Source organism: Chelonoidis abingdonii, chromosome 1 (assembly GCF_003597395.2).
Source record: "Chelonoidis abingdonii isolate Lonesome George chromosome 1, CheloAbing_2.0, whole genome shotgun sequence".
Taxonomy (NCBI): domain Eukaryota; kingdom Metazoa; phylum Chordata; order Testudines; family Testudinidae; genus Chelonoidis; species Chelonoidis abingdonii.
Genome location: NC_133769.1, coordinates 230,944,005 through 231,016,093, shown reverse-complemented (window position 1 = coordinate 231,016,093; position 72,089 = coordinate 230,944,005). Strand labels below are relative to the sequence as shown.

Here is a 72,089-nt window from a genome sequence, read left to right as displayed (position 1 = left end):
AAATTTAACTAATGAGAACTTACTAAATAATTTTGAATTGATGAACAAGAAGAAAAAGAATTCAGTTGTTTTAGCATGGCTCTGTCGAGTTAACAGAAGTGAAAAGCAGAAAAATAAGTTTAGTCTTAGTAGATGTGACTTTGAATATACCACAATAAAATAATCTGCCATTTTTTACATAATCACTTTTAGAGTAGAATTGTAATCCGAGTGTTCAGATGTTGTGACTATTAGTCTGAACTCAGTTATTTGCAAGCTGTTACAACCCCAAATTTAATAGTTTGTAGGTTTAACCTCATATGCATTTTCCTGAATTGATCTGAAATTCTTGCTGAGTGGTTTTAATAAAGCTGTCAATATATAGTGTATTTAGTAGAAATGCTAACTCACAATACTGGATGAGACTATGGAATTACCACTATGATATCCAGACTCCAGCATTGGCCAATACCTAATACTTCAAATGCAAGCCTCTACCCCAGCCACCTTCTCGTTACTGGCCTTGTCAATTTGAAGGAAGGGTAGCAACACAGAAGTGCCTTCTGACACCTCTTTTGCCAGGAAATATGAAAGTTCATTATTTTTATCCCTTATTATATTGGCTTGCCTAGCTATATATCTTAATGGAAATAAAATTGTTCATCCCTCCTTCAATTACCCATAGTATTTGATTTTGATCTTTGAAACCAATGAATTCCACAAGCTGGTAACATTTGATAATAGATAATCATTAACTAAGGTGTGTAGAATTTTTCATATAGTATAGCTCTTTTTCTGTAAGAAAAGGTGGGGAGGGGTTGACAACAGAGAGGAAGACTTGAATTCATATCGTTTATAGACAGTTTGAAAAATCAGCTTGTCTTTGATTACAGGTAGACATTTTGGGTTACACTGAAGTGGAGAAAACATCAAATATAAATATTTGTCCACTGTTATTACATTAGTACTTTATAACATATTCTGGGGGTATCTCTCTGTATATTAGTTTTTCATCAGCAGTTGTTCCGAAGATGAAATACATGAGCTTCCAGAACTCTGGAATGCAAGACAGGTAGCCTCAATGAAAATTAATCTAGTTATACATAAACAACATTCTGTACTGCCAAACTAGGTATTACATATCATTTATCTTCCTTGTAGAAGAGACTGCTGATTGGGAGAAGGAGTTACAGCAAGAGCTTCAAGAGTATGAAGTGGTGACAGAATCAGAAAAACGTGATGATAACTGGGACAAAGAAATAGAGGAAATGCTGCAGGAAGAAAATTAACCATTTTCCAGATATCACTGCTACCCATAAATAGTTTTTGAAAACTGACATGAATATCTGCTTTCATACTTGCTTCCAAAATATCTTAAAGAGAGACATGAACTTAAAATTATTAAAATTCCATATAGGGATACAGCCAGTCTTGATGATCTTTGTATGAACAGTTTATGAACGTGATCACCCTTTCTTAAAATATTATTGCAGGTGATATGTAGTAATCAAATATGATAACATTGTCATATGACATTACTGGTATTTTAATATGTTTAGTTTGTTCTTTTCTTTAGTGGGCCAAGAAGTGCTACTGAGATGTACTAGAATATTTGTAAATCTAAGAAAATCTGAAGTTTAGTTCCACAGTCTTCTATTGTGAGGTAAAAATGGGATGTTGTGACTAACTTTATTCATGCAGGTAACTGCACTTCATTATGTTTTCTTTTTAATCTATGTATGATATTTATCTGTGTACCATTTATTAAGTTACTTATAACCATTAGCTTTCCTTTATACTTTACTTCCTAAGAGCATATGGCGCCAAAGAATTTACAGGAAATCTGATGAGAATAACTTCCTGATACCAGTTTGTTTGTTTTTTTTTAAAACATTTACTAATCCAGAGTCTAAAAGAATCACTGATTTATACTGATGGAGTATAAGTCACTTAACATTTAAATGGTTAAATAAGAAGCTAACTCTTACTTGCCTTGATCTAACATGTTGTTTCTTTAAACCATCCTGTTACTGTATCTCCTTTCCCCACAGACAGAAATGGTTTTATAGTCTTTTGTCTTCAATAGATAACTAAATTTCATGTCACTGACAGAATTGCAAAGACTTTAAAAGAGAAGAACTTAATTCTGTTTTCTGGATGAAAGCAAATTAAATATCTGTACAGTACTTATTCACTTTTTCTTTAGTTTAAGTGCTGAACTTAAATATGTAGACAAGTGTTGTCTTGGTTTGGACATCTTTATTAAATACTGTAGATATTTATAAAATTTACTATTTTTTTAATGTGAGTATTGGAATATGACTGATCATGGTTGGATACTTCCAGTCTTCTGCAGATTTCCAAAATGTACTTTTGTTTCAGGGGGTCCTGATCATTAAATGTAATCAGCAAGAAAGTAGTTTCTCTTTAAGAACTGAGGTTCCAGATTCTTTCCCATTGCTAGGTACTTGTGTGTCAGTTATGGTTTTTATCTTAAACCCAGTATCCTGTTTACATAAATAAGAAAATAATATTCAGTTTGTTGCCTACCTTAAAGTATCTATTGTACAAGGTGTCTTGTCTTTTGAAATGTGGTATTATGCTGCCTTTTCTTAAACATTCATGCCACAAGTAACTCCAAAATTCTCCGATAGCTTACATTTTGTCATTAAGTTGTAAATTATTAAGTCTCCTTTAATGAAACCATAATACAACGGTCTCTTCTTTAACTCAGCAGTTCGTTTATTTTTTTCATGGGTGTAGATACATTACAAAATGTGCATGCCCATGAATAACAGCAACTGTTTCCTCGAGTAGGGTGTGGAATTTGTTTCGTGGAATCCTTCCCACACTGAAAACTGAGACTAGACTATCATACCACTAGTAATAGGGACCTGGCCTGGGCTCATTTCTGTTAAGATTCTGCTGCTGCTATCAGAATGTTGGGCTCAGACTGATGTTGTTTTTCGGTTGATGGTATCTCCTTAGCACTGTCTTTTCCAGGTGATCCTGCAGATTGTAGAAGAGACCTGATGACCCATGTTTTCCAGTCCTGCCATTATGAAGGTCTAACTCATATGGAGCATTCGGCAGCTCCCGCTGAAGATATTTCTGTTAAGGGAGGTAAGTTGACAGTGGAAATCTAGATTTGCAGAATGAGCAGTGGGGAGCTTTTTGTGGTCCAGATAAGGGGAGGAGTAGGTCTGAACTTGGGTTTGCAAGATGGTAAATAGTAGATGCAGAATGAAATCCAAGTTAAGGGAAATCAGAAAATGCAAGTGGCAGACTAGACTTAGAAGGAGAAGTAGAGGGACTTGGCATGAACAGTACTTTTTGTTTTAATTGTTTTAATTCTACTGTCAGTTCTAACGTTTTATTTATATTTACATAATACAGTTAACATAATTTCATTAAATTTAATATTTCTATCTCTGAAGGTAAAAACTGTCACATATAGCCTTTCAGAGTGGTACAAAAATAGGTGAACCATGCTGATACATGGGAATACAACAATTAAAATGCTATCAAAAAGGCTGCATTTTCATAGATTCCAACCAAAAAAGTTGCATAAAAGGAGAAATGTGATTGCAATATGTAAACTTAAAGCCTCTGTTCCTTCAAATATGTATGTGAGTTGAACTGGGTGAAATTTTTTCAGCAAAAAAATTTTCAGAGCTGGGTAACTATTCATGAATTTCAGTTGAATTCAGAAAATCGTTTTGGCCGGAAAAAAAAAGTTTTGGAAATATGACCAAAATATTAACGATTTGCTTAGCTCTACATCTGAGTAAGTAGGCTCACTGATTTCAGTAGGGTTATGCATATCCCTAAGTGTTTTCAGTCTGGGGCCTAAATTTCTAACAACATAGATTAAAGTTATTTCAAAAAATAAGGAAGACAGTGACCTTGTAAATACAAAGAACCGCATTAACATAACAAATTCGCTAGAGGAAAACACTTTTCTTGAAAGGTAAATTACAAATCTAACATGAAAACTGAGTTGAGCCCAGAAATACAGTATGTACTGAATGCACTCAGTAACCAGGCTGTAACATGAACAGGGCCCAATATATTCCAAAATCCTGGAATCCACTCCTTGCTCTGCAAAATTGTTCCAAAATCTAATCATTCATTTTTAAAGTGTTTCTAGCCCTTGCGTGTTCACGTTTTCAAGGGTTTTTTTGCAAGGCATAAATTGGTATAGTATTTTTGTCCTAATATTAACTCAAAGGTGTGAACTGCCCATTCATCTCCATGAGATGTTAACTCTTGAGTCCTAAAAACAATTTAAATATCAGTATTAATTATGTCCTGATTATTTTAGCAGAAACAACCAGCTAATAGGGAAAAAAATTATCTGCATCCCATTTCCTGTGTAGATTGCTCCTTGCGGGATTGGGGCCTGCAAGATTACTAGGAAGACAGTGAACATGCAAAGTGCTGACTATGCAAAAAGTGATGTCAAATGCACAAAGTAAACAGGAAACAAATAGAGAAATATTTTTGCTCTGATAACTGTAATAGATTTAAAAAAAAAATCCAGTCAGAAATGGGATTAAGTTGACTGTGAGAGAACCAATAGCTAATTCAGGAGAGCTGGTCAGGCTTTTAGGTTCTCAAAGGTTCTGGATCTATGTTGCTTATTGAAAAAATATGCCTCAATATCAGTTTTATAAATGTTTTTAAAAAAATATTAAACAAAATCAAGAAAACATACAACCAAAGCCAAAATATTGTTAATATTCAACTAAACCAAGATGAAAGCAATACATCTATCAGATCAATAAATCAACAAATTAGTCTCAGTACTGGATTGGAATTAAATCTTTAAATTAAATCATCAGATTAATACAACAAATTATCCTTATACATTCTAAGAAAGGATATCGGGAGATAGCTTTAAGACTATGAATCTGTCACAGATTCTGTGATTTTACAAGACCTCTCTGACTTCTTGAAAATTCCAATAATTCGGCCCTGGGTGGCAGCGGAGCTTGGGCTTCAGCCCCAGGCAGCGGAAGGCCTCAGGCTTCTCAATAAATTCATGATTTGCTGTTCATTGCCTACATTCTGTCCATGACATTAATAAAAATATCCATGCCTTATTTATAAACCCTAATTTAAAATATTTTACCCAAATGGAATCTATAACTTGGAGCCGGTTAATGATTTTGCTGCTGAAACAATTATCATCTAAAGTCTGAACCACAACCTCAGAGCCAATTTCCAATCTTCCATAGATTTCAGTCAGTTCTTCTGTGGTGACTAAGCCTCTCCTCACCTTCCTCCAACAGATATTATAAAACAGGCTTTAAAAGAACACCCTGATAAGCAGCAGTTCTACATCTTTTGTTTATCAGTTTTCAGCTGACAACTTAAAGTTCTTTAGGGCTCTTAAATGGTTATGGTACACTTTAATGAGTATACTTGAGAGACTATGTTTAGGGCTGTTTACATCAGGGGAACTTACTTTCTAGCCCTTTCCCTATGTAGACACTAAAGGTTTTCATATACACCATGCTTTCACACCCTAAAATTACAGAATAAAAGGGCAGGCATGTCTCTTGACTAATGATAACAAACGACAAAAATAAAAAAAGGGTGGAGGGAACAAGATGCTTAAGATAACAGGAGGTTTGCATGCTTTTTAGCTCTCATAGGATGCTGGGCTCTTGTAGAGCAGGAGCTGGAACTGCAAAGAGCCAGAAAGTGATGTTCTACTGGCACAGTAGTTCTTGCTAGTGGGTCTCCTTCAGGTGCAGGGAGAGACTGGTGAAAGGGTGGAATGCCCTAGTTCAGGGGTCGGCAACCTTTCAGAGGTGATGTGCCAAGTCTTCATTTATTCACTCTAATTTAAGGTTTTGCGTGCCAGTAATACATTTTAACATTTTTAGAAGGTCTCTTTCTGTAAGTCTGTAATATATAACTGAACTAGTATTGTATGTAAAGTAAATAAGTTTTTTTAAATGTTTAAGAGACTTCATTTAAAATTAAATTAAAATGCAGAGCCTCCAGACTGATGGCCAGGACCCGGGCAGCGTGAGTGCCACTGAAAATCAGCTCACATGCCGCTTTCGGCATGCGTGCCATAGGTTGCCTACCCCTGCCCTAGTTGTTGATGTTGTGACTTCCTTTTCCCGAGGTGATCAGTCTTAAGGACTCTGGAATATTAGTCTTCCCTTAGGTAGTTTGTTGACAAGAAAAGCAAAGCTTCTCAGGCCTTACTCTTGAATTATTATGGTTTGCAAGCTTTGCTCACTCCACCTGCAGCGCCTCCCTCCCTGTGGTATTCAGACAAATCAGGTGTAAGGCTTGTTTTGGAACCATGCGGTTTAGTCCAATCATCATTCACTAGAGTCAACTCAGAAAGGTCCACTTGAGCCAGGCAATGTAGCATGTAAGATATTCTTTAAAGGCCTTTTGTATGCTGGGATGAATTAAAGGGCAAAAGGGAACTTTAAATCTAAATTAAGTACTTTTGTGAATTTGTGAAAGCTTAATATTTGTACTGATGTATATAAATTCTGTTTGTTTGGCAAGTATATAACTGCTTACATATGAATACTCTTACCATCTGAAATGCATCCGCATACTTCCAGTATTCAGTTTGTTCCTATGTGACTATAACAGTGGGAGAGATTTCCAAGGGCTCAAATGCTAGTTACGTGCCCAACTCTCATGGAAAGTTATTGCTTCTCACTATAAAGTACTAAAAGTGTTTTTTATAATTAAAAAAACACATTTTCTGGGAGTGTATAAACTAACAAAAAGATCTTTATCTGACTGAAATCTGATATATAAAGTCTCTGCCCACTGGCAAAAAAAAATCTGGTAATATTGTAAAATCTGTTTAGTTGATTTTAACTTGGAAGACTGAAGAAAAAGTTGTTTTGGATGCTCCTCTATATTTTTATGGAACCTCCAACGCCTTTCATTTAAAAGGATCAAAGTGCCAAGTCGTTAGTGTATAGCATATCTAGCTGGTTCCATTTGGTAGGAGGAAAAGCACTAAGGTTCTGAGTTTTTTAAATAAATGTATATAAGTAGACACCTCCACTGATGCAGACCTTCATTGACTTCAATGGAGCACTGTTTTGGCTCAAGAGTCTACCTCCATGCAACCCTTTGGAGGACTGAGGCTTGGGATATTAAACTTAAAAAATGACTAATTCCGTTGAGCATTAATTCATATAGATGTAAAATGTACTGCACTATATTTTATATGTACAGCCTGGGACAACACTCTAAGGGGGTAAGAGCTTCAAAAATTGGACCTGGTTTTAACTTCAGATAGTATACACATCATTTATGTTCCTGTTGAACTGATATTTAGAATATATAGCATGGGGAGTGGCTTGCCAATAATTGTAGTACAATAGCTGTACTCCCAGTAAGTGAACAATAATAATGATTACCCAGTAGTAGGTGATATTTTGGTCATGAAACATTTAGTTTTAAACACAAATGACTTTTCTGTTTAAGATATAAAACACAAGTTCAAATTTTTTAAACTAATTGGTAAAAATGTATAAAACTATATTAAATTAATGCTATCACCATATGATGAGCTAATTGTTTCTACATTTTCTTTGAATTTTATTAAAAGATTGAGATACGTGTAACTAACTTCTTTAAAATAACTACACAGAAGGTAAGACTAAGGCAATTTTTGTAAAATAATGGAAATTAAAACTTAATGCTATGTAACTGCTTATAATCTTTGCAGTGTAGCCCAAGAGTTATTGGTCTTTGCTTTTCACATATATACAGAAATGATCATACATGCTCATTGTTAGCTTTAACTGAACACAGATGCAAATGGAGGAGGAATATCCTCTTTAAATATATTATTGTCATTTTTAATTCAGAGACACTGTGTATATAAACTGTTTTGAAAAATTAATCCCCTGCTTCATCTCAGGAAGTTATTGAAGAGATTGTAACAACACTGAGGTAGGCAGAGGAAAATTAGAAACGGGTGAGCTGCTTTCTGTACATGCATTAATCAGCACTGATACAAACTAAACTTGCAAACAATTGAAGTACAGGCTGTAAATAAATATATTAATTTTAACAGAAATGAGCACAAAAGATAAACCATGGAAGTGAGGAAATTTAATTAAGATTTAAAAGAAACACTGGAAAATCAGGCTTCCTTCAACTAGTTTGCAAATAATTATGGTTACACCATTAACTCTGGGAGAAATCTATTACTAGCCATGTGAAAGAATGTCTTCCTCGTTGTGATGATCACTATCTGAACAGCTGGCTGCATTGTGCAGTTTGGTAGATCGTTCAGTAGAGGGAAAAACAATTTGTTTTATCTGTCACAAAAATAACTCATTTTAAACATTCACATTTACTAAACTGGGGTTTCATGGGACCATGGAGTATCTCCCCTGTGAGTCTTTGCACTTTTTTGAGGGGCCATTTTTAACTCCTTCCCCTCAGTAGTATCTTATTTCAGTTTTAGATAAAGTATTCCTCACAAAGTAGGGGAAAGCAGAAAAAAAGATAAAATGTAATCAATGGGTTATATACAAAATTAGAAGAAATATCTTGATGTAAGCTTAAAATAAGTTACTTTAAGAATCAACCATGTGTCAGCATGTGGATGCATGTCCCAAACCAAAGCTCAGTAGTCACACATTGTCCCCAGCTGAACTCTAAAATCAGGGTTCTCTTACTCCAAAACTCAGTTTTTACAGCTAAAAAAGTTTCTTATCTTGACTTTTATTTGCTCCCTGAAAAGGGCAACTGAGCCTAATTTACTTAACATTCCATCTGTTAGACAAACCTGAGATTTTCCTTTCTTTTAATGCAAAGGATTGTCCTCACCTGAACTGATTCTTATCCACCCATACTTCTTTATCTTCTTACCTGTAGAAACTTGCATCTGATGAGTTTTCTTATGCTGGCCACATGTCAGTTCATAACTGACACACCTACCATTTAAATTTCAAGCAGCAGTTTTGTCTTTCGTTGTAAAATCATAACCAGCATCCAGCCTATATGAGGTAATAACAAGACTTTCAGCTCCATCAAAGATAGTTGCGGATGTTAAGCATTATTTATTATTAGGAGTGGGGGAGAAGACCCTGTTTATATATACATTTTGGAGTGGATGTGGAAAAAATTGATTTACCTCTGTAGCTGGAATGTGGAATCTAGGTAATACTAGAAAAGTGAATGAGAAACAGCTGGGTATCAGTCACTTAGTGGAGTGAAGCACTGTGCAAAGCCTTAATAATATTGGAACTGGATTAGATTCCTGGTCCATTTAGTCCAACATCCTGTCCCTAACGGTGGCCAGCTCTTTCGAAGAAGAGGCAATAAAAATCTTGCATTAGGCAGATGTGGGATAATCTGCTCCCCAGATTAGGTGTCTCCATAAACACTAATAGAGATTGGTTTAAAACCTGAAGCATGAGGTTTAACAATTCTTCCAAAATTTGTTAGGATTGGTTTTGTATTTACCATCTTTTAATTTAAATGAAATTCCTCTTGTTCTTATCAAACACAAGGAACTAGAAGCTCCCAATCTGCCTTCTCTGTATTTTATATACTTGTATCATATCCCTCTAATTTATCGGCTTTCTAAGCTAAAAGATCGCAGTCTTCTCACTCTTCATAGGAGAGTTTTCCCCTGCCCCTAATCATTTTCATAACCCTTCTCTAAACTCCATCTAATTCTGCAATATCTTTTTTTATATGGGATGATCAGTATTCGTAGAATCATAGACTTTAAGGTCAGAAGGGACTATTATGATCATCTAGTCTGACCTGCACAACGCAGGCCACAGAATCGCATCCACCCACTCCTGTATCAAACCTGTCTCTGAGTCATTGAAGTCCTCAGATAATGGTTTAAAGACTTCAAGGCGCAGAGAACCTTCCAGCAAGTGACTCATGCCCCATGCTGCAGAGGAAGGCGAAAAACCCCAGGGCTTCTGCCAATCTGCCCTCGAGGAAAATTCCTTCCCAACCCCAAATATGGCAATCAGTTAAATCCTGAGCATGTGGGCAAGACTCCCCAGCCAGCACCCAGGAAAGAATTCTCCACAATGATGAAGGAAGTCAGTTCACCCAAGTTTGCATGGCTTTTTCCCCAGTGACTGCAGGCAGTGCCTCCTCTGCACCTTTGGGGATGGGATCCCAGAGCCCAAGCCTTTGGCCAAATGCCTCTGGTCTGCTTCCACCTCCCCTTGCAGGGCAGAAGCGAGGAGCGCCCCCCCATCCCTCCTAGGGACCTTCAGCCTTGCTCATCCCCACTAAGGTCACAGTCACAGCCAGGGCGGCTCTGTTTTTTGCCATCCCAAGCACGGCAGTCCTCTCGGGGAGGCCGCACAATTGCTTTAGATAATCATATAGTGTGTTCTGCGTCCCATCCCATTCCTTATGTTTCTTCTTCAAGTGATTGCTCATATCCATTCTAGTTAGGTGTGCACGCTCGTCGGAAGATTTTACCCTAGCAACCCCAGTGGGTCAGCTGGGTTGCCCCCTGGAGTGGCACCGCTATGGCGCCGGCTATATACCCCTGCTGACCTAACCGCTCCTCAGTTCCTTCTTACTGCCCGTGTCGGTCGTTGGAACAGTGGAGCGCGGCTTAGCTGTCCTCCACTTCCCTAGCTTCTCCTTGTTTGTTCGACATCTTGTTGTATATAGTTGAATTAGTCTATAGTGTAATTAGTTCATAGTTCTTAGATAGTTAGTGTATATAGTTTAACAGGGTTTGGGCATTAGCCCTTCCCTGCACCCGGTGCCGGGGCCCATGCCCGGTTCACCAGGGTTCAAACCATGCTCGACCTGTAAAAAGCCGATGCCCACGAGCGATCCCCACGACTCTTGCCTAAAGTGCCTTGGGGAATCGCACATCCCAGATGAGTGCCACATTTCTAAAGCTTTTAAGCCGCGGACAAAGAAGGAGACGGACTTTCGCTTGAAGACTCTCCTTATGGAGGCAGCTCTGAACCCTCCGTCCTCGGCACCGAGCGCTGACAGCGCTCCTCCGGCACCAGACTGCGCTGGCTCCACCAAGACACCTCAGCACCAGCCTTCTCCGGCACAGGGACCTGATCGGAGGCCCTCCGCTGCCTCCATACTTTCGACGCAGACTCACCCTCGTCCGGACCGCCCGGTACCTACTCCTGCTGCAGCACCGACGACTGTGGTACCGTCGACTCCGGTCCCGAGAGGGCTGTCGACTCCGGTCCTTGAGAGCTCCCCGCTGAGGCCTGTGGTTGAGCTTACAGTCCCCTCCACACCGGAGACATTCTCCTCAGCCAGGGACCTTATAGCGATGACTGAGTCTGCCCTGCCTCAACCCCCGGCACCGCCGGTGCGGGTAATACATTCCAGAGGCAAGCCAGCCACAATGAGACCTCCTTCACTGGAATCAGCTAGCCGGCACCAATCTCGATCCAGGTCCCGGCACCGCTCGTGGTCTCATGGACGGTCCCAGTCTAGACGCCGCTTGCAGTCCTGGCACCGCTCACCTAGGCGGTACCGGTTGTACTCGCGGCACAGATCCAATTCTCGTCCTGCCTGGTACTCTCGGTACCGCTCTGGCTCTAGGCACCACTCCCGGCACCGAGACTCTCGCAGCTGGTCCTGCCGCAGGCCTTTGAGATCCAGGTCGACCTCCCGGCACCGCGCTGGTTGTAGGTCCCGGTCTCACTCTCAGCACCAATATGACTCCCAGTACCGATCCCCGGCACTGAGGAGATCTCCAGCGGCAAGAGCGAAGGACTCATACCAGGCTCGCTTGGCTCCTCCCTGGCCATCCCAACACCCGTCCGTGTCTTCTCAGGCGGATAGTGCATACGCCCCAGACACCGACATGCCTGCTGCATTATTCCATGAGCCCCAGCCTCAAGATCATGGGCTGCAGCAGTGGGGTTTCTAGACGCCTAGGGCATACCATCAGGCCCAAGGCTCTCACCCAGGTCCATCGCGCTTGGCCACCTCGGAACACCGGGTGCTGGAAGCCACGATCACCCGCCCTCCTCCTCCTCCTTTGGAGCAAGGGTTGACTCAGCCTTCGGACTCCCAGCTCCCCAGGGAGACAGAGACCATCCACCAGGAGGAGCCCTCATCAGACCCACTGGTTCCAGGGCTGTCCTCTTCATCCTCCCCTGACGAGGCTGTAGCTGGAACCTCGTCTGTTGGCCCTCCACCAATCGACCTCAGGGCCCACCAGGACCTCCTCAGGTGTGTTGCACAAAATATGAACTTGCAGGCCGAGGAGGTCCTGGAGGTACAGGACCCAGTGGTGGACATTTTGTCATCAGATGCCCCCACTAGAGTGGCTCTTCCCTTCATTCAGACAATACAGGCCAATGCCACCACGATCTGGCAGTCTCCGGCCTCTGTCCCACCTGCTGCGCGAGGTGTAGAAAGAAAATACATGGTGCCCTCCAAAGGCTATGAATATCTCTGTCTACCCTCCTCCTTGCTCCCTCGTTGTACAGTCAGTTAACGAGAGAGAGCACCATGGCTAGCAGGTCCCAGGCCCTAAATCAAAAGACACGAGACGCGTAGACTTGCTAGGGCGCAAAGTCTATTCTGCAGGCGCACTCCAACTCCGCGTGGCCAATCAGCAAGCCCTCTTTAGCTGCTATAATTATAACACCTGGGCAGCAGCGGACAAATTTAAGGAGTTGCTTCCGCAGGACACATGACAGGAGTTTTCGGTGATCCTCGATGAAGGAAAGAAGGTGGCAAGAACTTCCCTCCAGGCTTCCCTGGACGCCGCAGACTCAGCTGCCAGGACTCTAGCCTCTGGAGTGACTATGCGGCGTATCTCGTGGCTGCAGGTCTCCAGCCTCCCCCCGGAGTTCCAACACACAATTCAGGACCTTCCCTTTGAGGGCCAAGGGCTGTTCTCTGATAAAACTGAACCTAGGCTGCAGAGCCTAAAAGACAACAGGGTCATTATGCGCTCGTTAGGCATGCACATGCCAGTGACTCAGCGCAGGCCCTTCCGGCCCCAACTGCACTGCCCTTACCCTCAGCCCAGGCAGAGGCAAGACTTCGCCAGATGGCGAGGCAGGACCAGTCGCCGAAGGCAGTCAGGCAACCAAGGGGGCCAAAACCAAGGTTCCTCCAAGCCTTCCTCAGGGCCAAAACCTTTCTTTTGAAGGTGCGTCCAAGGGCGTTGTACCAGTTTCTTTAAAGGATCCGTCCCCTCCTTTCTCCCACCGTCTTTCCTTTTTCCTCCCTGCGTGGTCCCAGCTAACGTCAGATCGCTGGGTCTTACGCACGCTGGAATTTGGATACCACCTCCAATTTATTTTAAGCCCCCCCTTTCACTCCCCTCTCTCATCCCTCTTCAGGGACCCCTCTCACGAGCAACTCCTCCTCCAGGAGGTGCAAACGCTCCTCGCCAAAGGAGCCATAGAGGAGGTACCAGAACACGAATGGGGTAAGGGGTTTTACTCCCGCTACTTCCTAATCCCCAAGGCAAAGGGAGGTCTCAGACCTATCCTCGATCTGCGAGAACTCAACAGATACATGATAAAGTTGAAGTTCCATATGGTATCCCTGGGGACCATCATCCCATCCCATACCGGAGACTGGTATGCCACCCTCGACATGAAAGATGCCTACTTCCACATAGCCATCTTCCTACCTCACAGGAGGTTCCTCCGATTCGTGGTCAACCACCAACATTTTCAGTTCATGGTCCTCCCGTTCGGCCTCTCTGCAGCCCCAAGAGTATTCATGAAATGTATGGCTGTAGTCACTGCCCACCTCCGCCGCAGTCGGATACATGTGTTTCCATATCTAGACGACTGGCTCATCCAAGGGAACTCCGAGGTGCGAGTCGTCCGTCACGTCCGCATTGTCAAGGACCTTTTCCTACATCTAGGCTTAATGACCAATGCAGAAAAATCGACTCTGATCCCCACTCGGAGGACAGATTTTATTGGCGCCACCCTGGACTCCAATCTTGCCAGAGCCTGTCTACCGCTGCCACGGTTCCAGACTATGGTGGCCATCATCCAGAATCTGCGAGTGGCTCTGTTGACTTCGGTACACACTTGCCTCGCTCTCCTGGGCCACATGGCGGCCTGTACATTCATGACGAAATACGCCAGGCTGCGCCTCCGGCCCCTCCAATCGTGGCTCAGCTCACGATACCGACCAGCCAGGGATGCTATGGACATAGTCGTCACCATTCCCCCGACCCTCCTAGACTCCTTAGAGTGGTGGCTGGACCCCTCCATGGTGTGTGCAGGGCTCCCGTTCCATCCGCCGTAGCCCTCAGCCTCCCTGACAATGGACGCATCATCCCTTGGTTGGGAAGCTCACCTCGGCCATCTACGCACCCAGGGCCTTTGGTCATCTCAAGAGCTGACCCTGCACATCAACATCCGGGAGCTGAGAGCAGTCCGCCTCGCTTGCCAGACGTTCCGACAGCACTTGCAGGGCCGTTGTGTGTCAATATTCACCGACAACACAACAGCCATGCACTATATAAACAAGCAGGGCGGCACGAGGTCCTCGCCCCTGTGTCAAGAGGCCTTACGACTCTGGGACTTTTGCATAGCCCATCTATACACTTCATTGCGTCCTTTCTCCCGGGAGTTCGGAACACGCTGGCGGATCGCCTCAGCAGATCCTTCCTTTCCCACAAGTGGTCACTTTGCCCGGACATTATTCTTTCGGTCTTCTGGAGGTGGGGGTTTCCCCAGATAGACCTCTTCGCATCCCATGAGAACAGGAAATGCCAGATGTTCTGCTCCTTTCAAGGCCTCTCACCAGGTTCAGTAGTGGACGCCTTCCTTATACCGTGGACAACACACCTGCTATACGCCTTTCCACCATTTCCGCTTGTCCACAGGGTCCTACTGAAAGTACACAGGGACAAAGCCCACTTGATCATGATAGCTCCACCGTGGCCTCAGCAACACTGGTACTCCATGTTGCTAGACCTGTCCGTAGCCGACCCTGTTCCCCTACCTCTTCACCTGGACCTGATAACTCAGGACCACGGCAAACTGCGTCACCCGGACCTTCACTCCCTCTACCTCACGGCATGGCTCCTGAGTGACTGACCCAGTCTGAGTTACGTTGCTCTGCCCCAGTGCAACAGGTGCTCCTGAGTAGCAGGAAGCCGTCCACTAGAGCAACATACTTGGCCAAGTGGAAGCGTTTCACGTGCTGGTGCTTGGAGCGGAACTTCCTTCCCGCCGAGGTCTCCATCCCCACCATCTTGGATTACCTCTGGTCTCTCAAACAACAGGGCCTAGCGGTATCATCTTTGAGGGTCCATTTGGTGGCCTTCCCAGGGGAGAATGGCCGCTCGGTATTCTCACAACCGATGGTGTCTAGATTCCTTAAGGGCCTGGAGCGCCTCTACCCCCAGGTGCGCTGCCCTGCCCCAACCTGGGACCTTAACCTGGTTTTTGCCAGACTCATGTCCGCCCCATTTGAGCCGTTAGCAACTTGCTCCCTTCTCTACCTCTCATGGAAAACCACTTTCCTGGTGGCCATCACATCGGCGAGATGAGTCTCTGAACTTCAGGCCCTCATGGTAGACCCCCTATATACTGTGTTCCACAGGGACACGGTGCAGTTGCGACCACATCCGGCCTTTCTCCCCAAAGTGGTATCGGCCTTCCATGTTAACCAGATCTTCCTACCTGTCTTTTTCCCAAAGCCACATGCGTCTTGCAGGGAGCAGCAGCTACATTCCCTGGACGTCCGTAGAGCGCTCACTTTTTATATCGAGTGAACAAAACCATTTCGCAGATCCTCCCAACTCCTTGTTGCGGTGGCTGAGCGTATCAAGGGCCTACCTGTCTCCTCACAGAGGATTTCCTCCTGGGTGACGTTGTGCATCCGCACCTGTTATGACTTGGCTCATGTTCCATCGAGCCACGTCACTGCTCACTCTACCAGGGCTCAGGCCTCATCTGCTGTTTTTCTCGCTCACGTACCCATTCATGAGATTTGTCGCGCAGCTACCTGGTCCTCGGTCCATACCTTCGCCGCTCACTATGTCCTTGTTCAGCAGTCTAGGGATGACGCAGCCTTTGGCTTCGCAGTTTTACACTCTGCGACATCTCACTCCGACCCTACCGCCTAGGTAAGGCTTGGGGATCACCTAACTGGAATGGATATGAGCAATCACTCGAAGAAAAGACGGTTACTCACCTTTGTAACTGTTGTTCTTCGAGATGTGTTGCTTATATCCATTCCAAACCCGCCCTCCTTCCCCACTGTCGGAGTATCCGGCAAGAAGGAACTGAGGAGCGGTTAGGTCGGCAGGGGTATATATCCAGCGCCCTAGCGGTGCCACTCCAGGGGGCAACCCAGCCGACCCACCAGGGTTGCTAGGGTAAAAATCTTCCGATGAGCGTGCACGCGCAGCGCGCATACCTAACTGGAATGGATATGAGCAACATATCTCGAAGAACAACAGTAACAAAGGTGAGTAACCGTCTTATTCTAACATCTTGTTTGCTTTTCTGATTGCAGCTTCCCAGTGTGTTCATTGAACTGTCCACAAAGACATCAGGTCACTTTCTTGAGTTGATACAGTTAATTTAGAACCCTATAAAGTGTCTTGAGTAGTATAAATTTGTCCCTTCAATGTGCATTTACTTTGCATGTATTTGAGTGGTCAATATGTGGAAGATACATGAGAAGTTATGATCTCTGATCTGTGCCATGCAGACAATAGAGGGTCTGATTTTCAGCTAGAGAAGGGGTCATACATCATTTTCTTTGGAATGAAGGATGTCTGTGGCTTTTAGATGAAAGTGAGGTGAGAGATGGTGATCACAAAAGGACAAAACCTAAGATTGGTGTTAAACCTTAACTAAGTATTTCCAGACTGCCTTGCAGTTAGAAGGTTATAAGTAAAATAAATATTATTTAGCTTTCAAATGGTGGTTTTCCTGAATTTTTCATACCTTGCTTTAAATACAACCATAGCACTCTGAATGATGTGTGAAAACTTACTGAAGCAACTCCATTTACATCAAGTTGTGAAGGAATCCCAGCCCCAATACTCTCTGCTTTGTAGCTCTTAGAAGATTTGCAGGGCTGTTTTTCTTGTAACAAGTAATGATTTCCATGGGATTTGATGGGTATCCTGTGCTTCGAAAATCAGACCATTAATGCAGGTGCCTAAATATAGAATTAGGAAATCAAGCTTTAAATAATTTTTTTTTAATTGGCTATTGTCTCTACTAATTAATAACTCACGCTAGACATTTTAGCAGACTTAAAATGCACACAAGAAACGAGAACGTGCACATTATACAATGCTATTTAAAACAAACCATCGCGAGAGAACTTTATTTTATTTTGAAGCAAGACTCCCATTGAGTTCCTCCAGTATTCAATCTTTTATCTATTCCTGTTGTAATTTTGCATTGCAAAACTTGGCTTAGATCTGAGAGCTACACAACTCCTGGGGAAGATAAGTTTTCAGAGAACACTTCTAGCTAATGCTGCTGCCAAGAATATATAGTTTTAGATTTAGTTCATTTTTTATTCTTCACTGAAACAGTAACCTTTGAAAATCATTAAGCTTTAAGTAACTTGAACAGTTCAGCATTTCTGTTAATCTGTGACAACCTTTGCTCTTTTTCAGTGACACTTCTTACCAGTGGAAAGCAAAAGTGTCTGAGAAACTGATGTAGGTTGGAAAAAAAAATTAAGGTATGCCTCAAAACTTAAGAAATGCAAAAGAGGTTATGGAGACTTTCACCTTTAAATCAGTTATATGAATTGAGTAGATAGTGACTGAAAGTTCTCGCATCATTCAGTCACTATTCACCTTTTGGACCCAAGTTAAGTGAAATGGTGGTTTGTCTAGTGCCAAGTTGACTAGTCCTAGTCTATTATTCTTCTTCGAGTGCTTGCTCGTATCCATTCCAATTAGGTGTGTGCGTGGCGCGTGCACGCTCGTCGGAAGATTTTTACCCTAGCAACACCCGGCGGGTCGGCTGGGCGCCCCCCGGCATGGCGCCACTATGGCACCGAATATATACCCCTGCCAACCCGTCCGCTTCTCAGTTCCTTCTTACCGCCCGTGTCAGTCGTTGGAACAGTGGAGTGCAGCTTAGCCTTTCTCCACTTACCTAGCTCTTCACTCATTCTTGTACTTTCTGTGTATATAGTTTTATAGTTGTAATTAGTTTTGTTAACATACTTAGTGTATATAGTTTAGAGGGTTGGGGATTAGCCCTTCCCCTCTGCCCGGGCCCATGCCAGGCTCACCGGGCTTCAAGCAGTGCTCGGCCTGCCGTTGGCCGATGCCAACGGGAGACCCCCATGACCGCTGCCTAAAGTGTCTGGGGGAATCTCATTTGACTGATAAGTGCCGCATTTGTAAATCATTCAAACTGTGGACAAAAAAGGAGCGAGACTCTCATTTAAAACAGCTCCTAATGGAAGCGGCCCTTGCTTCTCCAGCCTCGGCACCGAGTGCCGCGCAGCCCGCGCTGAGGAGGAGTGCTTTATCGGCACCGAAGAACGCCAGCACCGTCAGAACACCCCGGCACCAGCCGTCTCCAGCACAGAAGGCAGCCCGGCACCGCTCCTCTCCCCCCGGGCCAAGCAGGCTAAAGCTCCCGCGGCTACAACTCTTCCACCGCGGTCTGAGCACCAACCACAGCCGAGTCGCCCAGCACCAACACCTGCCGCAGCACCGACGGCATCGGCACCATTGAGTCCGGCCACACAAGAGCCGTTGAGTCCGGTGCGCGACAGCTCCCCGGCACGTGCCTCAGTTGAGCTTCTCGTTCCCACTACGCCAGAGTCCTTCTCGAAGGCGACGTAACTTATTGCTCTGACGGAGCCCACCCTGCCTCAACCCCCGACACCGCCGGTGTGGGTTCTTATGTCAGTGGGAAAGCCTGCTCTGGTCAGGCCACCCTCCACCGAAGCTGCCGGCAGGCACCGTTCAAGATCGAGATCCCGGCACCGTTCCCGTTCTCATCGCTGGTCCAGATCCAGGCGCCACTCGCAGTCCCAGTACCGATCCCCTTCTCGCTACCGGTCGTACTCGCGGCACCGCTCCAGGTCTCGATCTCCGGACAGATACTCCGCACGGTGGTCCAGCTCCTGGCACCACTCCCGCTGCAGTCGCTCTTACCACCGACCTTCTCGATCCCAGTCGACCTCCCGGCACCACACTGGTCGCAGGTCCCGGTCTCCCTCTCGGCACTGGTACGACTCCCGGTACTGTTCTCCGGTGCGGCATGATGTCTGGTACCTGACTCACAGGGGTCCCCCTCACAGACTCTCAGCTCCGCCATGCCCACCACGACACCCATCGGGGTCTTCCCGCGATGACAACGCTGTCTACGGGGATTTGGACCCACAGAGACGCATCCTCCCGGAGGCCCAGGGCACGGAACAAGCTCCGCAGTGGTCATTCTGGACGCCCTGGGCATACCACCAGGCCCAGGGCGAACCCACAGTTACATCTCGGTCCGCTCCCTCAGACCATCGGGCACCGGAGGCCACTATGAGCCATCCTTCTCCAGCAGATACGGTCGTTTCGACTTTGACACAGGACCCTCAGGTCCTCCTGGACTCCGATGCTCCCCTGGAACAGGAGCCCCAGCACGAGCCACTCGTATCGGGCCTGTCATCGTCGTCCTCGCCAGATGAGGCGGTAGCAGGTACAACAGCATCGGGTCCTCCCCCGATCGACCTCCGAGCCCACCAGGATCTTCTCCGGCGAGTTGCGTTAAATATCAATCTGCCGGTAGAGGAGGTTCCGGAGGTGGAGGACCCGGTCGAGGCATATGATCCGCAGATGCCCCGACTCGTGTGGCTCTGCCATTTATTTGATCCATCCAAGCCAAAGCAGACACTATTTGGCAGTCTCCAGCATCTATCCCTCCTACGGCCAGAGGCATGGAAAGAAAATATATGGTACCCTCTAAAGGGTATGAATATCTCTATACCCACCCTCCTCCGTGCTCTCTGGTCGTGCAATCTGTAAATGAGAGAGAGCGTCATGGCCAACAAGCCCCTGCCCAAAATCGCGGGAGGCTAGACGGATGGATCTGCTGGGGCGTAAGGTCTACTCCGCCGGGGGCCTTCAACTGCAGGTTGCTAACCAGCAGGCCCTCCTCAGCAGGTACAATTATAATACCTGGCAGTCGATGGGTAAGTTCACTGAACTGATCCCACAGGACTCCCGGCCCAGAATTTCCACAGCCTCCTGGAGGAAGGGAAGAAAGTAGCTCGGACTTCCCTACAGGCCTCTCTTGACGCTGCTGACTCGGCGGCTAGACCGTAGCGTCCGGGATTACGATGCGGAGAATATTCCGTGGTTGCAGGTCTCGGGTCTACCCCCGAGCTGCAACATACTATTCAGGACCTTCCGTTCGAGGGCCAGGGCCTTTTCTCAGAGAAAACGGACGCCTAGACTCCAGAGTCTAAAAGACAATCGTATTATCATGCGTTCTCTTGGGATGCATACCCCGCAGACCCAACGCAGGTCCTTCCGGGCCCAACCACAGCGCCCTTACCCCCCCCCGACCCTCGACAAGACTTTAGTAGGAGGCGGGGTCGCGGGAACCGCAGACGGCAGTCGGGCTCTCAAGGAGGCCAAAATAATGGTCCCGCCAAACCATCAGCGGGACCAAAGCAAAACTTTGAAGGTGCGCCGAGAGCAGAGCACCAGTCTTTTCCCGGAATCCTCTCCCAGTTTTCCAATCGTCTTTCCTCTTTCCTCCCTGCGTGGGCCCAATTAACATCAGACCGTTGGGTCCTCCGCACGGTGGAGTTTGGATACACCTCCAGTTTATTTCGCCCCCTCCTCCCAACCCCCCTCCCCTCCCTCTTCAGGGACCCCTCTCACGAGCAACTCCTCTCGCAGGAGATCCGCACGCTCCTCGAAATCGGAGCTATAGAGGAGGTGCCGGAGGAGTTCAGGGGCAAGGGGTTTTACTCCCGATACTTCTTAATCCCCAAGGCAAAAGGAGGTCTCCGACCCATCCTGGACCTCCGCGGTCTCAACGCCTTCCTAAAGAAGTTGAAGTTCCGCATGGTGTCCCTGGGGACCATCATCCATCCCTGGATCCGGGAGACTGGTACGCTGCTCTCGACATGAAGGATGCATACTTTCATATCTCCATTTACCCTCCGCACAGACGGTACCTGCGGTTTATGGTACATCGTCGACACTACCAATTTACGGTCCTCCCGTTCGGCCTCTCCACTGCCCTAGCACGCGTTCTTCACGAAGTGTATGGCTGTGGTGGCCGCCTCCCTCCGTCGTCGGCGCATCTGCGTTTTCCCTACCTAGACGACTGGCTCATCCGCGGGACCTCCGAGGGTCAGGTCTCCAGACATGTTGCCATCGTCATGGACCTATTCGAGCGATTGGGCCTCATGGTCAATATAGGCAAGTCCACTCTAGTGCCCACTCAAAGAATCGAATTCATTGGAGCCGTTCTAGACTCCACGCTCGCAATAGCCTACCTCCGCGCTATCCCGGTTTCGGTCAATAGTCGCCGCCATAGAAAGCCTTCAGTCCTTCCCGACGACCTCGGCCCGTGCCTGCCTCAGCCTCCTCGGCATATGGCTGCGTGCCACTTTTGTGACCAAGCACGCCAAAATCTTCGCTTCGTCCCCTTCAAGTCTGGCTGGCCTCCATTTACCGCCCACACAGGGATGCCATAGACATGGTCGTCACGGTTCCTCAGAGTGTCTTAGGCTCCCTCAGCTGGTGGCTGACACCTTCCCTGGTGTGCGGAGACATGCCGTTCCACCCGAGACAACCGTCTGTATCCCTAACAGACGCGTCGTCTCTTGGCTGGAGAGCTCACATAGGCCATCGTCGCACGCAAGGCCTCTGGTCTGTCCAGGAGGTGACGTTGCACATAAACATTCAGGAGTTACGAGCGGTCTGCCTTGCCTACCAGGCCTTCCTTCATCATCTGCAGAACCGTTGCATTCTAGTGCTCATGGACAACACCACCACGATGCACTACATAAACAAGCAGGGAGGGACTCGTTCTCTCCCCCTCTGTCAGGAGGCGATCCAACTGTGGGAATTTTGTATAGCCCATTCTATAGACCTAGTGGCGTCCTTCCGGGAGTCCAGAACACTCTAGCAGACCAGCTCAGCAGGTCATTTCTCGGCCACGAGTGGTCACTTCGCCTGGATGTAGTTCATTCGATCTTCCAGACATGGGGCTTTCCCCGCATAGACCTCTTCACCTCCCGCAGCAACCGGAAGTGTCAGAGGTTCTGCTCCTTCGAGGGCCTCGCCCCGGGCTCGATATGCGACGCCTTCCTAATGTCTTGGTCGAACCACCTGCTTTACGCCTTCCCACCCTTTCTGTTGGTGCACAAGGTTCTCGTGAAACTTCGCAGGGACAGGGCTCGTCTGATTCTGATCGCCCCCGCATGGCCCAGGCAACACTGGTACACCACGTTGCTAGACCATTCGATAGCCAACCCGATCACCCTGCCCCTCTATCAGGACTTGATAACGCAGGACCACGGCAGGCTTCTCCACCCAGACCTGCAATCCCTCCATCTTACGGCATGGCTCCTGCTTGGTTAACTCAAGCAGAATTGCGCTGCTCCACCCCGGTGCAGGAGGTACTCCTGGGCAGCAGAAAACCCTCCACTCGAGCTACATACTTGGCCAAGTGGAAACGGTTCTCTTGCTGGTGTCAGGGGCGGAATGCAGCACCTACCGGCGTTCCCATCCCCGTGATACTAGATTACCTCTTGCATCTCAAGCAGCAGGGCCTCGCGTTATCATCTTTGCGAGTACACCTAGCGACTATCTCTACCTTCCACCGCGGAGAAGGCGCTTACTCCATTTTCTCCCACCCTCTGGTGTTGAGGTTCCTCAAGGGGTTGGAATGCCTTTTTCCCCTGGTGCGACGCCCCGCCCCTGCCTGGGACCTCAATTTGGTTTTGGCAAGACTTACGGCCCCCTCGTTCGAGCCCTTGGCGACCTGCTCCCTCCTATATTTATCGTGGAAAACGGCATTCCTTGTAGCCATTACATCGGCTAGGAGAGTCTCGGAGCTTCGGGCTCTAATGGTGGACCCACCTTACACGATATTCCACAAGGACAAGGTGCAGCTACGCCCGCATCCTGCGTTCCTCCCCAAGGTGGTTTCGTCTTTTCACCTTAACCAGGACATATTCCTTCCAGTCTTCTTCCCCAAGCTCCACGCATCACGTAGGGACCAACAGTTGCACTCGCTGGACGTCCGTAGGGCGCTAGCCTTCTATATTGACCGCACGAGGTCCTTCTGTAAAACGCCCCAACTCTTTGTTGCGGTGGCGGACCGGATAAAAGGACAACCCGTCTCTTTCCAGAGGATTTGGTCCTGGGTGACGGCATGCATCCGGGCTTGCTATGACCTTGCTCACGCCTCTCTGGGCCACGTTACCGCACATTCAACTAGAGCCCAGGCCTCTTCGGCCGCCTTCCTAGCTCTAGTGCCTATCCAGGAGATATGTCGAGCGGCTACAGGGTCTTCGGTACACACGTTTATTTCTCATTATGCCCTGGTACAACAATCCAGAGATGATGCAGCCTTTGGCTTGGCAGTCTTGCACTCTGCAGTTTCTCACTCCGACCCCACTGCCTAGGTAAGGCTTGGGATTCACCTAATTGGAATGGATATGAGCAAGCACTCGAAGAAAAGACGGTTACTCACCGTTGTAACTGTTGTTCTTTGAGATGTTGCTCATATCCATTCCACACCCGCCCTCCTTCCCCACTGTCGGAGTAGCCGGCAAGAAGGAACTGAGGAGTGGACGGGTCGGCAGGGGTATATATTCAGTGCCATAGCGGTGCCACTCCAGGGGGCGACCCAGCCGACCCGCCGGGTGTTGCTAGGGTAAAAATCTTCCGACGAGCGTGCACGCGGCGCACACACACCTAATTGGAATGGATATGAGCAACAGTTACAACGGTGAGTAACCGTCTTTTACATAACCCATCATCCAATGGTCATCTTATCAGAAGTTTGTGACTGTATATTACCATTCAGGTATAATTTGCAAATGCAAATTTGCATTTATAGTGCATGTGCTCCGACCTACTCTCATAAATGGCATTTCAGTTTCCAGTATTATCAGTCAGGATCTTTGCAAGCATGCTAATTTTTAAAGGAAAACAGCTTACAAAAAGAGAGTAGAATGGGAGGTAAAAGAATAGCTTTTCCTGCTGGAGATACGATTTCCAGTGAAATAATTATGGTAGTTTTCTCATCCTAGTTCAAATTTGTGCACTTCAGAGTACTGTGAAGTGTGGCATGCCAGGTAGGTGGCCTTTGCACACAAGGCTTATGACTGTGGAAAATGATGGTATCTGTTCTCATTATGCCTGCCTCAACCTTCCTCACTAGCACTAATCTTTCACATGAGTTGTTACCAAGACATTTTTTTTTTCATATAGTAATTATGCTGGTCCTTACCACTGGCATTAACAAAAAGTAGAGTGCTAGAATTGTAAAAAATCACTGCAGCTGAAAATATTTTTTAATCTGTTTATTGTCTGAGGAAAATTCTGTTGCTGGAACTGCCTCTTCAGACTCCTACTGCATTGGTAAGTACTAATCTGTTTCTGGCACCCTAACACAATGCAGTTGGTCTTATGGTTAAGCTTTTACTTTAACAAAAATAAAGGCAGGCTAGCCAGCACCAACTGTAGGGGAGAGGGCTTCCTTTTCCCACCCCCCTCCGTAGTTCAGAGTTGAATTGGTTTTTCCCTCCCCTTCAGAAAGAACCTGTTCATTTTTATTATGGTTTGGGGAGAGTGCAAGATCAATTCTTAATTGTTGTGTACTTGTTAACATAGTGCCAGGGCCAAATTAATGGAATCTAGGCCCTTGGCACACCACAAAATGAGGGTTTCCCATGGTTCTGTCCCACACCTGAAGTGGCAGCAGAAAATGGGGGGAGGACTTCCTGTTCCAGAGAAGGGCCAGCAGCATAGGCCCATCTGGAGCATCGAAATTCAGAACCAGCTGGGGAAGAGGCCTATTTTCCCATCAACGTACAACTGCATATGTACAAGTTCTCCATATACTGGTAAAAGAACTAGACCCCTTTGTTTGAAAGAAAGTTGCTATTAAGTTGAGTCACGATTATATGATTTTTATGACGATCTAGAACACTTTTTATGAGCCTTTAAATTAGCCATTAAAGCTAGCAATAACTTTCTTATGGACCCAAGCCTTAACATTACTGAAAGCAATTCAAAGCTTATTGATTTACTCTCAGTGAAGATCATCTTTACAAGTGTAAAGTAGCTGGGGAGGGAAAATCTGGTGGCTAGAGCACCTGACTGGATGTGGGATTTGTCTTCCTAGCTCAGTTAGAAGTTATTTACTCTCTCCGTACGTGAGTCTCCTCATCTGTTAAATAGGGATAATACTTCCCTATTCCATGAGTAAGGAGTGATGTTTAATATATTGCTGTAAGCCTGAGATGCTTTATAGAAGGGCACAGTAGTAATATAAACATTGGTAAATATTAACATACAAACTGTGTTCCATTCCTGTGGCAGGGAAACCGTTGCCTGTCCTACACTGAAGAGGAGACGGTCAGGACCTTTGGATCCTTTCTGCCTCCCATAGGCCTTCTCACCTAGCCACAAGTGAGAACTTGTTTTGTATCTTTACCTCTGCTCCTATCACACCACAGAAACCTGTCCGTTTATTGTCTCACAGATCTGATCATGCTTTTTCCTCTCCCCTCCACAATAGTGTCCCTATAACATGTTCAGATACCGTAGGATTTTATCCCATGCTTCTAAGTAGATGCTACCCTATACGAATAACTTCTACAAAGATAAGCAGCCACCCTGTATTAGATGTTACGTCCTTTAGTAACATAGTATGATTTTGTGTAGTATGAATAGGGTAAGCATATCTCCTTGTGAAACAGCAATGTTTGTATTTTCAAGGCCTGTGCAGGCATTTGTCAGTTAAAAAAAAAAAAAAAAAAAAAATGTTGTAACCGCCTCCACACTGGCCACCTGAGGTAGGAAATTGATGACTGTTTCAAAGAATGCATGTTTGCCTCCTTCGCACAACATATTATTTATCATCTGTCCATGCTTTCTTCCCATTAATCATTCATCTAGCCCTCTTGAAAGTAGAGTTGAATCATAGGGGCACAAAGCAACAGAGAAGGGGATTGTTTGATCGAGATGAGAGCAGCCTTTTAATCTTGCTACATATACTGAAGTGTCATTCCCAGACAAATTGACCTGGCATAGCCTCATCCTTGTGATAGATGTCATAGTTTTTTCTCTGTGAAAATCAGGTCACCCTAACCACAAATACTGCAGTGAGATGTGGTGACTCTTAGAAGTATTGCCACACATTTTTCATACGTGTCGCAAACCAAACAGCAGAGTTGGCTAAATCTTAGTTTTCAAAGTGATGCTCTAGAGCAGGGGTCCCCAACGCAGTGCCCGCGGGCGGGCATCTAAATGTGCCCACATCCTGGCCGACGGTTGAACATCGCCGAAATGCCGCCGAATTTCTGCGGCATTGCCTCTCAATGACTCCGCTTGCCACTGACAAGCAACGTCATCGAGAGGTGTTGTTGCAGAAATTCAGCAGCATTTTGGTGGGTGTTTGACCGCCGCCACAGTCCTTTGTCTGGCGCCCGCCAGATGAAAAGGTTGGGAACCACTGCTCTAGAACAAGAGCAAATAAAATACTTAAATGAGAGTTAATACACACAAATACAGGGCAAAAAAAGAGGGGCATATGAATGGGACATAATTTCCCACCAATAATTAAATCTTTATATAGATCTTCGTCTTGAGAGCTTCTTGCTGAAGTCTCTTCTACCTTACTTGAAACTCCTGCATCTCTTAGGCCAGAGCACTCTATTGGTACTAGAACTGCCATTCTGCAAAGCAGGAATTGTAGCATCCTCAATTCACCACAGCTCACCTAAACAAGCAGTAATGTCTGCTTGTAGGCAGAAGGTAAGTCAGACATTCATTCTTAGCTGGGGCCCCTGTTACCTTCCCTCCTTTGTCCTACTTGTAAAGTTGTATTACCTTAACTAAAGGGGTGATGTTGCACTGAATTAAAGTGCTGCAACTTTAAGAGGGCACTTAGTGATGTAAATTGGGTTTATGGCAGAGTGGATACAAAGACAAACTAAACTGCTGTATGCTGATTTTAGTAATGTAAGTTTCCATAGACTTAGGCTATGTCCACACTGCAGATTAGGTAGGTATACCTTATGTTGCTCAGAGAGGTAGATAAGCCATGCCCTGAGTGACATAAATTACACTGACCTAAGCACCAGTGTGGACAGCAAGATGTCAGTAAAGCTTCAGCTTGCAGGGGCTGGTGTAATTAAGCTGATGGGAGGTAGAGCAGTGGCTCTCAAGCAGGGCTACATATATCCCTAAGGGTACACAGAGGTCTTCCATGGGGTACATCAATTCAGCGAGATAGTTGCCTAGTTTTACAATGGCTAAATACTAGCAAAGTCAGTATAAGCTAAAATTTCATACCATGATTTGTTCAAACCGCTCTGTATAGTATAGACTGAAATGCAAGTATATATTCCAATTGATTTACCTTATAATATGAAAAAATGAGAACACAAGCAGTTTTTCAGTAAGTGTGCTGTGCCCCTTTTGTATTTTAATGTCTTATTTTGTTAAGCAAACAATCTCCTGAAAAGGCTACATAGCTTAGAAAGATTGAGAGCCCCTGCCTAAGAGCATCTACGCTAGCAGCCCTAACCTGGCATAGCTGCTGTGCTGTAAGCACTGTAATGTAGTCAAAGTTGCAGTGGTTCACAAATGCTTCTGTCAATTTCTGTGCCATCACATGTGATGGAGGAGTATACCTCCACCGACACACACAGGGTGTTGCTGGCGGCTGTGTCATGGCCCTATAGCTGTACCCACATCATCCACCACTGGCCTACATCCCTGCGGTGTAGTTTTAATTAAAAGTTTTGCCACTTTGGCTATAGGTCGGCCCCATTTATCTGCTTCAGGAACAAATATCAGGTTTCACTGGTAACCGCGCCTCTTGGCCCGCCCGTCAGGGCACCTGCAGCGTCCCCTCGCTTTCCAGCACTGGGTGCGCGCCAAGAAAAGAAGCGTTGCTGCTGCTCTGCCAGGCGGCCACGTGCCCCGGGCACAGCTGCTTCTCTGGCCTTGGGCGCAAGGGCGGTCGCCGGCTTGGCGCGGCCCGCAGCCCTCGCACGCCGTTGGCAAGGATCCCCCTCTCCGGCCGACCCGCGCCTGTAAGGTTCCCTGGCGCCCCTGCGCAGTGACCTCCAGCGTCGCGGGTTCCCGGGCCAGTTTCACGTCACTGAGCACCACGGCCTGAGCGCGCGCCGCTCTCCCACCCTTTGCTCGCGGCGTTGCCATAGCGCTGCAGACCCCGCCGCGGGGAGCCGCATCTCGCGCTCCAGGAAGTTCTGCCGTCAGAGTCGCACGCAGGCTGCACCGCCCACTGTCCCGCGCCGCTGGGAGGTGGAATTGCACGGCAGCTCCCAGCATGCTCTGCTCCGGCGTGATCCAAAGTGAGGGAGTCTGATGGGACCCGCGAGCTGCGTCATCCGCACAGCATGCTGGGAACAGCAGTCCCCATCTCCGGGCTGGCGGGAGTCGCGCTCAGGGTCCCCGGCCGCCCAGGTCCCTGGTGGAAAAAGTGTATATCACGTGACTGGGAGAGCTGCGCAGTGATTGGCTGCGGGGGGGCGGCACAAGCGCTTCCGGTGTCTCTGGTTCGGACGGGGACGACGGGCTGCTTGTTTGGATGCTGCCGTCACATCATGGCGACGCGCGGAGCCGAAGCAGCGCGCGGCGGAGGCAGTGGCAACAGCACTGTAGGGTCCGGACGGAGCCGGCGCCATAGCTTGGGGCAGCGGGAGGAGGCGGCGGCGGCAGCGCGGGGCAGCCCTGAGGTAACTGCCTGGCGCGCGCGCTGTCGGGATCTCCCCACCAGCTGGCGCGTCCGCCGCCCCNCGCCTGGAGAGCGGCTGGTGCAGGCGGCGGCTCTGGCGTGCGAGGCAGCGCCTCAGCCCCAGCCTCACGATGGGCTCCGCTCCCGGGGGCGGGCTGGGGGCCACTCCCCGGCCAGAGCCTCCCGGCCCCGGGCACAGCCTCGGAGATCCCGGCTCCCGCGGAGGGAGGAAGGGAGCGCGCGCGGGAGCTGCGCGTGTGACGGGGAAGGGGGTTGGCTGCGGCGGGCTCTGCAGTGGTTCCCGGGGGGCTGCGGCACGACCCAGAGCGCGCTCCGCACGCGCTTCAGGCCTCCCGAGCCACCTGCCCGGCTGGGGTCCCGCTCGTAGGGCTCCGCGCTTGGCACCCCAGAGAGCCCGTGGGCCTGTCGGCTCAGGCTGGTCAGTTCGTGGCACTTACCCCTGGGGTGATGCGTCCCCGTCCCCCCCGCACCCGCGCTGTCCTGGGGAATAGCTGGGCAGGCTGTAGTAGGAACTAGTATTGTCATCTAATGGATCACGTGGTCGTTTCAGCAAGGGGTGGGGGCTGTATCTGTATTGTAGTTGTAGAATGCTTGTTACAGGATAGGATGGCCTTTGCCCATTTCTCATTTTTGTACCATTTGTTTAAATTTTCTCCATATAGTAGTAGAATTGATCCAGTATAGTCTCATTGAAGTGCATGAGTAAAGGTGGTGTCGTCTGATCCTATTTCTATTTGTACAGGGAAAGTGGACATTTTTTATATAGTATGAATCAAAGGTAATGTTAATAGTTTAATTTTCCATATCTTCTAAACCAAAAAAGGCAATATTCTTAATAAAATCTTACTAAGAGTGATATTATAGCTTGGTGGATTTACAGTAGTCCTTGTTTCTATTTCTTGCAAGAAAGCCATAATATTTCTCTTGTGTGGACCTATAAAAACACACTTGTTTGTGGACAGAGTACTGTGAGGATAGAAACACCTGATGCCATTTATATATACGCTATTGAGTGTAATACACCGTTACCTCGATATAATGCCACCCAATATAACACAAATTTGGTTATAATGTGGTAAAGCAGTGCTCTGAGGGGAGACTGCATACTTGGGTGAATCAAAGAAAGTTCAGTATAACACGGTTTCACCTATAACGCGGTAAGACTTGATCTAAGTATATTCTCACTACTTCTTTTCTGCTCCAGTATCTCATGTCATACTCATATAGGTTTTCTAGTGTCTGTCATGGCATGTTACCTGTAGTAGGAAAGGTAACTTTCCAAGGTGCGAAGTTTTCTGTTTTGGCAAATGGAAAGTCCTCAAGAGGCAGTGAAACTATTCCTTCCAAGAATCACAAGCCATTCTTTCTGCAAACATCCTGGTTTCTACTATCCCAGTGAACTCTGTCTCTTATGGTTACCTTTTTTTTAAACAGTGCCCCTTACCAAAGCATTCAGAATGTTAATAACAATTTTAAAAAGCAACTTACATAATAATATTTCCTTCCTTTTAAAATAAGAGCATACAGCCAAACAGAGGAATCAAATTTCATTAAAGAACTGAAAGGTAGAGCAAGAGAGATTGGGCAAATAGTAGTTTTAAACAACAGTTGGAAAGCAAAACAAATGGAGAAAAATTTGATACAATCTTTTTTGTGTAAATAAGGCCTCAGACTTTTTTTTTAAATAGGCTGTCACTTTTTTACATTAGAAACTCAGATCTTGTCTACCCTGTCTTTGAGAGAGATACTGTGGATGACCGGAGAACTAGTAGGATTGTAGAATTAAGGAAGTGGAACCTGATTGAGGGAAAGTGAGTCACAGTTTAAAACTGTTTTTGTTTGTGTTTTTTTAACACCTGTCACAGGCATTTGAGTTAAACAGTTAGAAGATTGGTTTGTTAAACAATCAACGCTTTTTTTTTTTAATTCAGTTAAGGTCTGAGAGAGTTCCAGTTGAAGCTCTCTGGGTCCTCCAAAGAAATCTTCTGCAAACACTTGATATTGTTGATATTTGTAATGTAAAAACTGTGAGAACAGTGGAGTGTGGGGAAGAGAGTAGGACGAACTACCTTTCAGGTCTTTATGCAACATAAAGAAGCAATTTAGCACACCCCCTTTTTGCAAATCATGGTTGAAGGTGTTTTTAAGAGAGTGAATAAAAATTAGATGGATTTCAGTTTCAGCTGAGTTTCATACCACAAGGCACATCACAGGGGGAAAAAAAACCCTACTATTCAGTAGGCTTTCAAGGAATAGTAGGATCCTTAAACACAAGAGGTGTGTGAGTGTACATACTTGTCTGAACAAGGCTCAAGAAGCAGGCCTTGAATGTGGCCAAGATCATCAGCATTGGTTTTTAAAGGAGTACTGTAAACTTAAATTTGTCTCAAAACAAACTTCTGCAAAGATCAAAAGAAATGTCTAGTTAAAAGAAAACCAGTTGAAAACTGTTCTTAACTTTCTCCTGCAGTGTTTGAAACCGAAACCTTGCAAAGAACCCGAAAGGGAAACTGTCATTGATATTCATTGTCAAACTTGACACATGCACAAAATAAATACTATAGAGAGCATAGAATGGAATTTTAAAATTTCACGTTTAATAATTGAAGAAAGTAGTAAAAGGACCAATGTATGTATGTTGTATCTTTTTTTAAGTTCAGTATTGCGTGCTATCACAATCGGTCACATCATAGTCTGTGTTTTTTTTAAAAAAAAAAATGTGCATAATAATGTGATCATGATAGCCTAATCTGATGAACGCTCATATTATTGAGCCTTGAGCTGCTGCAAGCAATAGAGCAGCCCTAATGAGAGCATTCTGAAAAGAGCTACAATAAACTAATGTTGTCACAAGGACATTAGTTGATGATGTTAGTCAATATTGCCAAAATGATTATGGATCTAGGTGACTCCTGCAGGAATATGTACCATGCAACTAGTCTTTTTGGGTGTGTCCACAATAGGAAAAAAGTTGTGTTTTATCATATATTTAAAATCCTAGTGTGGGCAAGGCATAGTTTGCACATGTTATCAGGGTGAGGAAGGGATGCCAAGGGTTTACTGCAACCATCTAACAAGTGAAAACTATGAACTGTCTTATCCACACTAGGATTTTAATGCATTAGCTGACACATGATAAAAACACCTTTTTTTCCTAGTGACGACAAGGCTCTTGTATAGTCATAAAGTAATGCAAGTGTGGCAGGATTAAAGACAGGATTTTCAAATGAGCAGTATAAGTCAAATATTCCTTCAAAGGAGCGCCTGAACTAATATGGTACGCTTGTCTTTTGACTGGTGTATCAGCATAAAGGTATCCGGAAGTAATTTGGTATACCTTGAACAGTACCAGAGGTTCAATCTTTGGCACATGCTTCAAACTCTTCTGTGATGATAAATAGTAACCATCACAGCTCACTGACTCCTATTTTCTAAGTGTGATACTGCCTCATTTTTGGACATGGACATCTTGAGTAAGTTCCAGTATGGGTCCTGGCCTTTGCTCTGGGGTTGAGACTGCGTTTGTCAGGTTTTGATAAGTTAGTCTCCTAGGTTTTGAGAGCAGTTGCAGAGGAACTATCAATCTCTTTTGGTTATCAAAGCACCAGGGTGTCTGTGTTTTGTGCAACCTCTCAGGCTCCTTCCCCAAAAGGACTTGGCTTGAGAGGGGTATGGTAATTGCAAGCACTTGACTGTGAAGAAAGATTTTTTGAGATGTGTGATGGTAGCTAGTGTCTCAGTATTTTGGGTCAATCTGTGATGTTAAACTAAATGCAAAGGTACAGGTAGTCCTGACTAAACTATAACTTTTAAGTATGTTGTTATAATCTGGTCAGATAAGCAGTATTATAGCCATGTCCTGTGACTTGTGTTATAGTTTAGAGTAGATCAGATTTTAGTTTAACTATAAACAATGTAGTTGCTGCAAACTGTATTCTGTCCAGCAATCAGTCCTAAGCTTTCAGACATCCTTCTGTTTTATATGGTTTCTGTATAATTTCTTACATGCAGAGTCCTGTGGACTCAGGCACTTAAGCAGCCATTTGTTCAGTGCCAGTGTTTTAGATTGCAATGCAGTTGTGTTTGAGAATCTAAGTTAAAATGTGAATGAGTAGCAGTGATGCCATCTTAAGCCTATAGATCGCCTGAAATGATAACTCTGAGGAAAGTGGGAAGTGCACTGTGAAGGCTAATTTTCATCATCTGATACATACCCTTTCCGTGATCAGTTCAGAAGTTTAGAGAGCAGTGACTGGAAGCTTTAGGGTGACCAGAAGGGAAGTTGCTTTCTGACTTCAGCCAGTGATTATCATATGTCCTTAAGCACAACTCTTTATCCTGGCCAGTTAACCTGGAGATAAGTCTTATTTTTAAAAAGTCAGTTTTTCTTTAAACGCTAAGCTGTTTGTCTTGCCAATAATGAGTTTCACAGCTCAGTGTGTAGAGAGAGATTTCCTCTTAGTCTTTCTTAAACTTTTGCCTTTTAACTTCATCGATTCCCTTTTGCTTGTATGGGGCAGAGTATGCCTTCTCCATACTATTCGTTTTATGTATCTTCTCTTATTGAAAACTTTCTTAATCCATGTAAGCATGCCACCTTGGATTGATCCTGTCAGATCTTAAACCTAGAAGCATCGAATCTAGTTGGAAGCTGATGATGAGACCTGGGATTTGATAATGGTAATTTCAGTAGATGGTACTTCTGCCTTTGTACTGAATTAGCATTTATTAGACAATATGCTGTTGGAAGTTTTGCATATCAGGTATCTGAAATGATTGTGTCTAGAGAGCTTGCAAAGCACTTTAAGGTGAAGGGATCTTTTACCATTTGTTTGTTGCTCATCAGCTTGGCACTCAAAGCAAACTAGCCAATTTCACTCTTGTTTTCATTTTTACTTACTTTTATTTTTAAATAGGTGGCTATTCATTGCTCTAGACAAACATACAACAAAAACTTTTGCAGATCTTGCAGGTTAATTGTGAGCTTCTCCTGAGATTTTTCTAACAAATATCTTCTGCATCTCTTTCTTAATCTGTCACCCTCACAGAAGACTGAGATGATAAAACTTGAAAGAAGTATGTCCTAAATGTATTTGGGTTCTGGCTCTGTTGGACCAACAGTGGGGAAGATCTGTGGGGCCATCCTCAGGAAGCCAGTGCAAATAACTGGGTAATGTGTTTTCTGTGAGAAGCATTGCTAAACATCTGATATGCCATATTCTGCACTTAGTGAAATTTCCAAATCACCTTTGGAGAATACCTATGTAGAAGACAGTTCAGTAATCCAGTCTCCAGTTGAGACAGGCATGGATTACTGAAAGAAAAGGTCATCACCTTTTAGTCACATGCAGACTTCTGCAAAACGAGATTTCCCTTTTTCACAAAAACTGCAGCACTTTGAGGGGTGAATAAAAGTGTAAATGCTTGGTTTATGTAGGTTGAACAAACATAGAAAGTTGAAGTTGTTTCCTGTGTCTTTCATGATAAATCTGTATGAACAAATGCCAGTTCTTAGAATAGGGGTCTCCGGATGCATTTCCTGATGCCCTTTGATTATGATGGCATTCATGAGAGTTGTAACTACTTATTTTCTTTGATCACACTCGGTCCCACTGTTTAGGAAATGGGTTAGAAGTAAGTCATTACATTACTGTCTAGTAAGCAACCACTAGTCTTTCATTTTCCCTCTTTAATGAACACTTTTTTTCCTGTAAATAAAAAAATTAAAAATTTCCTTTTTAGAGTAAAATCTGGCTATGCATTAGATTTTAGAGAAATTTGAAATATTTGCTCTTAAAACAGAAATTTTGCTGCCAAGGCAAAACTTCAAGAAGGATCCCCTCTAGAGTATGCAGGCAGAGGGCAATTAATGTGCATAACATATATTTGGAAAGAGCTGCTGAGGCCAGGACTTAGATTTGTAGTGTATAGGTGCTGCTCAGGTCAACGGTCACGGCATTTCACCTTGAATGACCCTCTTACTCAGACATCAGGCTGCATGCAAATACTCTGGCTTGCAATAGAATTCCAGTCCTGCTGCACATGTGCATATGATTTAGTGGGAATCCAGGCCCATCCCTACAGGATAAGAGCTGCCGCTGTGGGGTAAACCACGGACAAAAGGGAAATCACATTATCCATGACTTTCCCCCTGCCGCAACAAATTTGTAGCCTTACTTACCATTGGCCAAGTTGTGTGTCTGCCCTGTAGTTTGATATGTGCACACTGTGATCTTTACTACTTTGATCATGTTGAAGAACACACTCAGTGAATGTCTACAATTATGGGGGGGCAGAAGAATCATTGTAATTAAGGCTGAGACTACATTACCATTTACGAGTTAATTTTTCTAAGTACTCTGAAATCCACAAGTTTGCTCCGATTGTCTTGATTTGTTATGCCTCCTGGGAGCCTGAGATAGGGTTAGTGGTCCAAAAATGTGAGGCCATTTGAACAAGGGATTCCCCAAGATGCAGTAGTCTCTTTATTATTTATTTTTTTATTTTTATTTTTTAAAAAGTCATCAAAATGTTAGTTTAATGTTTTTGCACAAACCTGAGGCTCAAACTATGGCTTGGATCTTCCCCAAAATACATCACCTGTTCAGGCTTGATTTCAGCTAGCGTCTGTCACTCACCATCTCTTTGGGCAAGAAATATTTTAAAAGCTAGATAATAGTTGAGTTTACAGCCTGGCTCTAAGATGACAACACAGATGTGACCAGGTGTGCTGGATTGCAGTGGTACTCTGGTTTGGCCAAGCCACCCCTCTGTCCTGGTCAGCGGTGTGGAGGGCCAAACTGGAGTGGCGCTGCAACCCTGAATCCCAGGTCACAACGCCTAGCCCTGGCGCACAACGCAAGAGCTGCCACTGGCCCAGCCCTGGAGAACACAGAAGCAGTATAGTGGTCCAGAAATGTATTAGGCATTACAAAGTCAAAGGTTCCACTGACAAGGTATTTTGTAGATCTGAAATTTTCAAAGTCTGTTTGCTCTGAGATGAGAAATGGATTAAATTGATTTGGTTTATGTGCATAGATGAGATAACTATGTTCTTAATTGTTAAAGGGTTTATTAAGGTATGTTGCATCCTATTAATAAACATGACTATATGCGACCTATGAGAAGTTTGGTTGAGGTTTAACTAGTTTTATAGCTGATGGCTGGATCTGTGAGTTTTTTTTATTACTGGCATTTTCAGGGCTCTTTACCATAATATTACAGTGACAGATATTATATCATTAAAACCAAAGATTGTATTTTTTCTTAAGACATAGAAGGAAGCAGAGGTGAATTATCTGTGGATGCATACTGTTAATGATAGCTTATGTTTCTTTGAACAAGTCTACTCATTTTTGTGAAAAAAGAAAATGGCCTTTTCTACAGAGAAATTTGCACCAGATTATTTAAACAAGGGCAAACCCATGTGTAGACAATTAGCTTAAAACTTGTTCTTTATCAAATTAATCTGGAATAAGTCTGATTTAAAACCAAAATGAGTAGCACACAACCCATTTTGCAACTTCTAAACCTTTTAAAATCAGTTTAAAGTCACACCATAAGTTAATACCAGTGCAACACTGCATGTAGACATGTCCTTATAATAACTTGGAGAGACATTTACCCTTGCAAATGTCATGCTGGTTAGTCCATATATGTTGTACCCCATGGTTTCTCACCCCTAAAATTGGTAGTCAAGTTATGTTTGAGACACAGTTTGGGGAAACTTGTATTGCTACTTCCCATGATATACCTGTGCTGTGAAGAATAGATTTCATTACTGTCAAACTCTTGCTTTCTATCTCTAAAATTCACTTAAATATTTTGAAGGGTTTTGGAAGAACATTTACTTTTACAATCATGATTCCTTTGAATAGCCAGTATGTTATACATGTTGTTGTAATGGCATGATCATAAAAAGCAGGAATTTTTTGTCCCAACTATTCATTTGCCAAGATGTTGGCCTGGCTCTTGATTAGAGCATACAGGTTAGAATATTCAGGCTCTGATATTGTCTATCCTTAAATGATTATACTGACTATGTCTGGTGTTTTTCATGGATGAGAGAACTCACTGGTAAGAGTAGTTGCATTTAGACTTACAATTGTTAAGGACGTGGCCACCTTCTGTTCAATTCCAGAGGTCCATAGTGGGCTTCAGTATGGCACCAAGAGAACTATGTCTCGCAAGTTAGCATAGACCAGTCACCAGAGAGAACTACAGCTTACCTTACAGTTAGGTACTGACATTCTTCTGAACTTCATATCAGTTTGAGGCAGATTTTTATGAATTTTACAGAGATGGCATTGTCTACCCACAGAATTACAGACAATGTGTCTTGATACTCTAAACCCAGAGCCAATTAGTATGTGATATTTTTTGCTGCTGTAATATTTTCAGAAAGGTGAAATATGACTTTAAAGATAAAATTGCACATACTCTTGATCCTACTCCATATTTTTATTAATGTTCTGTGAGTTTAAATTAAAAAGAAACTGATATTAAATCAGCTTATTAGTGTGTCTTGCTAACTCCATTACTTTTATTTTACAAAAAACATAACATTCATGTTCCACTGTGTATTTTCCAGGAGCATTTTTAAACGCTTGAAATTATAAAAATGTCCTTTTTCTTCCTCCTCTTTCCTCTCTCCCTCCTGTATGTTTCCTTGTTCCATTTTTAAACTATTATTTGAAATGTTAATATCTTTAATCTTTGAAATGAAGTCATAAAGTAGCTGTCAGACTTCATTAACTGCTGCTGGCATTTACTGGTCCTGCAGCTTATACAGGATGGCGTCTATCTGTTTTGTACTTTAGTCTCACCAGTAATTAAGGACTGTCTAAGTGTGGGTTCAGTATTCTTGCATTTGAGAATATATATTGTGATTTGTTTTACTCAGTTGGGAAAAACAGCTTCTCAAACTGACTCTGGGGATGCAAAGGTCAGAGAGAGTGTGTTTTTAATGCATGTGTAATATTTTTGAAATTATTAAATGTGGCTTTCTGATTTTTCAGTAATTTTTAGATTGTATCACATTTTGAATATAGGCTGGTTCATGATTTATTAAATTTTTTGAGGATCCTATTTGAGTGGTGTTACTTGAAAATTAACTTAATACGCCTGTTAACTGTGTCTGACGGTATTTTTCATTTGATTCCATATACTTTGACCAATGGAGCAGTTGTGTCCTTATTTTAATACTCTAGTCTAAGCTGCTGGAACACTTTGGCTTGGAAATATAATTTAGCATGTAACTCTTCTAATACTACACTTCTTGGAATGACAAGCCATTGAAGATAATTCTTAGCTTGATTCATCCTTAACAGAGTGATGTTTCAGTGACATTGTGTGTGTGTTGAGGAGTATCTCCAGGGAGTAACTACTTCACCTGCTCCATGAGTTAAAAAAAACAGGCTGGAGTCCTGTGTACCTAAATTTTTCAAGTTACTTTCTTATGAGAGAATTATTGTCAAGTGTAGTGCCTGCATTACTTAAATATTTGGGGGTAAGTTGGTCATTTTTACATATTGCTATCAGTGAAAAGCAAAACTGCTTTTTATATACATACAATATTAGTTTTTCCAAAAGTATTGACTACAGTTTGCGGTTCAACTTAATGATACAGTAGCTTTTTGGATTCTTGTTTATGTATACTGAAAATACGGTAGAGGTTTTTTACTTCAAGTAAATTGATCTTGGTAACTTATCTGATTACTACTTCCCCTTTTGTAGTTTATGGTTGGTACAGCAGGTGAAACTGGAATTTGCGAGATCGGAATGAATACCCAGGATCAGTTGGTGAACAGCAAATGCATTGAATCTGACACAACTTTGCAACATCTGCAGTCTAATTGTGATGGCATAGAAAGTACAAGTGCATTGGACGACGAAGATTATATCACAAAAAATAGAAAGCCAGTGGGTTCAACGTACTGTACTCAAGAATCACGAGAGGAGACTCCTGGGAGAGAAGAAACCCGTACTGAGCCACCTGATGGCCAACAAGATCCGGAGACTGAAAAAAACAAAGAGAAGACCTTAGGTATGTGCTGTTTTAGGGTTTGGCTTCTAAATTACGGCAAGTTCTGTGTTTTGAAAAAGATGGTGGTTTTAATGTTTCCTTAAAAAATGGCTTCACATTTTACCCTGGCAATATCTGAGTCATTCTCAGGAGCGTTAGTTTTGTTGCCAAATGGTATTTTGTCGTCCTTATCAGGAAATGGGAGAACATGTTTTAAAAGGTCACTGGTTGAAATTAATATTAAAAAGTCCCTCACCTGTTAATATATTAACGTTTTCAAAATCTAATCCACTGTCACAAATTGTTCTACTTCTTGCATTTTATTCAGTTTAATAATTGGAAATAGACTAATCGGTTTAACTTCTGGTTGTTAAAGACTATGATGCTGCATTGTTTGGGTTACGTACACTGAAGATGATTGTATATCAGACCACTTTTTATGTTCAGCTGATGTATATCTCTGTGTTTCATAACAAAATCTGAATTTTATATCTCGGGTTTCCAAAGCGTATCAGATATTTCTTGGTTTGTATCTTCTGAAAAAGAAATTATGGAAGTCAAAGAATTCTTGTGGTCTAAGGCTCTGTGCATACTGCAGTTGGATTAAATATACTACCACCCTATGTTATACAACTCTACAAACAGCAAGCTAATTATATGTATTCATTATTTTTTAGGGACTTGTGTTGCCATTCTCTAGTAAAACAATATGCAGCTATTAAACTAGCATGCCATTAAAAACATTCTAGATCATCATTAATACAGAACTCTTTTCAGAGAAAAAGCTTTTATAGGATTTTTTCAGTATTTAATTTTTTTTCATCCATAGGAAAAGAAGTACTGTTATTGATGCAAGCCTTGAACACGCTTTCTACTCCAGAAGAAAAGTTGGCAGCTCTCTGCAAAAAATACGCTGATCTTGTAAGTAATCTGTATAGCAAACAGATACCAAGAGTACATCTGAATTTCTATTTCTTGTAAAAGGGTTTTGGAGAAATAGTTATTCATCTACTTAAGAGTGTGAAAATACACATTAACTATGGAAGAATAGCAGGGTTTTTTTTCTTTAATTCAAAGATATTTTAACTGATTCAGCTATTTCATTGCATTAGCAGAATGTATTGGTTGAAACATTCAGGTTTCTGATAGAAATTGTTGCAGTCAACATAAAAATTCAGCACTTGTAGTTGTTTTCACTTTTATGTATGTCTCCATAACTCCTCTGTAAATCTAAAGAGGAATTTCATTATAATAGTATTCTGATAATGAAGTACTGCAATATACAATAATAAAACAGATTTCAATGCTACTAGCAACAAAATCAACATCGGTAGTCCAGCGGTAATTAATTTTTTTTTTCTTGTGGAGTAAGATAAGGCTTTGCCCCTGTTCTGCAATATTTCTAGGTTTTTATAAGCTTGTCAATATCTACTTGACTCATGCTGGAAGTTTATAACTTTCCATTGCTGAACATATCCACTGGTTCTTACGAGTATGATTAATTTCTTTTTCACAAAAATAATCCCAGAAAAATAGTGTCTGCATTGGATGTGAGGCAGCGCAGCAGGCTCTAATGTGCTCAACATACTATAAGTTTCCAAGACAATACAATGTAGATCAGCCATTAGTGATAGAAAATGACCTAGTAATATTTTTGGAAATTGGGAAAAATTTATGTTGATCTTCTGTTCTGCTCCAGTATATCTTCTGAAGATTTAGTTTCTTCCTTGGTTTTAGAACATTGCCTCAAGTGAATGTTTATTTACAGTCATTAGAAAAACAGCAATGGAAGCATATGATTTTTTTTCAGAACCAACCCTAAAAAAGGAAAACTGCCAGTTCACTCTCATAGTTTATTTAGGGAGGATACTACACTAGTGAATGGGAACAGGTGTTTATTATAGAACAATGTATTCTGACATAATTTGGTATAAATAAAATAATAGCTATCAAGGATATTTATCAAGAATAAAATTAGCTATCAAAGTTTCTATCTGGATGAGTTTCTACTAGGGCTGTCAAGTGATTAAAAAAATTAATCGTGATTAATCATGCGATTAATTGCACTGGTAAACAATAATAGAGTACCATTTATCTAAATAATTTTGGATGTTTTCTACATTTTCAAATATATTGATTTTAGTTACAACACAGGAGACAAAGAGTACAGTGCTCACTTCATATTTTTTCTGATTACAAGTATTTGAAGTTCCTTCCAAAATCTGAGAGGGATAAGGTGGGGAGTAGGCTTTCAGAAGTCTTAAAAGAGCAATACTCCAATGCGGAAACTACAGAACCTGAACCACCAAAACAAGAAAATCAACCTTCTGCTGATGGCATCTGACTAAAATGATGAAAATGGAAAATATGTTGGTCTGCACTGCTTTGGACTGCTATCGATCAGAAACAGTCATCAGCATGGATGCATGTCCTCTGGAATGGTGATTGAAGCATGAAGGGACATATGAATCTTTAGCACATCTGGCTTGTAAATATCTTGCTACGCCAGCTACAACAGTGCCATGCGAACACCTGTTCTCATTTTCTGGTGACATTCTAAACAAGAAGCGGCAGCATTATCTCCTGCAAATGTAAACAGACTTGTTCCTCTCAGTGATTGGCTGAACAAGAAATAGAACTGAGTGGACTTATAGGCTCTAAAGTTTTACATTATTTGTTTTTGACTGCTGTTATTTTTTGTACATAATTCTACATTTGTAAGTTCAACTTTCATGATAAAGAGATTGCACTACAGTATTTGTATTAGGTGAATTGAAAAATACTATTTCTTTTGTTTTTTTGTGTAAATATTTGTGATCAGAAATGAATGTAAAGTGAGTGTTTGTAATTGAAATCAATATATTTGAAATGTAGAAAACATCCAAAATATTTTAATAAATGGTATTCTATTTAATGTTTAACAATGCTATTAGTAACTCTTAATGTTTTTAATTGCATGATTAATTGCAATTTATTTGCTTGACAGCCCTAGTATATAGATATACTACTATTTGCTAACCACAAGGATACCTTACAATATTTGGTTTTAAGGACATATTTAGCTGCAGATCAACATGCTTTAATATTTACCAACCAATGAGTGTCTGCCTTTCTTCAAGAAACTAAAAAGTACAAATGCAGATCAAGATGAAAATTTATTTAAATCAATCCACCCAGCCTTGTAGGTCATTCCCTTTCCTGTAACCAGCATAAAGGACAGTAGCAACCTCCTGGGCCGAGCAATTTTATACACCATATGAAACTATCTTTAGAATAGCTACCTGGTCACAGCTATTCATACCTTAAAATTTTACAAACTGGAAATTCAGGCATTAACTGATGTTGTCTTCAGTAGGAGCGTGCACCACATGCTGGTCTCTTTGGGCATGTCTACGTTACCACTTACTTCGGTATGATTTATGTAGCTCAGTGAATAATCTCTACCCCTGAGCAACGTAAATTACACTGACCTAAGCGCCAGTGGAGACAGCACTGTGTTGGTCAGAGAGCTTCTCCTGCCAACATAGCTGCTGCCTCTTATGGAGGTGGAGTAATTAAATAGACAGAAGAGCTGTCTCTTGTCTGCTTATAGCTTCTTCACCAGATCCGCTACTAGTTCTTCTAGTGTAGACTAGTCTTCAGCAGTAGAGAAGGTTTAAAACACTGAGTGTATATAGTTTTCTTGGGGTATGTCTACACTACCCATCGGATTGGCGGGCAGCAATCAATCCAGCAAGGGTTGATTTATCGCGTCTATTCTAGATAAATCGATCCCCGAGTGCTCTCCCGTCAACTCTGTACTCCACCGCCACGAGAGCTTATTCCCGTAGCTGAAGTTGTGTAACTTAGATCGTTCTCTCTCTTCCCCTTCTCCCCTCCATCCCTCCAGGTAGACCAGGTCTTTGAACATGACTTGAAGGCAGGAAACCATTTTAGGGTTGGACATTTGACTACAGTAATTAATAGTCAAATGACAGTCAAACATTAGTCAAATACTGTCAAATATCAAAAACGTCATATTTTAAGCACTATTTTTTTAGAACAGTGTAAGAAGGGTAGGATGTAGAACAGACCTTAGTTAAGCAACTGATTACCTGTATACCATCTCTCTTATAGTTCTTTTATATAGTTAAGCAACTGAAACTAAATGGAGCGTGAAAGCTAAATTTAGTTTTATAGAGTTTTATTCACTGTCCTTAACTGCAAATAATAGAGGGTATGAGAAGACAAAAATAGCATTGGACTACGATGAGTTATAAAAATTTTTTTCTAATTTTAGCCATTCAGGTTTTCAGAATTAAATTACATAACCTCAATAGAAAATAACATTTATACTCTATTACTATCTTGAGAAGCTGACTCTTTTTAGATTTTTTAGTAAGGCCATGTCTACAGTACAAGTTGTGGTCAACGCAAGCTATGTTGGCATACAGCCACTAAATCACTCAGGTGCATGCACACTTGGCTGCTTCCATTGATGTAACACATACCCACCATAAGTGCTTTTGTTGTTGTAAAGTGCAGTACACTCAGGGTAAGTATACCCGTGTGTCACACACCACCATGTTGTGCATTGTCTTTCGGGAAATTTTCATGTTTTGTTAGCTAGGAATACTAGCCCAGGTGTCTCTGGGAGCTAGTGGTCAAGGTCCCAGCATGCAACTTTCTTCATCCATAACCAGTATTTTTTTGTGCCTTTTAGAAAATATCTTACCAACCTGCTTGGCACTTTTTGGTTCCTGCTATCTTTGACAGAAGCATGGAGTCCACAGAGCTCTGCATTATCTCATGAATGAACGTTGCGAATACAGGACGCACAATTGTCCTGTATTTGCAGACCCAGAGGAGTATTTCAGCAAAGGGGGACATGATGATCTCTTCAACAACAGATTGCTGAGGGACATTCAGGGTTGTTGGGTGGCATTCACAGAGCAGCTTCAGATGAAGCTCCAGTTCTGGGCACAAGAAATGAGCACTGACTGCCAAGCTGGCATTGTAATGTAGGATTTGAACAGCCAGCATTAGCTGCAGAACTTTGGGATGAGAGAAGCTGCATTCCTGAATCTGAGCTCACTGTAGCCCTCTAGTGCAGGGGCACCAGAATGAGCTGCATTGACAGTGGAGAAATGAATGAGATTGCACTCTAGCCTTGTATTGCCAAATTGTCATTAGATAGTGTAAAATAATTTTGGAGTTAGAAAATCCACAGTGGGGACCATTGTCATGCAAGTGTTTAGGGCCATTAATCATCTTCTGTGCAGGACTGTGCCTCTCGGCAGCGTGCAGAAGGACATGATGATTTGCAGCAATGGGTTTACCAAACTGCAATGGTGCAATAAATGGCATGCATATCCCTGTTTTGCCTTGCTACAGAATACATCAACAGAAAGGGCTACTTTTCTGTGGTTATGCAAGTCTTGATGAATAACCAGTGTTGCTTCACCTATCGATGTGGTTTGGTCAGGGAAGCTGGATGACCCTCGCATCTTTAAGAACACAGGACTCTTCATAAAGCTACAAGCAGGAACGTTCTTTCCCAACTGGCGGATTACCATTGAGAATGTTGGCATGCCAGAAGTGATTCTGGGGGACCCAGCTTACCCCTTGTTCCTCTAGTTCATGAAGCCATACACTGGCCACCTTGACAGCACCTAGGGAAGATTCAATTATCAGCTCAGCAGGTGCACAATGACCACTGAATGTGCTTTTGCTAGATGAAGGAATGCTGGTGGAGTTTACTCACTAGATTGGATCACAGTAAGAAAAATATTGCAGTGGTTACAGCTATCTGTTGCATCCTGCATAATATATGTGAGGCAAAGGTGGAAGTGGAACATGTCTGCTGACATTGAACAGCTAGATGCCAGAGCTATTATAAGAGCCCAACGTGGAGCTATGCATTTGAGGGAGGTTTTGAAAGAGCACTTCAGTAGTCAGTCACAGTAGTGTTCTGTGCTGGAGTGTTCACTGGGCCTGGAGCTTCGGGTGCTGCTAAGAATTGTCGTGTGTTATGTGCATTTATAAGTGTGCAGGTTTTTCCTGAATCTATTAATTTTATGTGGTGCTTGGTGTGTATCCTTCATGTACTGTTTGCTTTGCTGCTATGCACTGTGAAATATTTGTTATAAACCAATAGAAAATGTAATTCTCCAAAAATAGAACTTCATTGAGTGCAGAAAATCAATATGGGGGGGGGGAATGTTATACAAACTGTTAACCTAAATTAAAAGGTGAATATTTAAAATTAGAAAGGATGTAAACATTTGTCTGTTCGAGTGCACAAATGTAGTTGGTTGTGGCTAGACATAACCTGACCTGGGAGAACCACACGGTTGGTGTATGTGAAGCTGTGGTCTTCCTTGTTGTCCCCTGGCATAGCGTGGTGTATGGATAAGGATTCTGCCTGTGATGGCATGTGGTATGTTGGGGGGCTGGGGGGTGTAGGGAGTGGTGACCGTGGAGTTTTCCAAGGACAGCAAAGGGTGGGAGTCTTAGATTTTTGGACTTGTAGGATCTGCAGCAGTTGGTTTGCTGCTGGAGAAGACCCATTATGTGTTTCCATATCCTTGTCTTGCTAGGACTCCTGGGCCTTTTTCCTGTCTTTCTCCATGCTGTCAGTCATGTTGGCTTTCCAAGCCCTTTTGTTCACAGTCCAGTGCAGCAGTAGCTTAACGTAATTTTGCTGAGCATGTCTTCCCTAGTCCTCTTCTTTCTCCCCATGACTGTGAGGCATTCTGCGAGCATGAACGGGGCACCCCTCAAATTTGCCATGCCAGAAGCTGCTGATTAAAAACAGACGTATGTACCATTGGATTAACAATCACCATGGAAAGGGATAGATAAGTTTAAAATATCCCTTCACTTATTCCCATGAACACTTTTAATAAGAAATGCTTATTAACACTTCAGCTTTGGACTGCTTCAGCACTGCAATGCTCCCTAGCCCCAGCAAGTATGGCAGAGCAAGGGTGAGGGGTAGGAAGGATTTTCTGTTGCATGAAGCTGTAAAACTTCAGGCTCTGTTCCATGAATATAGGGCAGTGACACTGATTACTGGCACTGTTTTTTCCACAAGCAGTGGTGATTTGAGTTGATATCTCACTCCTAAGGTTCGCAAAGGCACAGAGAACACAGCTGCTACTGGTGCCCTGAAGCTGCCTGTTCCTGTAGCCTATATGCTGCAGTGGTGCCAGCCAAACTCATTGCTGAGTGGCATGGGAAAGTGTCCTACAGCAGCAGAAGAAATAATGTCATAATCCACAGAAACCTTTGGGAGAGGATTGTGGAGTATTCCATGAAAGTTTCATTGAGATCGCTCAGGAAGATAAGTAACATCCCTACTAACATAAACAAAGTGCACTGCCTGACCCTCAGCTGCATAATCCAACAGCAGAATGAAAAGCAGATGCCAACTCTGCATCTGTTTGTACCTTTTTACCTCTTTTTGTGCAAATAGACAAAGATATAGACTTCACTGTTTTAACTTGGGGGTGGTCCATGGGCCATTTTTAAATTTAAATATTCTAAGGAAAAGTATGTGCACATACTTAGCTGAGCTTCCTCCCCCTACGTTAGGCTCATCTATGTTCACCAGACAGGGCTGGCTAGAGTGTAGCAGAATCTCAAACAGCTCCTGGCTTGTGGTATGGTTGGAGTCCCTTGCCATGTAACAAGCCCCACCACCTGCTCCTTCTCTTCCCATTCGTTGTTCACATCAGGAGTTTCTGTCATAGGTTCCTCTGAGGTACCCACAGTGGTCTGCAGGGTGCTCTCTGCCAAATACGGCGTGCAATTCATTGTAAAAGCGGCAGGTCTGTGGGGCAGCACCAGATCTATTATTACACTCACTGGCCTTGTGGTTTCCCTGGCAGAATTCTTTCTCTTTCACATGGCACCGCTGCTGATCCCTGTCGTACCCCTCTGCATGCATCTCCTGTGTAATCTTCTCATAGGTGTTCATATATCTATGTCTAGACCATAGCTTTGCTTGCACAACCTCTCCCCGTAAGCCCAGAAGATCCAGTAATTCCTGTCTGCTCCTGGTAGGAGTGCATCTAGTGTGTGGTTGGTTGGGCAGTTTCACATAATGAGAGTGGTCTGATAGGTGTGCTTGCCAAGGTAGACAGTCAGTGAAAAGGCATTTCAGAAACACACAGGAGGCACTGGGAGGGAGAGGAGTTGATCAGCGAGGCCGACGGACCCGGACATAATTCCACCGCCTCCCCTGAGAGTGCCATGTCCCTGCCCTCCCAACACCTCTAACAAGCTGCTGAACAGCTATTCAGCCAGTGTACAGGAGGCACTGGGAGGGAGGGGGAGAAGTTGATCAATGGGGCCAGCGGACCGCTGTTTGAGAAACACAAATCTACAGTATTCAGTCCACATTACCTGTTTTTCCAATTAATGAAATTAGCCCTAGGATCACTGCTAACTATCTTAACTTAAACTCCTACATTTATGACAGACTCAGCGTAGTTTGAAAAGCTGGCACATTTGATCTTATTTTATGTCTATATACAACTAGAACTTGAAAGGCAGTATGAAATATTAACTGATAGACATACGCAGTGCTCTGTCATGTTAGTTAATAACAGTAACTTCAGTTTTAAAACTACTTTACAGCAATCGTTGATTTAAACATTACAAAACTCTCTGACAGTCTTTAAAACACACACACAAGTATGTGCGCTTCCTTTACTAATCCCTCAGTTTCAGGAACTGGTCAATTGACTGACTTGGGTCATCATCAAGGAGAAAGTCTGTATATTACTTATCACCAGATCTTTGCTCAACTTTCAGCTCAGTCATCATTCGCAGCAGGATTTGACACTGTTTTACTGCTGTATATGGCATGTATAATATCAATGTTTGATATTAATTTAATATTTTAATTCATTTACTTATTCACAGACAGGGAAAAAGGGAAGTCTCTTCACAGTCTTCTGAAAGGCTGCTGTAACTCTAATTCCTTAGACTATTAAAGAAATCTAGCTGTTAGACCTTGGGCTTTTATTCTGTTAGCTGTCTGTCCTGTCTTTCTAAAAGGCTTTTTGATACCTGGGCAATTCTTAAATAGTAACAACTCCTAATTTTGGGACCTTAGTTAATACAGCAGTACCAAACAAGAGTAAGACTTTATAGTCTGCAGTAGGTTTAGTCTTTAGACAGTTATGCCTATGTCCAAAAAACAGTTATTTTAATTCAGATAAATGTGAAATAGTGAATTTCACACCCAAAAAAAAAAAGTGTACCTTTTTTTAGCAGTGTTAGGTTAATGTTTAAATATGAACCTTATTCAGGCTTGAACAATTGCAAAAGAAAAATGAAATAAAACAAACCTGGCAACTAAAAAGAGTCAGATTTTAAATGCAATTATGCTAGGTTGGCAAAAGGTCAGCTCTTCAAGCATCGTGCTGTTCATTATCTTTTCATCATTAAACATCGACCATTTCATCTTTATCCTCAAATTCATCAGTAACTCATTCTCCCTCTTAATATTCTTCAGATCAACTTTTCATCTGTCCTTTCTTTAATCGTATTTTGTGATACATGATCACTAGCTTCCCAGGAGTGAAGATCTTCAATCCATTTCTGTTTCTTGAATGATGATTCCCCAAACCAACCAGTTTTGTTCCGCACATGCAATAGCACACACAAGTGTTTAAAAGAATATCTGCCACCGTAGCAAGAACATGAGGAGGATACAACCCTTTCCATCATGATGAAACATGTTGTTTTTATATTCAGCTGCTGGGGACTGCACTTTGCATTGTTTTACAACTGACTAGGCTTCTTTTTGCTTTATATTTTACTATCGCCATCATTGCTTGTTTGTATTTCCGTTAAAATTTGCAATAGTCACTCTGAGATCACATGCTGAATCAGATTCATGGTCAGATTTTGGCCCTGGAAGCATGGATCAAGAAGGTAGGCTGTATTATGAGCGAGAGTGATCACTTGATTTTTTTTTGGTGATATTATCTTGCCTCTCTCTTCTGCTTTTGTAAATGAACTGTGTTCAGTATTCTTGCATGTTTCTTAACATTGAGAAACTCGTTCTTGGCATCAGACAGTGCAGAACTATTATTTTTCATATTCTGAATGACTTATCTACAATATCAAACAGTTAAATTAATTTGTCTTTTCACATCCAAAAGACGACATCATCAAGAATGTTAGTGCAGACTACTCAGGGAGAACACTCGGCCACCCCTTCTTCAAGAGCAGCTGAATGAAGAGTCTTTTTTTGCGTATTTGAAGTTCGAGGCATTTAATAGAAGATGCCCATTAAATAAGAATAGGCTTACTCAGTGTGAATGAAACTGAGTGTTATATTAACTGATGCTGAAAAATGTTTGCTGGTACTTGTTTGCTTTTGAAAATCTTGACCACACTTTTCACTTATAGCATGTGATGCAAAGTTGTAAGATCTTAAACATCGCGAGTGAAAAACTGCATAATATTGGCAGCATAACCATAACACAAGTTGTGGATACGCATCAGCAAAACTCAAGTAGTGTTCATGTTAGCCATGTTGTTCACAACCAAAATAACCTTCTGTGAACCCAATTCGCTAATTATATTTTTTAACTGGTCTGCAATATACTGGGCTGTGTGGTGATGCTCAGTTACACATTGGAATAAAACACACACTGGCTGTAAGGATATCACCATGAAGTTGATGGCATCTTCACTGCAAATATTGTTCCATCCCTCCAGACCCTACAAGTACATGAGGAGTTTGTGTGGTCAGAACACCAAACTCTTTTTCACATCCTCTGTTTTGTCATTCAGAAGACTTCTGCAAGCCATTTCTTACTTGGTCCTTTGGATGCAACTTCCGAAAATGAATTTAGCGTATAAGGATTTTTGATTATGTGAAATGGAGTTTTGCTCGCATAATTACTCCTAGCAAATGTAGGGGTAAGTTTGTTTTTCTTGTAGTAGGACAGTCTATCTAAAAACCTCTTGATACTGATTTGATGAACATCTGAAAACTTTCCAGGACTAGGAGTTTTTGATGCCGAAGCTGATAAAGTAACAGAATTCTTATTTGAATATGAAGAAATGGAATTAGCATCATTTTCATTGCCACTTATATCACTGTATTCATCAAAAGACACCAGACTTCATGATGCTGCTGTCAAAGACAAAGTAAAAAAAAGAGTACACAGAAGAAAACAAACTTTGATGTAGACCGGTTTACTCTTCCTTGCTGTTTGCCTATAATCTTTTGACAGTAGCTGGACACATCACAAGAATTCCTCAAGTGAGGGTTCTCCATTCTATCTACATTTGTCTAATACTCAAGAGAACATAACTTGCATGTAGCTTTAACAGTGTTTCCATGTTCATGTCTAGTAATTAAAAAAAAAGAATACAAATTATTTTGGCTTTCCTCAACTCTGCATAATTTATGATGTTACTGTTGTTAATGTCTCACTACTTCTGGATTGCTGTCTCAGTTATGAAATATCTCTTGAATTTTAATCAACCAGTAGCTATTCAGTCTTTCTAAGCACTGCTGATTGGAAGATTCCATCCAATCAAAATGTTTTTGGGCATGTTGTCCCCTCCCTCCCAGGACCTTTAAAGACTCCCAGATCACATGAAGGCAAAGGTGGGCAGGCGGCTCCTTCTTCCTACAGCAAACACCCAGGCTCATAAGCAGCAGTAGGAAAAGGAACAGAGCAGGAAGGGGGGGGGGGGGGGGCCCTCTACAGAGATGTGATATCACAAACCTCCATTAACAGAACTTTCCATATTTATCAGCAAGGTTTGGTTGGGGATAAATGGGGGTTGGGGCGAGTTGATGGAGGGGGTATTTGAGGGAGAGAAGTGGGAGTTTATTTACATAGGCCTGTAACATGGATTGTTTCTGCTGAGGGCAGTGGGGTTAATAGCTGTGATATTTTTGTTTAGGGAGGAGGTTTGATGGCCATGCATCTTTTGTCTTTGTGTTTGGGAAGAGGTTTAATGACTGAACACTCCTTTTCCTTCTCCAATCCCTTCTGAATTTATTTCTGTAGGTTTGTCTTGGTAGTTTAGATTGACCAGGGTCAGTGACCATGTCTTTTAACTCGTTTAATGCGCTTTGTAGACCACCATGAACAATGATGACCTTGTATATAAATAGATATATGTATAATGTTTGTTCTAGAAGATTCCAGCCAATTAAGATGATCAACTTTCAGTTCGTTCACCTTTTTCCCAGCAGATGGCATTAGCATGTAGTAAAGTGAGTAATCAAGACATTTCAATAAGTTTGCTAACATGTCACCATGTTGCAATAAAAAGGCTAGGCCATCACCTACATCTGCACATTGTTGCTGGAATATCAGATATTTGACCATGGTTAAATAGTAGGCTGTTAATTGACCAGTCAGTATATCAGCTTGTTAAACCTAACACTGCTATTACAATTCCATTGGTTAGTGCATCTGAGGACCTTGTAGATGAAAGAATAGGAGAACTTATTCTGAATTACCAAAAACTTCCTTTTTCTGATCCAATCTTCCCATTTTTGGAGAATTTCTTTGGTGTGTAGGATTAAAAAGCCCCCTTGGTCCATTAAAGCTTGGTTCCGAAGAGAGAGGCTCTGCAAAAGAAATTCACAGCTTATTACTATAGCGCATATATAAACTTTCTAACAAGTTTCAGTCCATGGGATGTTATCCTTGGCTGTGAAAGCTGTTTAAATTGGCAGGATTTTCAGAGTGCCTCACATATCAGTGATTGATAGATCTGGTTCTGCTTGCGTAGCTGCATGCAAGCTGAGAGCCTGTTGATTAACAGTTCTATAGACCTTGTAACTCAGAGGAAATTTTTGGTAAATTACAATAGGTTTTCATAGTCTCATATTCCAAGACTGTCCATACACACATTTGGGATTAACTTGTCCCCAAGACAAAAAAAAAAAAAAAAATACCCCAAACAGTTGTAGGAGTCTACACTGGTCTTGGTGAAGGTCTGTAGATTTCACTGTTCTCTTCTGAAGCTTTAAGTTATTTTGACTAGGTTGAAAAAGATGGCATTCTCATCTACATTTTCTTAAATATACTCTCTAACTTTAGTTGGAGGAGAGCCGGAATGTTCAAAAGCAGATGAAGATACTGCAGAAGAAACAAGCGCAGGTTGTGAAAGAGAAAGTCCACTTGCAGAGTGAGCATAGCAAGGCCATTCTAGCACGCAGCAAACTGGAATCTCTGTGCCGGGAGCTTCAGCGTCATAACAAGACTTTAAAGGTTAGTTTATTTGTGTAAATTGTTTTAAGGTAAACCCTATTTCTGATTGTTGTTTATATTCATACTTGCTGCTAGCTATCTGGTATTTGCACTGTTTCATGTCCAATACCCAAATCAATAGAGAATAACAACCCTTTTGAGTATCAGGATTGTGGCAATTGGTGTGTTTACTTTAGTTAGTTTCCTTACTTAAACTGGTCCATGGATAGCACTAGTTTCGACTGCAGTAATGTCTAGTCTTGCCATAATAGTTACTGAGAGCTGTGTTATTGGCTGCTAGTAAAATAACATGAATGAAATCAAAACAGTGTAAAATGACAAGATAAAAACAAAGCTTGAATTGGCAGGAACAAGATGGAAAGGAGGTTGAGATTCTATTCATTTCCCTGTGTGGTTATTGTAGGGAATTGTTTCACCAAATAACTGTTTTATTAACTTCAGGGTAGCTTTTAATTGAAGTACAGAAACATTGGTGAGGACGTGAACACAAACCATTCAGCTTTCTATTTCAAATGTATCAGTGCAAGATTTTTCTGCCTCCTGGATAATCATTGCTGGCCTTACCAAACCATACTTACATCAGTTAAATGCTTTCTCAAGCCATAAAGATGAATGCTCTTCAAGCATACAATAAACCATATCCGTTTTAGATCAACTGAAAAGTAAAAACAAAACAAAACAAAAAAATGCTAGAGCTTCACTTGCCAATACCAAAATATATAGAGCATGGTAATAGACTGCTGAATGTATATTTAAAATATCTACATTAAAACACCCAGCTAAATCCAGAGTGGTTGCAAGACCAGGAACCAGCTTCCCTAAAGAAGCATCCTGATAGCACATTTGATCTCTTACCTGCACAAAGCGCACTGAATTGGTAAAGATTTAATTTTGTCAGTTTGGGCAAAACTTTGGTTTTGGTTTTTGAACATACCAATGTTATAGAAGTATTCAGACCTGAAGTATTTATTTTGACCCATCTCTATCTTAAAAATTGATTATACGAGCATATTATGTCACTTTAGACTTGCACACGATTAACAAATCTTTTTGGATAAAAGGAAGAAAACATGCAGCAAGCACGTGAAGAAGAGGAGAGACGTAAAGAAGCAACTGCACATTTCCAGATCACACTGAATGAAATTCAGGCCCAGCTGGAACAGCATGATATACACAATGCCAAGCTCCGCCAAGAAAATATTGAATTAGGGGAGAAGCTGAAGAAACTAATTGAACAGTATGCTTTGCGGGAAGAGGTAATTTAAAGTTATGCTTCCATAGGCACTCAAATTAGTTTCCTTAGTACATTTAAGTGGTGGCTTTCTAAAAACATTCTTCAGTAATTTAAGTGGTAAAATTGCATGGTGTACTCTACATCAAGGGTCAGCAACCTCTGGCATGCGGCTCGGACCGGGCCAGTTTGTTTACCTGCTGTCGGCAAGTTCGGCGGACTGCAGCTCCCATTGGCCGCGGTTCGCCATCCCAGGCCATTGTGGGAGGCGGGAAGTCGTGGCCAGCACATCCTTCGGCCTGCGGTGCTTCCCGCCGCCCCCATTGGCCTGGGATGGCGAACCGCAGCCAGTGGGGGCCGCGGTCGGCCGAACCTGCCAATGCGGTAGGTAACAAACTGGCCCGGCCTGCCAGGGTGCTTACCCTGGCGAGCTGCATGCCAGAGGTTGATGACCCCTGCTCTACGTGACTAAAGGTAAATGCCTTTTTTTTAATTTCAGGCCTTTTTAACAAAAATTAGGTGGCTATTTGGCCAAAAATCTCTTCTTACAATCCCCATCCCATTTCCATGGGGTTCTCTGGATTCCTAACAGAGCTCAAAGGATCCATTTCTCCAGACATTTCCACTGACATTAATGGCCTTATTATAATTGCGCTAAAATGTGTGGTGCGTTAAGTCATTAGCAATTGCGCATTTTTCATTATATTATAAGGTAATGGTTCAATTTAAGTGGACAAAACAAGAGTAAAGGTGGTGAAACATGTTTAGGAAGGTCTTTTGTAGATGTATTTTGGGTTGTTGACTTAGTCATCTTATGCAAACATATGTTTAAATTAGTTCTTCTAAATTAGTTTATGAAAAAGAGTATTTCATTGTTTGAAACAATGCTGTTGTTCTCATGAACTTTTAAGGAGCCTGCTTTGTTTCCCAAGTGTGTGCTGGCCTGCTTTCCGTTACTTTTGTTTTGTCCACCTAACTCCTGTTTTCTTGCATAAAGTCTGCTGAAATAGCACACTATTTCTAAGATCTTTACAGTTGAGACTTTAAAAAATGTAGGTTTTTTCAATTTTTATATATAATCAGTACTATTTAATTTAGAAATTATATTTATTATAAACATTTCCTCACTGCTTAGTCGTGCTACAATTTAAAGTTCAGCTTTCCTCCAATTTCAGTGGTTATACATTAATTTCTCAAATATAACTGGGTGTAGATATGTATTCAAGATAAATATTTTAATTGAGCTTTATATTAGATTTGATACTGAGGAAATCATATTCACTGATGAAGTACACAGTTGTCTGTTCGGAGTGTAGGAAAGTAAAATTAAGGTTATTTATTAAACTACTTTTGCATTTATGTTGTAAATAAAAGTTAGAAGTGATGATGATTAAAATCAGTTTACTTTCATAGTGAGTACTACAGCTTTCTTTGGTTCCCAACCAGCAGCTAAGGCACACAGTTGTAGAATAAGTGTTCTCTCATTTTTTTTCATGGAGTGGATTGTTTTCTAATACTGAGGTTGTCATGAACCACTTCTCTCCCATCTCATTCATGATCACATCCTGTGACAACCAGAGCAATTGTTTATGTGGAAAAGTAATACTAGGAAGCTAATGTAATTTTGTGCTGTTTAACAGCTGGAAATGAGATGTGACCAATCAGCTATTTGTAGACCACAGTTTGCAAATCTTTGCATTTACTTTCTGTTTTTTAAGATGCACTTGTCATGTTTTCATGCTTCTCTCATCAACTGTGAGAGGCAGAAACTTTTTTTAAATGAAAGTTCAAATTCTCCTGTATTCACTTGACTCTGGAGGTTGAGGCTTAAAGAAAAACACCACCAGGCCTGAATACTAAAACTGTTTAAAACTTTTTTTTTTCCCCCATTAAAAAAAAATCTTTTATGTTGATTTAACTATGTACTCTTCATGTTACACTGTTGGGTTTTACTTTTTCCTTAGCATATTGACAAAGTGTTCAAGCATAAAGAATTACAGCAACAACTGGTGGATGCCAAACTTCAGCAAACAACACAACTTATAAAAGAAGCTGAGGAAAAACATCAGAGAGAAAGGGAGTTTGTAAGTTGCTTCTAAGCTTACTTTAAAAAACAAAAAACACAGCAACTGAAGGGGCAGCATATTTAGGGCTAAGATAAGGCTAAGGGCTTTTCTAGAAGATGCTAAGATCCAAATGATTTAAATAAATGAAAAGGAACCTGAATTGTACTTGCAATATACATCTATACAGGTGCAAACAAATAATGTGCATGCAGCTGCAGCTTTTTTGTGTCATACTTCCTTGTTCTTCTGATGCCTGAATTTGGTCAGCTATGCTATAAGAAATGTGAGGCAGAAAGAGGATGAAAGCAGAAATCATGTAAGCACCTTTAAGAGTACTTGCTGTTACCAGGAGGTGTGTGCCCAGTGTTTTCTGAGCACATGAGACTGTAAAACTAAGAATTTTTACTTGCATTCTTCCGAGCAGTAGCAGCTTGGTTGGAAACTACATAACACTGAAGTCTTCAATTCAAAACGTGCCCTCCTGGTGATGAAAATGGCTTTAGACATTATAGGCCTGATACAAAGCCTTTTTAAAGTCAGTTAGTCTTTGGATCAGGCCCTAAATATTCACCCCCCTCCACCCAAAGTAGTGACTTTGTTTCCAGAATTTGAAGAAAATCTTAAAAGGTATTAGGGAGAGGGCTATGTCTTCTATTTGTTTTTATTTATTTATAGATAGGATATAAAAAAAAACTTGAAGTTTCAAAATTGGCATGAATATAGTCTTCATTGAGAATGAGTACTTACGTGTGATGTGGGATGGAGGGGTCAAAAAAATCAAGTAACTTCTGGCCATATTCACTAATCCTTGAAGACTGAGATGTAGAAATAGAGGATACCATACTGTTTTGGTGAAGAATTCTTGCTTAGAATTACAGATGTGTAAGTATTTGAATCTTCTCTTTTTTTAAAAGCTAAGATATATTGATAATCTCCTGATTTTAAATTAGACAAAGTAGATTTTTAGAAAGTTTAAATTTTAGCCAAGTTTGACAAAAACTCTCCTACTTCGACATCGCTACACTTTCTCTCTTCAGCATTACTGCTTTACGTACAGCAGTTGTGAATGTTATTGGCATAGTTTTGTTTCATATAAGACAATCATTGAAGCAGTCCAGTCCAGTCTTTGCAAATAACTTCTTTAACACAGGTGACAGGAGAACATCACACATGTGAAGCTAATTGTACTACATAATTTTTTTCCATGCTTGGGCATTCATGTATTTTTGTAGTAAAATAGCTTTTTATTGTACTTCTGCATATCATTTAATACTTAAGGTGTTCTACCAGAATGCAAACATAAACTGAATTTTCCCAGCTGCTAGAGAGATTTTCCCATGTAATAAAATCAATTGCAGTATACCAGTAAATGGTTTTGAAATATCAGCTAAGAACTATTCGTTTGTGACAGACAGGAGAACACAATGAGCTGTTTAGATTTCCTAAGTAACTTGGCACAATTTTTACCTATTTTGTTCTTTAACAAATTAACTTTTAAACTATTTAATACAAGAGAAGGCAAGAACGTGTTCAACTGTATGAAGGTTCATGGTAAATCAAACTTTCTCGTATATATTACTTTATATCAAGCCATTGTTCTTCAAATCATTACATATGTCTGTTACACTAGGTGCATGCACACTTTGTGCATAAACGCTGGAAAGTTTTCCCTACCTACCAGTATCCACCCATAGGGGCAGCCATGCCAGTGCCATAGTGTCCCTCGTGCTCTGAGCTGAGGGTATAAAGGGCGGAGCTGCCATGCCTATTCTTTGGTTCCTACTTACTGTCCATGGTTGAAGCATGCTGGCAGCTCATTCCTCCTGGTGATGTACCTTTATAGCTAATAGTTGCCTAACTGTAGTTAACAGTGATACTCATTTTGGTCCTTTGGAACCCCTCTTCTTTTTTAATCTTCCTTATTGTCAGGATTCAGCTCCAAGCTCAACTTGGTATCAGAGGAGACTATACCAAGTTGCCCTGGCTTCAAGCCTTGCTCTGGGTGTCACAAACCGATTCCTGTGAGTGATCCTTGCTCTCACTGTTTGAAGTGTTTAGGTGACAAGTGAACAGTCTTACAAGGCTTCAAGACCTGAACAATGGAGCAAAGAGAAGATTCTCTATCATACTTCCTCACAGGGTCTGCTCTTTGCCCAGCATCTGACCAAGGGAGTTCCTTGACCACTCTTTCCACATGTGCTACCCCCACCATACCTGTGTACCAAGACAAGAGAAAATCTCCCTCACTACAGCAGTGCTCAAAGAAACATAAATGCTCAGAGCATTGTAAGAGGACTGTTTTGTCTTCCATCAAAGTCCTCCATATAGAATTCCTTAGTTGCAGAGCTTAAGCCACTCTAGTACCATAGGTAGAGCATGCCCTTCAGCCCACCACTCCCCAGTACCACAGTTTAGTGGCTCTTATAAAGTAGAGCTGTGGATTTACGTCCAGGACCGTCAATACTGGCTACTTTGTTGGCGCTTATGGTGGAACCATTGCCTCTGCTTGCAGCGGGGCAAAAACCCCTTTCAATGCAGACCACTTCAAGGGCATACGAAGCTTGCAAAAGGTTTGCTGAACCTCTCAGTGCCACCGTCATTGATCATCCATATTGACAGTGTCCTTGCAGAGCCAGTACACGTGGTGCACGCTTTAGAGTATGTTATGATGCCTGTGACCTCAGGTCCTGTATTCTTTTCTCAGTGTCTGTTCCAAGACCACTGGTAATGGCTCCACATCAGATGATGATATCAATTGCTAGGAAGCCCTTTCAGGTCTGTTCCCTAACTCTTTGTTTTCTATCAAGAACAAATGAGGCCATCCTGTAACAATGCAGTGGCTTTCTAAGTGGATCACCAGCTGCGTTGCCCCGGACACCCCCAGAGAAACAGCCTGTGCGTTCAGTCAGAGCTCAGTAAACCTCCACTGCATTTCTGGGAAATTGCTGCATTGCAGATGCCTACAATAGGGACAGAGTTGTCTTTAGTCAACACATTTGCTAAACATTACACAGTTACTGTTGCATCAAGGAGATATGTGAATGGGAGGATAAGAGTCCTGTAGTCCATCCTCTGATAGCCACACCTCCATTGAAAACAGCTTGGGAGTCATCTAGTGTGATGGACATATGCGATACTCAAAGAAGAAATGGTTACTCCACCTTCTTGTAACTGTTCTTCGAGATGTGCTGCATATGTCCTTATGCAACCCACCCTCCTTCCCCAACGCATTAGAGTCTATCATCTAAGATTCTTGTACAAAGAAACTGAAGGGTGGGTGGTGCAGTTCTTCCCTTTATATACTTTGTGCTTGCAGCTCAAGGGATGCCTGGCTGCAGACTTGCCCATCCTTGTGGGTGCCACTAGGGAAAACTTTCCAGCACTGGTGCACGAGGCACATGCCCCTAATTTAATAGACATATGCACCACATCTCGAAGAACAACAGCTACAAGAAGGTGAGTAACTGTTTATTCCCATTTACATTATCCTTAAAATTTTGCCTTTTGATATAACGTGCAATACAGTACCATTTTTCTCCACTTTTTAGCTATTAAAAGAAGCCACTGAGTCCAGACACAAATGTGAGCAGATGAAGCAGCAGGAAGCCCAACTAAAACAGCAGGTAACTTAACAAAATTGTCAATGTACTGTTCAATACAGATACTCCACAATGAAAATCTCAAGAGACGCTTACGGTTTTGACTCAAACCTGACATTTGAGGAAATACAAAAAATTGCAAATTAAACTTTCATTAATGGAAATGTTGATTTTTTTGGAAACTTTAATTGGTAGCAGTTGTCTGTTCAATGAACCCTTCTCGCTATATGTACATTGGAGATATTAGTTAAAAATAAGGTTTTCTTGAAATTGCTATATGAGGCTCCTAGTTCCCTCCACATTACTGGAAAGTAATAGATGCTGAACTGCTAAGATTTTCATTAATTTAAAAGAGTGCTGCATCCATTGCGCTAAGACTAGAATATCTGAACGTCTAAGGACCTGTCCTGTCTGTGGCCTCCAACCTCCTGGCTATTTCACAACACCGCTCTTTTTCCCTGTGGGTGATTCTTTTCCCCAGGATGTCACACCCTTTTTTCCTGGTCATTCTGGACCCACACAGTGCCCTCTGACTGGAAAATGAGCTAGGTCCCTTCTCTGTCCATAATGACTTGTGGCCCAATCTTTTTTAGCATCATGTCATTCTGAAGGAAATGGAGGGTAGTCCGTAATGAATCAGCAAAGTTTACTATAGAACTTATTGATCCTTGCAGTCACTAAGGCCCTGTAACACTGGGGTTCAGGTTGACTTTACTTCCTTTTGCCTCAGGTCCACTTAGGCTGGGTCGAAATCCTGGTGCTTCTTCCTCCATAATACATCTAAAATTGAATCTTCCCTCTATCCATAATGCTAATCCTCCTGTCCAAGCATTCTTTCAGCATGATTACTACAGCCACCACTTTTATCTCCTCTGGTCTCTCCAGAACCACATTGCTCCTTGCTTCTCCTGTTAATACAAAATAAGCTCCTAAGACAGTCTTCCTGTGGTCTTTTGTTTATGCCCCTTTCCACATCTACCTTATCCTGATTCTCCTTTCTCAGATTTTCATACACGCCCCCGCACTTATCCCTACCTTTAATTCACAGAGATCTAAATCAGGTTTTCCCTGCAGAATCCGATTCTTTCAAACTGGATTTGTTTAGCTCTAGACCAGGCCAGTGTTCCTCAACATTTCTCAGATTGGCCACCCCTTACGCAAAGTCAAAAAATTTTGCAACATCCTTATACTCACTATAAAAGTGAAAGCAAAAAAAGTATCCGTGATAACCCCATATAATTTATTTCTGTGTGTTTTCAAAGGGTTAATAGAGAACACTTGACCTTTAAGGAGGAGGGATAGCTCAGTGGTTTGAGCATTGGCCTGCTAAACCCAGGGTTGTGAGTTCAGTCCTTGAGGGGGCCATTTAGGGATTTGGGGGTTGGTCCTGCTTTGAGCAGGGGGTTTGACTAGATGATCTCCTGAGTTCCCTAATAATCTATGATTTTATGATAAAGGTTTGTGGAGACTGAGGAAGGACTACCTTATGGCCACCCTTGGGGGGGGAGTACCTTTTGTGAGTCTCTCTCCCTCCTCCTCCACGCCCCCCCGAGACCACCAACCAGTTAAGAAATGCTGGTCTGGACAAATTCCTGATGGACCCTTCTGCAAAATTGGAGAGGGAATGTGTTTTGAGTATTCAGTTCCTGTGCTTGAAATTATATGATCATGCCTCTACCAACCTAAAATTTGCAAATTATGCCCCAGATGTGATAAGATTTGACTGGAAGAGAATTGAGAGGGAGTTCTATTTGCTGCTTTGAAGTTTTTTTCAGGTTAAGTGGGAAGCTGCTAATAATGTCTGTGGTATTCCTAATTTGCCTATTCCTATAACAGCAGATTCAAAAATCTGTCTTCTGGATAGAATGTTGTTGACTAGAGATTCCACGGATGAGGCTACTTCATTGTCCTTACCAAATAATCGTTAGTTCCCATGCCCAGTTTGTCTCTCATAAGATGTGTAAACAAGGATATTAAAAGGTTTGTTTATTCCCTATCAGATCTCCACTTTCTTGGAGTTCCTGCTCGTGGTGAAAATTTGTTAGGATAACTTAGGCCCCAAGCAAGTCCTCACTTCGATTCATGTTTGTAGGATCAGGGCCTTAGTTGTTTCTTAGCCATGTCTTTGAAATAGTAGCAAGACCATGTGGTTGAGAGCCTCAGAGGCGGATGTCACCTCAAATCCAATCTCACTGTTACACTTGATGAATTTGCACTTTGTTACTAATTCCCACACCTATGACTACTTCAACTTTTATTATTTATCTGATCCTAATTTGCTTTGGTATTTTAATCCTTGCCTTGTTTAATATTTTGTATCTTAATTAGTTTTTAAATTACATATTTACACCTAAATTTGTGCTTAATTTTTCAAATGTTAGCTGTTACTTTTATTTGTGCATAGTTAGAAATGCACCTCTTTCAAACTTCTATTTAACTGAGATGATAACCCATGTCTTAATGTCTAACTTTTGTTAGAGTATATTCTGTTGCTTTATAAAGATAGCCCTAGCTCAGCATTCAGGCACAATTTGAGTAACCATCTATTTTTATACAGTCATCTACACATGCTTTAGGTGAAAATTTACCTGATAGATTAGAGGGAGAACGTAAACATTGTTCTCTTATCTTTGTTGCATTACTATTAGCTGAAATTTCTGATGTACCTTAATAAACATTGCTTGTGTGGTAACATTGCTATACAGTTTAAATATTCCAAGTTTTTTTTCCCCAAAGCTTTCTCTTTACATGGATAAGTTTGAAGAATTCCAGACCACCATGGCAAAGAGCAATGAACTTTTTACAACCTTCAGACAAGAAATGGAAAAGGTACTTTATATAATTATGATTTAGAATTTCATGAAAAATATTAGAAAAAAATCTGGCTCCTTATTGGGCTTTAAAATCTCTGAAGAGGTTGTATAGGTGAATAAAATTTTAAAAGTAATTATAGCTGGAAAAACTGTAAAATGGCACATAAAAACTAGTTATCCACCTCTGATTTCAGTCTGATTACCGAGAGAGAAAAAATCAGCATAGTTGTGGAAAAACGTGATGCAATCCATTCTTCTGAAACATTTGGTGTAACTTTATGCCAAGTTCTGATTCCAAAAGCTAATATTAGAAGTAGAAAACAGCTTTAAAAAATAAAATTGTCATTGCAAGACTTTTAGTTAGAAACTACTTTTGTTTGTAAGTGAAGATGATGATTGTAGAAGCTTTTGAGGGAGGATAGAAATCATTTTTGTAACCACCATAATCTTAAGTCATATTTGTAAATGTTAGTTTAATATTTTAATAATTTTTCATAGGTCTGACATGAAATCCTTTCCTGTAAATTCATTTTATAAGGTTACTTTGAAAACTACTGTTTAAGCAACTTATTAAAACATTTTAATACATAGTTACCTCTATTTTGATCCTAGTTATAAAACTAGCTTTACTATATTTTTAGATGACGAAGAAGATAAAAAAACTGGAAAAAGAGACAATAGTGTGGCGTACAAAATGGGAAAACAACAACAAAGCTCTTCTGCAAATGGCTGAAGAGGTGGGTAACACTCTTCACAGTTTAAGGAACTGTGAAGTCACATTCAGGCAGGGCTTGACTCTACATGGCCCTTCATTTCTAGATAGCTGGAGATTGTCAAGAAATGCTATGTAGCTACTCAAACTGTACAACTAATTATTTTTTTTAATTACTAACAGTTTGTGCATCTCCCTTAAATAACTTTTCCCAGGTAAATTAACCATCCTTCTCAAGGACAAAATGAATTCTGTGTTTTGTAATTGCTATCAATGATATTTGATCTTCATATGTCTAGTCAGTCAAAAGCATAACATAGGAATTGCCATCCTTAACCTATTGCTTATTAGGTAGGATCTTGTGGCAAAATTATTTGAGTCTATTACATACTGGGACAGGTATTAGATTGAAAACCCTGAAGAATCCTTGGAGTTGTAAAACTCAGTTAGCTACAACTAGGGGTCAGTATAGTTCTGCCATGTCTGTTTGTATTCTTTCTCTTGTTACATTTCTGCCATGAAATCTGGTATATATGCTTGTGTACAAACTGCTTTGAAATCAGAAATATTTGGTACCCATTCACTAAAGTTGGCTGAGTTCCATAAGTAATATCCCTGTTAACTAGTCTTGAATAGTAACAAGTTGTGTGATTTAGTCTGTGAGCTCCTAGTGGACTCTTGTTCACATTAGAAAACACTTGGTCACAGCTGGCAGTATGTAGTACCCTGTGTTGCATCTCAGCAGACTGACTTGTCACTGCCCAACATGTGGTCCCCCTTTGGTTTAGAACATTGGAGGCAGCCTGAGAATTTGCATCAACGCTGTCTATGCTCTGCCTTTTAGAGGGATTAAAGAGAAGATTTTACTCTCTAAGCCTGTCAAAGTAGTGCCTTTTTAAAAGAAATAAATTCCCCCTCAAAAATCACTTCATTGGGTTAATTGCTGTTTATTTTTATTCCTTACAGAAAACAGTTAGAGACAAAGAATACAAAGGCTTTCAGATAAAACTGGAGCGTTTAGAGAAGCTGTGCAGGGCTCTTCAGACTGAGCGGAATGAGCTGAACGAGAAGGTGGAAGTTCTTAAGGAACAGGTTTCTGTAAAAGAAGCAGATGTGGATCTAGCAGTTCAGGTGTTGCAGTCATGCACACTCAATTCCCATGAGGAGCTGGGAACGTCCACTGATACAGAACCAGGAATTCAATCAGATGCTGAATCAAGTGCAGCAAATGAAGGAAATGGCTCTGAAAAGACTGTCTCCATGAGTCCTGTTCCTGTTGACTAAAATGAAGCGTAAACACTGTATTGAAAGATATATTTTGTGTATAACTTTCTCTGTTGGTGGTAACTATTGGTTTTGTGGTGAAAATTTTCTTACTTTTTCTACCATATATGTATTTTCTTAGAACTACTGGACTTATGTGGTACAAGAAGCTGCACAGCAGCTTTGAATAGCGTGATCTATACGTTTTCCACAACTGTGTTGCACATCTGCCTCATTTTAAAAAAATATTTTTCCATAAAGAATGCACGTGCATTTTTCTCTCCCCTAAACACAAATCTCACCATGTCAGTTAAGACCTGTGTACAGATTTAACATTTCATGGGGAAAAGTGACAGGAGTGTCACTTCATTGGTTTGAAAATAACATTTTGCTTCTGTTAACTGAACTAAGGTTTGGTATACTAATGTAATTACCAAACTCTTCAGTGAATTATCTACATTCATCTAATGGCCAGTAGGAACTTCAGCTATCTCACCTGATTATCTATGAAAATAAGGGTCCAGAATATGATCAAGAATATTTTACAGGGTTTTAATGTAGTTGTGATATGACAAAAACAGCTTTCAAATATACATACTTTAATTTGCAGCTGGTAAAACAGGGTGTACAACTTTCTTGCAGACTTCTCAGGATCGTGCTCTAAGGTTAATTCACAGACAGACAGACTATATTTGCCCTCCCTGTGAATGTGTTCAATTTAACTTGCAAAGAAAGCATACAGGAATAAGTGTGTATGGAGTGAAGTTGTCTGTAATGGAATATACGTAACTGCAGAAGTTAGTCATGTTATGTCCCTTAACATAAAGCCTCAGCATTGCAGAGAATTCATAAAATGATTATTTCTGATTAGAGAAGTTGCATTAAATCTGGATATTTTAAAACAAGAAGTTCTTGTAGATTTGTTGATACTGTAGTGCTTAAGACACCAACCTTTGGTTTGGATGTTCTTTACGTAGCACTATATGCAATATATTTAAGGATCTGTAAAGAACACAGTTAATATTTGATCATGTGGATTCAAATATATTCCCAGAGTAAAACATTTAACTTGTCACTCACCTAACCTGAAAAGTCACTGATCACCAGACAGAGTGCCTTCCTGGTACCTACTGCTCTCTGGTAAATTGGTAATTCAGAGGTTTCATGTTAAACTAATATGTCATAAGTGTAAAAAAAAAAAAAAATTACATTTAAAAAAAAATGTAATGGACCGCAGTTGTGAGCCTTACAGAGTTTCACTTTGAAAACTTGGGTATCAAATTTTTAAGGGAACTGTTCTCTGGGACAGGCTGGGACCAACATTTATTTTTAGAAAGGCAGGAAATGTAGGCAGGTCATGTGTTAAGTAACAAGCTACTGTTAAGTTTAGCCCCTATATGTTCGCTTTCTAGTTTCAGTTGCTGTCACTTTTATTTTAAGAGATACAAACGTAGCTTTTTCTGGTACTTAATGTTCTTTGCATTTAAGTTCAGTGGGGGATTTCTGAACCAAGCACATAACTTTCAATGAGCTTCCCTCCCCGCCCCTTTTGTTCTTTTTGGCAGTTTAGTGGCTAAATTACTTGAATGTTCAGGCTGCACTGAGCTCTTGATCCCTTCCCTGATGTAATGATGTACATTTAAAATAATGTAGATGTCTTATAAAGAGAATAAGGTTGTATAAAGCCTGATAAATGTGTTTTAGCTCATACCACTGAACAAAACTGTATCAAACTGACATTTCTTAAATTGTGTAGCAAATGAGTGACATGAATTGGGAACTGGCCAGTTTTTCTCTTCAATTTGCACAGTCTGTTTTATATTCATGGTCCACACATGGTGAAGTAATGAGAAGGTAGAGGTGAGCAGTCAGAGAGGTTGGACTCAGCTTTGAAACACTAATCACGTTAACCACATGGCAACAAAAATACTGGAAAGAAGAAACATCCTTCCAAAGTTGCTTCATCAAATGGTTTGTCTGATGTTGTGTGTTGTCATGGAATCAAAAAACTGTAACAGAAGTAAGTTTTTTAAATTTCTGCCAAAACTGGTCTTCAGTTAATAAATTAAGTGAACGTGAAATCATTTTCCTGAGGGCAAGTGAAAATCTTAATGTATCAATTACAGCACAACATACTCTTGGCAAAAAGTACAAATTTCACAAGTGAAGTGGAAAGTGCAGTTTTCTCTTTTTAAAATGTATTTGGTCTCCTGTATCTATAAACAACTTTCTTTTTGTAATGCATGTTCCATGTTTAGTCAAGAGTGAACTTTGGACTCTGCTGCAAGGGCTGTAAAGATATGTGAGACAAATGGAAGAGCAGTACAGACGATACGTAGTTACTGGCTTGCATGTGTAAATGAAGCAGAATGCCACTAGTAAAAGGTTTTAAGGAATCTGGGATTTTCTTCCTATCTCTGTGTGACCCTGAAAAGGTCCCGCATCACACCAACTTCTTCCCTCTAGCAAAGATGGGCTGGACCTGGCTTCCTGGATGCAGTTAATGTCATTCCATGCACTGGCCAAAGGTGCGTTGCTACAAAGAATACAGGTGATAAGCCCAGCACTCACACTGATCTGCCATACAGCAGGCTGTTGCACTGCCACTGTACAGCCACATTGGTTCCAGTAGGGTTTTTATGGAAACTTGTATTGTGTCTCTTCCAGTACCACAACTGTTTAATCTGGGCTGTAAATTTATATAGCCTCTGATGTGTACACCTAATTGTCAGTTGGGCCCATGATTTTTACCATGATTAGGGCTGCACAAAAAAAAACAAAAACCTAAATTGTATGTGATGCAAGACCCAAATACATATAGTAGTGTACCCATCTACGTTAGGGCTGTATCTCTCCAACCTGTTTTGTCCTTCCTTTATTACACTTACACCTGGTTATATTACAGTTTAATTCTCAGGTGTTGCAGAAAATCTACCTCTTCAGACTGTAGATGGAAATAACTGTGAAAAAAGTGATGCAGAAATCTAGTTTGTGCTAAACACACTGCTTTATTTTTACAACCATGTCTGCTTTCATGAGAAGAAAAAGTTGATAAATGAACAGGCAGTCTTGTTTTGCTTTTCAAAAACATTTTGTAGGGATTTTTCACTAATGTGAATCTGAAATTTTATCTACTCGATTCTGTATAGATTAAGTAAATATGTATGCTTAATATATCAGACTCTGTGTTTCTTTTATTCTTGGAACATATTCATTCCTAACTTGGGCTGTCTGGCATTCTTGCTACACTTGTTAGGAGCTTCAGGAGAGAATTTAGAGGTGTGAAGTTTGAAATTACTAATAGCATATCTAGGCTACTGTGGCGCAAGTACAGCACTGTAGCTGTGCCACTGTGACATAAATGCTTCATACATTGACAGAACAGGTGTTTCCACTGATGCAGCTACTGCCTCTCAGAGAAGTGGATTACCTATATCTACTGTTGGAGGTTAAGTTGACATAACTCTGTCAAACAGGGAGATAAATTTTTCACATCTGAGTGATGTACCTAGGTTGACCTAGATTTTAGGTGTAGACCAATCCTAAATGTATTCAGGTTAAATGGCAGCTGCTAATTTAGTACAGCAGTCTTGAAGTTTTGAGTGTTTTAAAGCACAGAATTGCTGTTTCTATGATGGAAATCTTAATTATGTTCAACACTGAACACAAATGGGCTGAGTTTCGAATAAATTAGAGGCTTGGAATGTGAAGACAGTTTTTTGGGTTTTCAGTCTCTACTACAAACATCAGTTACCTTTTTTTCACTACTTTGCTACATTCCAATATTTTTAATGGTAATAGTTATGTGCTACTCTAATGTTTGTGGGAGTGGGTTGGCCTGATTGGGGGTCTCGTCACCTTGTGCCAGCTAGTATGAAAGAAGAGAACAGAATTTTAGCCCCCCCAGATTGGGTGATGGTTTTAAGTTTAACAAGCTATGCAAACTTAACCACTACATGGAGGAATGTTCCTGCACAAAAAGACAATTACAATGTAATTGTGCCCAAAATGTGCATGATGCTTTCCAGACACGGTAGTATGCAGTGTCCGGCTGAATGTGTAAAATGTGTAAGTCTTGCTCAGTGATTTTTTCTGGAGCAGGAAGCTGTTTGGACACTGTTCTAATGTTAATAAGACTGCTGGCTCTTGAGGATCCAAGGACGTGTACCTTCAAAATTCCAAACCTCTTTAACACTCAGGAAGTCTCATGCTAGGCTACTGGGGTCTCTATGGAAAGACTTGCAAAGGAACCAGGCAAAACTTTTCAGATATGTCTACATTTGGGTGAAACTGTTGTAAAATGTACGCTAATAACACTTCAGAAGTGTTAGTAAAGACCTGAAACAATGATTCCATGCTGTGTCATATCAAAAATGCTTTTTTGATCAGACAAGCAGTATTCTTAGGCGCACTCACACAACAACAGAACAGCGCGAATCAAGTCAATATCTGTTTCCCTAGCATGCAAAATGTATTAAGGAATAAATATAGCTTTAAAATTCAACTTTGCTATTTTATAAATTAACTTCTATCTTAAAATTCTGTTTTATTGGTCCCTGCATCTTCAGAAATATTTCAGCATAATTCCAGACCTGTATGGCTCAGGTATATTAATAGGGTAGAATCTTGTTCATGTTTAAGATGCTGGTTCAAATCTAGTGCCTGTTGATCAAAGTTGCTACTCCTTTCTTGTAAAGGAGTTAAAAGCCAAACATTGATTGGCTATGGAAAGAACCCAGCTTAGTCATCACCTTCAGATTGTTTTGTTTTGCAGAATGATAAAATTAACTTGCATCACTCTAGATTTTCATCAGTTATCAGCGTTTCAACTAATTACAGTGTACAGTTTTTTATTCAGGGGACTTGATAGCCTAGATTCTTGGCTAGTGACTTAATCCTTGGGTTTAAGCATCAGGTAAATTTTTAAGCTTTGATCCTAACAATCCGCAAAAAGGAGACTAAACTCCCAAGGCAAGGTTGAGACACCAGAGGGGAGGCATGTACACTCACTGCCTTCTCTCCTTGTAAATTACTGACCAGTGTTTCTGAAGCATCCCATTAATGTGATTAGGCAGTGGGGCTGGTCTTGATCTGTATGTTGGTCCCAGGATATTTGAGACACAAGATGGGGAAGGTAATATATTGGACCAAATCCTGAGACAAGCTTTGGAGCTTACACAGAGCTCTTTTGATTTTCTTGAAAAGCTGGTCTGCAGGTTTTAAATATAGTTTTCAGATAGCTGCATGGTTTGTTTGTTTTTTTTCAATTTATCTACAATTACCTGCTGGTGTCCCTTTCAGTTTACAGGTGTGCATTTCTACAGTGCAGCTCCAGGGATTGTACAGGCTTCCTATAAAACTTCAGTGAATGTAAGTCAGCCTTTAACCTAATTATAAATTTGAACATGCAACATTATGTGGTATCAGTACAGATCTCAGGCCAATGGGGAAATCACCCCAACTCTGAAATTTGCCCTTTTGAAGGCCTGCTTATTACTCGGATGGTCTCCCCAGTGGTGTTTGAAGTTAAAATAAATACATAGGTACATCTCCATATACTATCTCATAGAGCTAGAAGGGAGAGGTCAGTGAGTCCAGTCCCCTGCCTTCAGGAGCAGGACCAACTACTGATTTTGCTCCAGATGGCCCCCTCAAGGATTGAGCTCACAACCTTGCGTTTAGCAGGCCAATGCTCAAACCACTGAGCTATCCCTCCCCCTTCTAGAACTAGTGGAATGTAGCAGAGAGGTAGGTCCAAAAACCCTACACCCAGCTCCCTTGAAAACTAGAGGGACTGACTGGTAGTAGCTGTATCACTTTTTCCATCTTCACCTTTGGTAGCAACCGGCAGGAGTAGCAGAATGATCTAACTAGGTACACTTACTAACCAATGTGTAAATGCATTTGAAATTATACTGCACTAAAACACTGCTGCAATGCAGATACAAACCTCTTAATTTAAAGATACCTTGTTGCATGTGGTGTTTTGGACCCAATGCTATTTGTTAGTCATTCAGGATTAAAGATTAATTTTTGAAATTTTTTTTTAAATAGGGTGGGGGGATTTTAAAAGTTAGTGTGTGGAATTCCTATTTAGGAGCCTAAATAATAAGTGGTTGGATCTTTAAAAGTGATGAACACCAGCAGGTCTAATAGTTCATGTGTTGCCTTCAGTTATAACATCAACTGCATTTAAAACTAAATGCACTATACATACAGTGGGACTTACTGAGACCTCAGGCCTTTTAAAGATCAAAGCACTTAGGCATCTGAATATGGATTTAGACCTCAGAAAACCTTGGCCTCTTTTATAGTATTTCGCATACAAATTACATTCACTGTAAAAACACCACGGGCAGCTGAGTGACCAAAGGGGAGCACTGTGAACTGATAAGGGTAGCCAGCCCCCCGTGAATCTTAGAAACTTTCTTAAGCCCTAGTGAACAGCCGCATCCTTTTGGACAAGCACAGCATACTGGTCCCCCAGTTCCACAGAAGGAATAATAGAAGCTAAAGTGACAATCTGGAATTTTCATTTTCTTAGGAACTTGTTTTACTGCCTTAGATCTAAAATAGGCCAAAGGACGCCCCCCCTCCCCCCCCCGGCTTTGCCTTCAGTATTGGAGTTAAACCACTTTCCCCTGAACAATGGAGGAACCTCCTCGACAACTCCTACAAAACACTGACCACCGTTACCAGAGCCCATACACCAAACTGGGTGCCAGAATCTACACAAACAAACCTCCCCCTGCTTTTTTTTCTTAAACTGATTACACTAACTCTATATGGGTACTCTATAGAGATGAGAGATTAGCAGCGCAAGGATAGTGAGCTCCACCAACTATCATGGGCAGTAGGAAGGACTGCATGATGTGTGAGACAGCAGAGGGCATTCAAGCTGCCCTGCTTACACCTGTTATACAAGTCCTTTGTTATGAGGGGGCCCTGAGGAGGGATGGAGGATAGGAAGGTGTGGCATAAACAAAATAGAGCGAATACCTTACTTCCACTGTGTTTAGAACCCACTAATCTGTTGTGGTCCTTCTCGTTGGCAGGTCTTGGGCATGAGGAATAAATCCATGAAAATGCTGAGGCTGATGAGGACAGAACGCCTTCTGCTTCACTGTTGGGGTGTAAATGCCCAAGGATTTCAGAAAAAGCAGCAGAGAATCCTGTGGCACCTTATAGACTAACAGACGTTTTGGAGCATGAGCTTTCGTGAAACAGATCAACAGCGCCAGACGTGTACCCAGAAGCCTCCTACTGCAAGACAAACCAAAGAGAGAAACCACAGGACTCACTCGCCATCACATACAGTCCCCACACAACCCCTCCAACGCATCATCAGGACGCTACAAACATCCTCTGGACAATGATCCCACCTTCCAGCCTTGGGTGGCAGCCAATCCTCGCCCACAACAACCTGCCAACTTGAACCGTTTCTCACCAGCAACTGCACACCGCTACATAGTAACTCAGTCAGGAACCAAGTCCATGCCAACACCCTCGATGCCAGAACTCTGCCCACATATCTACCACCCAGCGACAACATTCCAGGCACCCGAACTCAGAGTCAGACCGTACAGCCATCACAGGTATCATTCACTCCTCATCTACTCAATTGTAACATATACCCCCATCATACATGCAGCATGCCCTCTCGTATCTTAGTGTATATCGGAGCCAACATGGAACAGTATTCCTCTACGGAAAAGGAGTATAGATTGATGCACACAGATATGATCAGGAAGGGCAAATATACAAAACCTGTAGGAGAGGCATTTCAACCTCCCTGCGCTCACTAAGCAGACTTAAGGTGGCCATTCTTGCAGCAAAAAAATTCAGGACCAAGACTTCAAAGAGAAATGCTGACTTCAGTCATCTGCAAATTTGACCCATCAGCTCAGGATTGATACAAAGACTAGGGATGGGGGCTTGCCAACTACAAGAACCAGTTTCTCCTCTCTTGGTTTCACATCTCAGGCTGCTAGAACAGGGCCTCATCCTCCCTGATTGAACTAATCTCGTTATCTCTAGCTTGCTTGCTAGCATATATATACCTGCCCCTGGAAATTTCCACTACATGCATCTGACAAAGTGGGTATTCACCCACGAAAGCTCACGCTCCAAAACGTCTGTTAGTCTATAAAGTGCCACAGGATTCTTTGCTGCTTTTACAGATCCAGACTAACACGGCTACCCCTCTGATACTAGGGATTTCAGAGTC

General features: G+C 42.0%; 2 protein-coding genes across 3 annotated transcripts in view; both read left to right on the top strand.

Annotated features, from left to right (window-relative positions):
• The window catches only part of SYAP1 (synapse associated protein 1), a 38,847-nt gene extending 36,139 nt beyond the window's left edge, over positions 1-2,708 (top strand). The window contains exon 9 of the mRNA XM_032774311.2: positions 1,141-2,708. Within this exon, the coding sequence (XP_032630202.2) occupies positions 1,141-1,268 (128 nt within the window). The 3' untranslated portion in view covers positions 1,269-2,708. The remainder of the gene's footprint in view (positions 1-1,140) is intronic.
• Positions 2,709-25,500: 22,792 nt separating this feature from the next.
• Positions 25,501-66,645, top strand: TXLNG (taxilin gamma). Of its 2 annotated transcripts, none has more exons than XM_032774299.2 (10): positions 25,501-25,591; positions 38,646-38,955; positions 39,764-39,855; positions 52,008-52,178; positions 53,240-53,434; positions 55,374-55,493; positions 59,024-59,098; positions 61,811-61,903; positions 62,529-62,624; positions 63,566-66,645. In XM_032774299.2, exons 2-10 carry the CDS (start codon positions 38,649-38,651, stop codon positions 63,881-63,883), a joined length of 1,467 nt encoding a protein of 488 aa, XP_032630190.1. In that variant the 5' UTR covers positions 25,501-25,591; positions 38,646-38,648; the 3' UTR covers positions 63,884-66,645. The 2 variants fall into 2 exon arrangements, with proteins under 2 accessions (XP_032630190.1, XP_032630188.1); XM_032774297.2 differs by lacking the exon at positions 25,501-25,591 and adding an exon at positions 28,533-28,890.
• Positions 66,646-72,089: the final 5,444 nt, after the last annotated feature.

Excerpts from the sequence above, each read along its gene's own strand:
- TXLNG (XM_032774297.2), top strand. The coding sequence starts at position 28,552 with ATGCTGGGAACAGCAGTCCCCATCTCCGGGCTGGCGGGAGTCGCGCTC. Across the intron at positions 28,891-38,645 it reads CAGCGCGGGGCAGCCCTGAG|TTTATGGTTGGTACAGCAGG; the intron begins GTAACTGCCTGG and ends CCCCTTTTGTAG. Across the intron at positions 55,494-59,023 it reads ATCAGAGAGAAAGGGAGTTT|CTATTAAAAGAAGCCACTGA; the intron begins GTAAGTTGCTTC and ends TCCACTTTTTAG.